The 72,089-nt window shown below is 37.3% G+C and overlaps 3 protein-coding genes and 1 pseudogene across 3 annotated transcripts; 1 reads left to right on the forward strand and 3 right to left on the reverse strand.

The window, feature by feature from the left end:
• The first annotated feature begins 3,949 nt into the window (after positions 1 to 3,949).
• On the forward strand, positions 3,950 to 4,534 carry LOC123642668 (keratin-associated protein 13-1-like). Its single transcript, XM_045557994.1, has one exon. The coding sequence runs from the start codon at positions 4,004 to 4,006 to the stop codon at positions 4,532 to 4,534; it is 531 nt and encodes a 176-aa protein (XP_045413950.1). The 5' UTR covers positions 3,950 to 4,003.
• A 7,865-nt stretch (positions 4,535 to 12,399) lies between these two features.
• Positions 12,400 to 12,897, reverse strand: LOC123642669 (annotated as a pseudogene).
• Positions 12,898 to 61,769: 48,872 nt separating this feature from the next.
• On the reverse strand, positions 61,770 to 61,972 carry LOC123642671 (keratin-associated protein 19-4-like). Its single transcript, XM_045558024.1, has one exon. It carries the CDS (start codon positions 61,956 to 61,958, stop codon positions 61,770 to 61,772), a length of 189 nt encoding a protein of 62 aa, XP_045413980.1. The 5' UTR covers positions 61,959 to 61,972.
• Positions 61,973 to 67,626: 5,654 nt separating this feature from the next.
• On the reverse strand, positions 67,627 to 67,839 carry LOC123642677 (keratin-associated protein 19-3-like). Its single transcript, XM_045558037.1, has one exon. The coding sequence runs from the start codon at positions 67,837 to 67,839 to the stop codon at positions 67,627 to 67,629; it is 213 nt and encodes a 70-aa protein (XP_045413993.1).
• Between the last annotated feature and the right edge of the window lie 4,250 nt (positions 67,840 to 72,089).

Here is a 72,089-nt window from a genome sequence, read left to right on the forward strand (position 1 = left end):
TTATTCCTTAATAATAATACCTTCCCACTTCCTATTGGTAAGTTTTTCACATAGGTATTTCAATGTCTGATCTTGACATGTGCATTGTATGGATCCTGTGATTCAGATTCTATATTCTGGTTTTTTTTGTGTGTGTGTATTTCAGTCTTATCTTCTTATAGTCTTCCTATGTTTTGGGAGAATAGTAGATATTTCATATAAAAAAACAGATGATTTCATCTTCCTCTGAAGATGATTTATTAATGCTTATGTTTCTGGCAGGCTGCTAGGATAAGGACAAAAGCATCCTAGATTATTTTAATCCAATCAGGGATTGAGATCATTTAAACCCGGGCTTTAGTCCTTATAAGAAGCTGTCTATTAGCAATTCTATTTTACTTCTAAGAATTGTTCTCTTCCAAGGTCTGAAACATTTCCCAGAACCCTAACTGTTTTCTAAAAAAATTTTGAGCATTAATTTGTTATGAGACTAACTCTTTGATAGATCCTGAATTTCAATTTTGTTTCTCTACCTGTGTGAGTTTGTGGAGATTCACTCAGCCTCTTAATGACCACTTTCAAAATCAACATAAAACTTTAAGGGGACAGAAACTCCAGGGGAAGATTCATTTATCTTGACTTCAGTTCTGGCTCTTATAGCATCCTGGTGAATCCGCAATCCTTTGGTATTTCTCTGACGTTTTCAAACATTTTATATATATATATATGTACACACACACACACATATATACATATATTCTTCAGCTTTTCTATTCTCATTGAAAGGAATAGTTCAATATTTTAAGTAAGGACAATCATCCAAAAGTCTGTTACAGTAGTTTAAACAGTAGTGGATGACACCTACCAAAATTCAGGAAATTCAAATGCTGCAGTTGTAGCTATCCACCCTGTCTTTCTAACCCTGTCTGCTGTATCTATACCACATATACCCGCTTTACTCTGTGTCACGAAACAGCCTAAACTCACCACATGCCTTCATACTTCTCTGCTTTTTCCATTCTATTATCCTTCCAGACATTCTCTTGTTCCTTTCCATCTTTATAGCATGTATGCTTTTAAAAGTGGCACCCCACCCCCAATAGCAGCTGCCAACTCCCTGCCCATATGCCATGGGTAACCATCTGTATACTCTGAAGACTGAGTACTGGGGGCTTCTGTAAAACTCTGCTCAAGGACTTTTTCCCTTCCCAAGAGAGTGCTGAGTCCCTGTGTAAGGAATGTTCCACTAGCATTGACCTCCAGTTGCCTATAGTGGTAACTAGCTTAGCAATGCACTCTGATTTGCCTTCATTTTATTCCCTGTCACATTTTCCTACTCTCTGTATGTATTTGCTGCGATCACCTCCCAAGTAAACAGCATGTATTTGAATCTGTGTTTTCAACTATTGTTTCTGAACAATTTATTTTTAAAAAACACATACTTGGAAGCTTCATTAATACATTTATTGGGAAACCTTCAATGTTTCTCCACCTTATAAAATTTTAACAAAAAGATTCCAAGGCAAAAATATCAAGAATATATTACATGTACAAATATGCTTTGATATTGCATGCGGCACATTTAAGAAAAGCAGCCAAGATAGCTTTCTCTGATGAATGCATTTTTAAGAATACAGGATTCAAAAGCCCTATAACTTATGTTGGATAATTTAAAAAGAACATATTTTGTAGCTAATAATTAGGAATACATAGTGATTAAAGAGAATCATTATATAAGAAGTCTTGAGGTTCTAATCTAGATGATTAATGAAAGCAAGATCCCTAGCACGTTAGTAACAAGTTGACTGGTAATTTCAAGAGGTGCCAAAAGTTTTAATTTTCAATCCTGGATGAGATTCAGTTGGAAGCACATCTCAAATATCAAAAAACCATTTCATCCATAGCCCAGTGAAAGGAATCTGCAATCAAAGGATCAGAAGCTTTTGGATAGACAGCCCTGAGTGATAAATTTTATGTGAAATTTTTAATTGTTGATAAATAATTCAGTTAAAAAAGGACAATGATCTGTATCATACAGAACAAATACTACAACCTCTGAGATCAATTTAGTCCCATTGGGGGCATTTATAAATTATTCTTAAACTTATATCAAGTTAATGTAGATGAAGCTTTAGAGATTTGGAGGCAAAGGGAAGGGAAGAATACCTCTTTTCATATTAATTGGTGAAGAGAAGGATTCTTGAACAAGGAATCTGCGGTAACTGAAGACAAATTTACTAAATCCCCAATTTCACCTGATAAATTTTATGTTCCCCATTTAACTCTTAAGTGTTGTCTGCAAGATTATATTAGAGTTATGTTTGAAACAGAACAGTGGGGAAGGAATAGTGTCCACAATATTTTAGGGATAGGACACTTAACCTACTTGCTAAGGCACGAAGTAAGGAGAAATGAATTCTGGTGTAGACGAATGGAAAATAAAAACTCACTGAATAGCTATTTGAATTGGGTGTATTTACCTCTTTCCTCATTCATCTTCTTTCTAGAAGGTCTATATGAATTTATTTTTTTAATATTGCCACACATTTTAATTGATAAAATTTTATATTTTTAACATCATTGTATGTTTATTATATTTTATTAGAAAATAAAATAAGAAAATAATGTCATTAACCATGACAGTACATTTCCTTGGGTCCTGAATATAACTTAACTAGTGTTTCAACATAGAATATTTTTTGAATGGACTTAGAAAGTGGCCGATTATAGTCTAAGAATATGACAAATCTAGCAAACTTTTGTTTTCGATGTTGAATCTGTAGTTCAGCAGAGGCAAACAAACAATAAATAAAATATAATAAATCAAAAAAGAAAAACAAATGCTCTAATCAAACAGGCACAGAAAGAAACAGGAGAGAAAAATAGGAAAGAGAAACAGAAAGAGAGAATAAGAGAGAAACATTCATATGCTCTGCAGAGGAAAAGAGAACTGGGAAAAATAAAGTTCATTCATATTTAGGCAGAAAAATACAGGATGACACCTGGCTCTACAAGTGGCAGAAAGTCACTGAAAACCTGTACTATGAAAAGCTCTGGATATTTTATAAATGTAGATAACAAAAAGGACAATAGATCAAAATTCATAAAATATGCTCATTTTGAAAAGTTTTAGTTATAGAGACATTGGGACAAGGCACACCATAGTTTAAGACTGCAATAGAAAAAACTCTGAAATCCCCAAGCCTTCCCTTTGTTCATCTTCCAGTTGTTCCCTTTCCTCATCAGAACAGCCTTTGGCTCTTCAGCTGTGTAGAGGTGAGTCCAGACTGATCTTCCCCATGACTCTGTTTTGATTGAGCCCTTTTCTGTTACCTTGACTTTAAAAAGCATGTAAAGGTCTCCTTCAATTTCTAGCCATCTTTCTCTTAGTCCCTTTGCTTTATTTGTTTGTGGTCTCCCTTCACTGGATGTGAGACACACTGTGTAACTGTAGTACTTGGTGTGTTAGTTTTCTATTACTTCCAGAACAAATCACCACAAGGTAATTTCAGAGCATGGGAATAAATGGCAACAAGGTGGAGAGTTTTCATGAAGGCTCCCATCGAGGTGGAAACTAATCCATTGCACCAAAGAAAATTAATGCTATCTCATTTCCCACTCTTAGGAGGGGAACATCCACCAGCAAAGTCTGGTGTGGATATACAGGAAACAGAGATGGGTAGCATAAGCCAGAAGGGAGGGAAGAGCTTCCCTTGCAGTAGTGAGATAGGCAGGCGTTAATGTAAAAGAGTCATGTCACTGACATACGAGTAGTTCATTGGCTCTGTGCTGTAACACCAAAATTATACCATCCATAAATACATTATATGGAAAACTATTTGAATGCAATTACAGAGATTACTGAGTTGTACATATGTAAATGAGGGAGCACAAATATGTAAAGAATGACCCTATTGGGCACCACACCGATCACTGAGAGTATATAAATGCCATGTCCAGATGGTGGCATTAAAACTTAGAAGCCTCTCAGTTACACTCAGCTGAACTCACGTCTGCTATCAACATGTCCTACAGCTGCTGCTCTGGAAATGTCTCCTCTCGCTCTTTTGGGGGCTACTTGCACTCCCTGGGCACCTCCTGTGGCTCTTCCTTCCCCAGAAACCTGGTCTACAGCACTAATCTCTGCTCCCCCAGCACCTGCCAGCTGGGCTCCTCTCTCTATAGTGGCTGTCAGGAGATATGCTGTGAGCCCATTACCAGTTTCAAGACGTCCTATGTGGTGTCCAGTCCCTGCCAGACATCCTGCTACCACCCCAGGACCTCCTTGCGCTGCAGTCCCTACCAGACGACTTACTCTGGATCTCTGGGCTTTGGATCCAGCAGCTGCCGCTCCCTGGGCTATGGATCAAGGAGCTGTTACTCCCTGAGCTGTGGATCCAGCAGCTTCAGACCCTTGGGTTATGAAGGCTGCAGCTTCCCTTCTCTGAGCAGTGCATCAGGATGCTACCACCCATCCTACCTGGCTTCTAGGAGCTGCCAGTCTTCTTGTTACAGACCAACCTGTGGATCTCACTTCTATCGATTTACTTGCTAAGTATCTAGATCATTTTGAGTATTAAGATTAAAGTCTATATTCAATGTAGCTATTGTTTTCCTTTTCACCATTTACCACTATCCTTTTACTCTTCCATCATCAGCTCTTGCATCACTAACTTCTGGTAGACTCTGAAATTAATGAGTATCCTAACATTATATCCTAATAGCTACACTATTGATAGAATATATGCTATTTGATTTGCTTCCAAGAGCTACTGCAAATGAAAATTTTAATCTAATAAAGGTATTTGATCTGGCACCCAAATATATTATTCACATTATCATCATTATTATTTTGCTTGTAGGTTTTGTATCCAGTAATTTGGGGGATTAAAGTAAAAATAAATATGACTAAGTAACTGGATTTGGGGCACATATAATTTGTTGGATTTGAGAAGATTTCTGTTGACACTGGGTATGTTCCCTGTCCAGAATAATAATTTCTTGGAAGACCATCGTTTACACTTGCAGACTCGTCTCAACAGCAGTGAGAATTGCCTAAGACTGGGACACATGTATTTCTGCTGATAGAGGAAAACAAAGAAAGAAATTAACATATGAATTAGAAATGCAGACAAGAATAGCACATAATTTATAAGATGAGTCGTACACTTAGAGAAAAATGTACCCAGAAGTCTGATATATGAGTGTGGATTTTCACCCAACAATAAAATGAGCCTTAAGCAACTCCCTAAGACAGACACTTTGCTCCTTGTTAGTTAGCAAAAGTGTCAGGATTCCTCCCACAAATGGGGTAGACCTGAGCCTCACCTTCAAACATGTATAAGAAGAATCATAATAATCTTAGGTGGGAGTAACTGTATTCAAGAGTTGTGGGGACTGGGTGCGGTGGCTCATGCCTGTAATCCTAGCACTCTGGGAGGCCAAGGCAGGTGGATCGCTCAAGGTCAGGAGTTCGAGACCAGCCTGAACAAGAGCGAGACCCCGTCTCTACTAAAAAAAATAGAAAGAAATTATCTGGCCAACTAAAATATATATAGAAAAAATTAGCTGGGCATGGTGGCGCATGCCTGTAGTCCCAGCTACCTGGGAGGCTGAGGCAGTAGGATCACTTAAGCCCAGGAGTTTGAGGTTGCTGTGAGCTAGGCTGATGCCATGGCACTCACTCTAGCCAGGGCAACAGAGCAAGACTCTGTCTCAAAAAAAAAAAAAAAAGGAGTTGTGGGTAATTTCCTGATGCTTCTCCAAGGTTCAACCTCAATTAAGTTAAGAGCAAAGCACCTGAGCAGTGTTGAACAAACATTTATATTCATTAGTCTTAGTGTGGTTCCTCCTTTCCCCAAAGCAGAGCTAACATCAAAGTTTTCTGTGCAGACACATTTTTGGCACAAGATCCCAAGAAGCTAGTATGAGAGCTCACACATGGATAAAGAATTAAAGACAAAAATTTCATGAAAGGGTACACTTTAGAGTTGGTTTTATGATGAACTACTTGACCTCAATCCTGCAAGGACTTTTTAGGAGCACATAGAATGACTCTCAGAATTGTCCGCCTCAGAATCAGATCAACAGGGAGAAGCATTTGTCCATCAGCTTCTATTTACATGGGTTGAACAATATCCAAGATGTATAATTTCCTGGAACCTCATAAATGTGCAGGGGAAGAATCACAGTGGGCTCCTTCTGTGTTCCTAACTCTGACTTTGGAGAAGGTCATGTACAGTAAAATAATGTTGCATATTCTTGAGGGGAGGTGCTGTCCATGCAAAGGGGGTTGAAGCCTATGTGAAATTGTTTGCCATAGCTATGCCTGGGATCATAGGTTACAGTATACTATATGGGCAGGCAAAAGGAAATATCAGCTATACCATTTTCATTTCCTATTCAAACATCCCTGTGAGAAAGACAAACACTATATATTATAGACCTTTCAGACATGAGGGAATTGAGACTCAAAAGGATTTGAAACATGCCAAAGTTTATAGATCAAGGATCATTCTAGTTGAATTCACTCTCTTGAGTTAATTTTTTTCTGTTGCTCTTTTCTGATTTTACTTTTCTTTCTTTTTATTTTCTAATATAAAACTTCTAGGTTAACTAAGGAGTCCTCAGTATTTCTGGTACTTAGAAATTGCTCCATCTGAATAGACTTAATCTACTATTGGACCTTTATTAGCCTCATGAATAGCATTAGGTTGGTGCAAAAGTAATTGCGGTTTTAGACTATGAATTTTAAATCATTATAACTAGGCTCAGTCACATCTTTATTAATCAAAATAGGAACCATTACAATCAACATGTTTTTGCCAATGAGAAATAAATTTGTTTATTCCTGTAAAAATCTGTGCTTTGGGATTCCACAAACTCTTGGAAAGCATTTTCTGCATCCTGTTGGTTGTGGAAGTACTTTTCCTGTAAAAAGCTGTTGAGATGCTTGAAGAAATGGTAGTCAGTTGGCGAGGGGTCAAGTGAATAGGGCAGATGAGGCAAAACTTCGTAGCCCAATTCGTTCAACTTTTGAAGTTGTGCAATGTGTGTTCGGACATTGTGGAGAAGAATTGGGCCCTTTCTGTTGACCAATGCTAGCTGCAGGTGTTGCAGTTTTCAGTGTATTTTATAGATTTGCTGAGCAGACTTCTCAGATGTAATGGTTTCACCAGGATTCAGAAAGCTGCAGTGGATCAGACAGGCAGCAGACTACCAAACAGTGACCGTGACCTTTTTTTGTTGCAAGTTTGGCTTTGGGAAATGTTTTGGAGCTTCTTCTCGGTTCAGCCACTGAACTGGTCACTGCTGGCTGTATAAAATCCACTTTTCCTTGTACACCACAATTGGATCGAGAAATGGTTTGCTGTTGTTGCGTACAGTAAGAGAAGACAACACTTCAAAACGATGACATTTTTTATTTTGGGTCAGCTCATGAGGCACCCATAATCGAGCTTTTTCAGCTTTCCAATTTGCTTCAAATGCCAAATAACCATAGAATGGTGAACGTTGAGTTCTTTGGCAACTTCTCATGTAGTTGTAAGAGGATCAGCTTCCATGATTGCTCTCAGTTGGTCATTGCCAACTTCTGATGGACAACCCCTGAGCTCCTCATCTTCAAGGCTCTCTTCTGCTTTGCAAAATTTCTTGAACCACCTCTGCACTGTATGTTCCTTAGCATTCCTGGGCCAAATGCACTGTTGATGTTGCGAGTTGTCTCCGCTGCTTTACAACCCATTCTCAACTCAAATAAGAAAATCGCTCAAATTTGCTTTTTGTCTAACATCATTTCCATAGTCTAAAATAAATATAAAATAAGCAGCAAGTAATAAGTCATTAGCAAAATACCATAAATTGAGAAATTCACATTAAAATGATGTATGACATAACTACATTTATTTAAGAATGTATTCCAATATCAAACAGTAAATCTCAACAATGCTAAAACTGCAATTACTTTTGCACCAACCTAATATTTAAAATAAAGAATAAAAATAAATTTAGAATTTAGTAGAAGAACTTTAAACAATATGAACTAATATATATTTTAAAAAATTGTATTAACTTTTTTTTTTTTTTTGCAGCTCCAAACTCCTGGGTTCAAGCAATCCTCCTGCCTCAGCCTGCCAAGTAGCTAGGACTACAGGTGGGCACCACTGCATCTGGTTAATATTTAAATTTTTTGTAGAGAAGGGATCTTGCTATGTTGCCAAGGCTGGTCTCAAATTCCTGGCCTCAAGTGGTTCTCTCATCTCGACTTCCCAAAGTGCTGGGATTAGAGTCACAAGCCACCACTCCCAACCTGTATTAACTATTATGCCAAATAACAGACTGATAGAAAAATATTTGGTGGCATCTCAGGGAGAAATTGTTAGAAACTCTGAGTGCTATTAAAAATCTTATATCATTCATTTTAATTATCATTATTGATGTCACCTAGCTTATTCAGATCTAGGTTTCAAGATGATAGATATAAAGTGCTTCCTTTAATAATACTGAACAATATAAACAAGAGTAGTGAAATTGCCAAAATCTTGTGACATTTCACTAATTCTGTAAACCAGATTCTCACTTTGATAGAGCCATGCAGAGAGAACTCCTGGAAAAGTTCTTGAGTCGAGTAGTTGATAGGATGCAGAAGTAGTGTAGGATTTGGAAAACAAGATTGAGAATCTAGCATAGAAGACTCTATAGCTCAAGCAAGAAACATAAGAAAAATCCTTGCATATGCTTTGCAATATCATAATGACTTAGCAACACTAACAATGACTTAGAAATCAACAAAATGATGGCTCAAACATAATACAACACATAAAGGTGAAAGTGGCGATTGATAAAGCAAGGAAAAACATTGATTGCCAACATTATTTATTTAATATTTTTTAAAATTTCAGAATATGATGAGTGTACACATAATTTCGAGTATATAAAAATGTTTAATTTTTTTAAAATTACAGATTCCACTTTTATTAGCAGGATATTGTAGCTTATTTGGATGCAACATTGATTCATGTATTTACCACAGTTAAAAATGAATTTCTTCTCTATAGAGTTGTTTCTTGTCTTCACCATGATGTTGTCCTTTATCCACCTTTATTATTATTGAGAAAACAAATGATTTTATCTTCAATGTTGAACTTTTTAAATGATTTTACATTAACATTATCAAGCTGAATATTATGAACTTTCCATGGCTTTACTTGGATACTTGGGCTGGATGAAGAAATCAAACCATTACTGGAATTAATTCACTTTCTGTTTGAAGTATTTGACAATACTGGTATAAAACTGCATTCATTTAATCTTGAGCAATGTTTTTCTTCTACTAATTGAGGGGCATATTATCAGCTATCATTTCAATCTTTTTGTTCATGCACAAGAAAACTGAGGACTTAACATAAGTGAAAATGATTTTAAACAGTTATTTGACCTAACTGAAAATGTATGCATCGGAGAGATATATTGACATATCTTTTGAAATTGCTAATGATAAATAATCATTTTGGAGACAGTCTTCTTAAAAGTTCTGCTATCTTTTGAAGAAGATACTGATATTTCTCCAGTAAAATTACATCTTCTATTTTTCATGTGGTCAATGGATATCGCCTACACTCATGTTAATAAATGTTATCAAATTGTTGTACAGGTTATGTACTCATCATCATCTTCCTTTAGTAGTCAAAATTCAGAATTTTCCTTTTTTTTTTTCTTCATAAAAAGCAAACTTTTATTTTTGGCTCATTTTTCCTAAAGGGATTTTTTTTTTAAACAGAATTTGCTTTTACCAAACAATAAAGTAAATAGCTGTAGATTTAAACAATATAATAAATGGCCAAACCAGTATAGTGATAGCATTTAAATTATTCTATATATGCTCTGTGGCAGCCTCAATTTCATGCCCATAGTTCATGTACATCTAAGCAGTAATTCTCAAATTTCCCACTGACTCCACCTACTGTTGGCTTGGTGGATATTGCTGCATCTTGCAGGCTGTGCAACAGGCCATAGAACTACCGGCAAGGTTGGAATAACAAAGCCCCACCCACCAAGATTTGAACATGTAGGCTTTCCTATTGCTTGTGTGTGAGTGTAGTTTGTTTATCAAGTGATCTCTCTGCATGCTCTCTTTGATGGAAAAGTGGTAGTTCTATTTTATTCAGAAATGGTAAGAAATGGGGATACCTGTCTTCTTTCAGATTTAACAAAATTAGACAAAAAACTCTATTCACTGTACATGTAACATATCCTCTACTAGATAAAACCATGCCAAAAGTAAACTGGAGATTTCCTAAACCAATCATCACTTATGTTAATAAAATTATTGCTGATTATAAATAAGAAAGTAAAAAATCTGAGACAGTTGCCACATTGGACTTGATAGTGAGACAAAAAGGAATAAACCAAAATATATTGTCACTCTGGGTGTAAGGATCTAGGTCATTTGTACCTTTCATAGCGTTGTTCTTAAATGATGAAACATTTGGGACATAACTGCTGATTCAACCATTATCAACTGCCTTAATATTTAGCTGAATCCTGTAATGAGAGAATATTTGCATTAGTTTTGAATATTTTTTTTCAAACAAATGCTACCAACCAAACAACTCAAAAAAAAAAAAGCAGCAAATTGGGAATTCATCAAATTTATAGAACTGATTATATAAAAAATATTGGTCCTCTTTGTAATAAATGTTGAAATATGTTAGAGATTTCATTTAGAGACTTGATTTCTTACTAGGCAATAAGGCTGGGGGAACTGGAGCCCTCACCAAATCTAATTCACTAGCTAACATCAAACTTTTTCCTGGATATCCTCACTCCAGATTCTCATATATTTTAGAATATATTTCAGAAGAGTAATCATCCTTTCAAAATTATGTAGTCTAGTCAATTTAATATTCACAGCAAATTATAATTATTTTACATAAAACATTGAATTTTCTTACTACCTATGGGAAAAAATGGCCACAGTTATGAGGTTTAGTCTTAAGACTTTGTACTTTTGGTTTGTCATGTAAGGTATTAATGGTGAAATAAACAGGAAAGATAAAAAATTTTCTGCCAGATCAAAAAGAAAATTGGACAATTTTACTCTCTAAAGTTAAAAATTATGGTTCTCTGTGGTATCTCCGTACTCCTTTCCATAGAGATTGTACTAGTTTGAAGTCCCACCAACAACATATGAGTGTTCCTATCTCTCCACATTCATGCCAGCATTTGTTGTTTTGGGATTTTTTGATAAAAGCCATTCTCACTGGAATTAAGTGATAGCTCATTGTGGTTTTGATTTGAATTTCCCTGATGATTAGAGATGTTGAGCATTTGTTCATAAGTTTGCTGGCCACCATTTGATCCAGCAATCCTGCTACTGGATATTTGTCCAAAGGAAAAAAAAAGACATTCTATAAAAAAGACATCTGCATTTGAATGTTTATAGCAGCAATTGCAATGAGGTGGAAACAACCCAAGTGCCCATCAATACATGAGTTGATTAATAAAATGTATATAATGAAGTACTACTCAGCCATAAAAAATGGTGAACTGATACTTTCTGTATTAACCTGAATGGAACTGGAGACCATTCTTCTAAGTGAAGCACCACAAGAATGGAAGAATAATCATCATATGTACTCACTATTAAATTGGAACTAATCGATCAACACTTATGTGCACATACAGAAATAACATTCATTGGAAATCAAGCAGAAGGGAGGGGGGAGGAGGGGATGGGTAATTTCACACCTAGTGGGTACAATGTACACTATCTAGGGGATGGGCACTCTTACAGCTTTGACTAAAATGGTACAAAAGCAATTTGTGTAACCAAACATTTGTACCCCTGTAATATTCTGAAATTAGAAAAAACAGATGGTAATCTTTTTAAATGCACACATTTCAGAGAAATATTTGATTTTACTAATGTTTTATAATTGGATATCATAATAGAAACATTGTAATTAAAATGAGCAGAACCCCCCCCAAAAAGTTAAAACATTCTAAATGATAAGTGCAAGATACAGAAAAAAACCAGCCAGATATTTAAAAGTAGTTATGAAGATAAAAAGTAAACAAAAAATATGAAAGCAGATATGCAGATATCATATAACATTTTTATTTAAACTTACAACATTTTCTGCTTCATAAAATTTAAAGCAATTGTACTTGGGAAAATTAATAGGAGATGCATTAAGAAAAAGTATGCTCCATTATTGCGTGTCTGTATGATCATAAGAAAGCAGTTTTGGCATATTTCTCCAATGAATATATTGTCCAGCTATTGGAATTCAAATTATACCCATGATGGATAACTGTGGAAGTCAAATTTGCAGGCTAGTGATAGGCTAGGAGATCAATACATCCTATGGATCTTGATATAGTAGGTATTATATTTACATTTTTGGTTCTTCAAATATGTAATCAGTAGAAGCCAGATGCACAGGCTGGTTGGTAAGAAGCAGACCGGCAGCTTCTAGAAGAGAAGTAGGTTGGCCCATAATAGTTGGATCTATAATTTAGGGATGAGAAAGCCTTGGGGCCACAACCCACTGATTGGAAGCCACTGGATCCAAAGCCCAAAGATTGGGAGCCACAACCAAATGATGGAAATCCCATGGACCCAAAGCCCAGGGATCCAGAGTAAGTCATCTGGCAGAGCAAAGAGGTCCTGGGGCGGTAGCAGGACGTCTGAAAGGGACTGGACACCACATAGGATGTCTGGAAGCTGGTGGGCTCATGGCAGGTCTCCTGACAGCCACTGTAAAGAGAGGAGCCCAGCTGGCAGGTGCTGGGAGAGCAGAGGTCAAGGCTATAGACCAGGTTGCTGGGGAAGGAAGAGCCACAGGAGGAGCTTGGGTAGTGCAGGTAGCCCCCAAAGGAGCGGGAGGAGAAGTTTCCTGAGCATCAGTTGTAGGACATGTTGACAGATGTGACTTACAATAATAAGGTTCTGAGTTTAAATGTCACTTCTTGGACTGAGGCATTTATATACCTTTATCATTGGGTGTGTCATTCACATAACACATAAAAACAGGTTACCTGCCGCTTTTAAATGGATTGAAAAGATCGTCATAGGTAGACATATGTAGTTTTTGTGGTTTTACAACTGGAAAATGCAGTAATGTTTGTGCCTTGGAATTCAGTTAATAATGTTGAAACTTCAAAGCTGTTAATCATCTTCCCTTACCAAAGGTCACCCTGCAGATCATTCAGAGAACTACTTTAGAGGTAGACAGTGTCTGGGCTGAGGGAAGCTGGCTTAATTAAAATAATTGATACTCCTTTCACAATCTGTCTCAAAATTGTTGCCATCTGGCTAGCAAAGTTGCCAGTTAACCAGTCTATTCATAGTCATTTCTTTTAAACAAAAACATACATTGATTGTCATCGCAAAGAGGCAAGCTAACTTAATGAATAGTGTCATCAGAAAGCAGCAATGATGATATGCAAGATGTATTAGGTTTTTTAAATTACAATCTGACCACAACTTGAATGGATTTAATAAAATATTAACAGAGAGATTCCCTTTATATCTTGTGTTCCTGCTTAAAACTGTATGCAGACTACTAAAAGCCAATCTTAGCTTTTCTTTTGGTTTGTTTCTTTTTGTGTGTGTGGTTACTATTGAGTGAGTTAAATACTATAAATTACTTTATGCAGTATTGGAATGTTAGAGATTATTTATCAAAGATGCTGAAAAAGCATTAAAAATAAAAGCAAAATATGGCAAAAATGTTCAATATGTTTTTACCACTAAGTCGGTGTTTCCCAGTAAAAGGATTTCTCAGAATGTAGAAAGCACACTCATTTTAAAGAAAGTTTATAAAGTAATTACGTTGAAATTCTGGCCAAAGGAGCCATCTTAAGAAGAGTCTGCCTTTGCCTCAGAAAGCAACAGAAATCACTTTGACTTAAATTGTTTTCAGGTGTTTCTGACAAGTATTAAAAAATTTCTAAAATAATGGTCATATTTTTTCTTATTCTCTGACTTATGTTCCACCTTTCTGTAATAGTGTCATGAAGACTGATCTCTTGAGGAAGAGGAGAGATTGAGAAGGTTTATCTTGCTATGGCTTCTGTGCTGTTTGATTTGTTCATTTTAGAGAAAAGCATTTCCCTTCTACTTCTGAACAAATGTGCTTGGATACAAAAACGCCCTTTTTTTTTTTTTTTTTTTTTTGAGAAAAGAACATTCAACTTTACTTAGTACCTGATCTCTTAGAATATTCTTCCACAGAAATAGCTTATATAAGAATAGATGGCATTGAAACAAAAAACAAAATTCAATTTAGGTGAGTTAAATATTTATGTGGATGTTTTGATTGTTCAATATTATATTGACAAATACACCAGGAAAGTTTGGAACCTACTAGAATGCTTTTTGCTGTTCACAATTAAGAAGCCTAATAAATAAGAATTGTTTATGTTAGAGACAGAGGAAAAACTGACACCTCATAAATGAAACATGATTGGAGATCAATTTGTCTACTCAAAATGTTTAGACTCATAAAGTCTACAGTATGGAAGGGAGTTGGGCAATTACCTCCAGCCTTCTGTCAGATTGGAATTCCATTTGCAGCATCCTGATTAGATAGTCCTGGTGCCCTCAAGATGGAAATCTCGTTACCTGCAAAAGCAGCTTGTTTTATATTTTTAGCTGAATCTTCCAATCAAATTTCCACCTAGTTATTCTGATTCTTCATAGAATGAGTCTCAGCTCATTTCCATTGTACAATATATCAGTTTTGAAGGTGGATGTCATAAGAGGTCTGCCATTTCCGGAATCCATGCCATATATCTATCCATAGTTAGCTATGGTGGACTTTATGGGAGAGTCCAGAAAAATCCTTGTGACATTAGTACTCCAGGCAGAATCTATATGTCACTTGATACCTGCACTGTATTGGAGGTCCCAAAGGCATTCATTCTTTTTCACATTACCATCTCTTTTGATACCCTTCCCATACCCATATTTCAATCGATAAAGGTCATGTGTAACTATGAATTCTTTAAGTCCTTGATTGTTCTGTGAAGTCTATATAGAATATAGACACTTTCCTCATTTCTTGCTATTCTTTTCTATCTGTAGTAAAAATCGACCATTTGAGAGGAACAAAAATAAAGATTAAAGGCTCATATTTTATATGTAGTGCATATTATTTTCTTCTCAATAATATCAATACCATCAAAAATTACTTAAATCTTATGAGGATGGATTTTTTTAAAATCAAACTTATTAATGACTTTTATCAAGATGCAAACCAACTTTTGAGCAAGGGATGTCTTGACTTAAATATTTTCACAATGTAACTAACATTAAAAGCACTTCTGCAAATATTGGACCCTTCATTCTTAGATACTCATGCACACAAGGGTGACTTCACTACTTGTGCTATAAGAAAATTAAACCCAAATGTGCTAGTCACTCATTTGGCATCTTTGTCAATTAAGGATTGTTATTGGGTTGTTTCTTCTATAAAGTTCATGAGATTTGAGAGAAGGAATGTATATTGAGAAACTCCTTTTCTGTTCTCAATTGAGTTCCTAAACTTGGAGCAATATAAATGTCCCTTCCAGACTGCAAAATATTTTTTAGATCTTTAAAAACAATTTAATTTTCATTGTTTACTCATTTGATCCAGTATACTGAAGGAAGGATGAATAAAGCATCAATCTCATACGGTTATGGTGGTTTTCAGTCTACCCATGCAAGATGAATGAGAAAAGGTATTTTTATTTCATGAACAATTGCTTTGAAAACTTAATGAAACTCTTTCATTTAAAAGTCTGCATTCATAATAAAAGGTCTTTGAAGGTTAATATATTTCATTTTGTCTGGAGACTAATTAAGTATTCTCATTAAAACGGGCACATGCTACCACACTCATTGCTGGGGTATATAAGTGTGCAGTACAGAAGGTAGCATTCACAGTCACAAACTCCTCGTTGCAACTCAGGTGAACTCAGAACTCCTGACATGTCTTCCAACTACAGGTCTAGAAAATTCTCCTCCCGCTCTCTTGGAGGTTACCAGGGGTATCCAGCTTCCACCTGTGATTCTTCCTACCCCAGCAATGTAGACTATTCTCCCAGCACCTGCCAGCTGGGCTCCTCTCTCTACAGTGACTGTCAGGAGACCTGCTGTGAGCCCACCAGCTTCCAGACGTCCTATGTGGTGTCCAGGCCCTGCCAGACTTCCTTCTACCATCCAGAGAATACCATCTTCTGCAGTCCCTGCCAGACGAATTACCCTGGATCTCTTGTATACGGAAACGCCGGCTTTGGATCTTTTGGCTATGGAAGCGCTGGCTTCCAGTCTCTGGGCTGTGGGTCCAGGTTCTACCGCCCGACTTTCTTTTCTTCCAGGAGTTGCCAATCAGCTTGTTACCAACCAGCCTTTGGCTCTCGCTTTTTTGGGTGCTGAATATCCCTCATTCTTTCATGATTATTTCTGCACTTTCTGGAGCTTTAACACTCAGCCTGCTTGATATCTCTGATTGTTCACCGTCAGCATCACATCACCTTCAAGACTTCCTGGAAATATGTGATTTACTGTGGACAAATCAACCTTGGCCTGGGAACTTTCCTAAATCTGACATGATATCTATCTTGAATTTTGATTTTTTATGCCAATGCCCAGAATCACTTCTGTTGCCACCTTTCTAAAATTCTTCTCTTGTTATTTTCCTAGAATTCTTTCATTCAAGTTTATTTCAAACAGATATAGTATTTTAAATAAACTTATTTCTTGAGCATGAATTCTGGCATTTCATTTTGTTTCATTAATATTCATTTAGTGAATGCATCCCTTACCTTCAACTGTCTTCATTAAGTAAACTACTTTTTTTTGTTGTTTCATATGTTTTAATGATATTTTGTACGATAGAAAACAGAAAGTTGAGAGGAATATTTAAATATATAACATATCTCATGTCTTGAGAGGTTTGTATTCCCTCATAAGTGCATTTGTTCATATAATTGCTTCAGAAAATTTTATTTTCAGCTAGGCATTCATTGAAAAAAGTATTTATTGAGTTCCTATTATATACCGGACATTGTACGGAACAAAGACACAAATTCTCTGCCTTCAACAAGCTCACACAAATAGCATTCTAACTTACTATTATGTGGCAAGTACAATAATGGGGATAAGAACTTAAGATTCAGTGGGAACACAAAGAAGGACTTCAAAAAGAGTCTGAGAAAATCATATAAAACTCATTATTGAAAATAGAAAAAGTTAGCACTTTCTTAAAGGGGAAAAAACAAACCTTACTGATCTACTGTGTCAGTTGGAGTCCTTTGAAAAGCAGCTGCCAAATGAGATTAGACATGAAAAGGTTTTATTGGTGAAAATATAAGTGAGGAAGAAAGGGAAGGGGGTTGGAGAGGTGGCCTGGGAGAGCAATTTTTCAGTGGTATACATGTGATTTCAGTGAAGGACAGAGGAAGGGAGGAAGGAAGTTTGGCTTAGAAGAAATTTCTTCAGGGCAATTCCAAGCAAGCTTTAGCCAAGTCACCATCAAAGGAGCCTCACATCTCACCCGAACGGGCCTGCTTTAGTACCCCTGCCAAGCTCATGTGTTGAGCAAGACCCGAAGACAGCATGACCTTGGCACAAGCGCAGTGGTAGAGTCCAACACCAGCTGCGGAAACTGTCAGTCAATAATGCTCCCTGAATAGGAGATACGAGAGGGCCATTTTCATAGCTTCCATGTTCACGATATTTATTCTTATCCTAAGTAAGCCCAAACACTGATCTAAAAAAAAAATGGTAAAATAATAAATGATAACATGGAATTTTTCATGAAAGAAATTTAGTACAATTTATTTTTCTTACTTTGATCAAAGAGTCAATTATTCTGTCAGATCCTGTACAGGACCCATTGAAAGAAAATATAACCCTGCAACTGAATATGAGAGAGAATTGAGAATTATTACATGGTTATCTTTTATTTTAACTGATGTATTAAGTAAAAAGGACTCAGTAGGGCAAAATTTGGAAACCGCATCATTTTTCTAACACCCCTGAACATTGCACTTGGTCTGAGGGCTCTAGCTTCCCTGAATCCCTGAACAACAAGAGGGATGGATCCATGATCACATTGAGATAATAAGAAACATTTTCCTTTCACATTAGTAGGTAAGTTCAATGTAGTGTAAATTAAAAACCAGTCTTACAACCACAACCAAAGCTTCCCCTTTTTCCCTCTGTCATGTGATTCCACAGGCCACTAGTGGTTTAGAGGAGCTTGATCCTTTCTTTCCTTAATCTGTTTTTTTTTTTTTTTTTTTTTTTTTTAGACAGTCTCACTCTGTCACACTGGGTAGAGTGCAGTGGTATCATTGTAGCTCACTGCAACCTTAAACTCCTGGGCTCAAGTGACCTTCCTGCCTCAGTCTCCCAAGTAGCTGGGACCACAGGCATGCTCCACCATGCCTGGTTTAATTTTTCTATTTTTAATAGAGACAGGGTCTCACTCTTGCTCAGGCTGGTCTCAAACTCCTGAATTCAAACAATCTTCCTGCCTTGGCCTCCCAGAGTGCTAGGATTATAGGTGTGGGCCACCTCACCTGGCCTTTCTTAATCTTCTTAACTTGAACTTATTTTCCATCAGTGTGCTGCTCCTAGCTGCTTCTGTTTCAGCCAAGAGAAAGGATGGGATGAGAGGAAATGACAACCAAGGCCTTCTGTCTCGATGTGATGCCATGATGCTTAGACAACCTGTGTCAACATGGATTTCGTTGTCTGCTTCAGGAAATATTTACTGGGAAAAGGTAAGATAAACCAATGAATCATGTCAGTGTATGCTTCAGGAAACTCCTACAGATTAATTTATGAAAGCTAATAGTCTGCAGACTTGGATAAGTAACTTGTAAGCGAGAGTTTATGTATCAAGAGACTAATGTCAGTACCCACTTTTTGCTGTGCCCACCAATTCCAAGCTATCATATAATAAATATGCCCAATCCCAATCAGTTCCCTGGCTTGAAAGAACCATTTTAAACCGTTTGAGCTCAGAATGTCATTTCTAAGACCCTTCACCCCTCTTTGGAAATACAACAGTATAAAAAAACCATCTCTGTCATATTGGTGCTTTTCCTTATGGCAGGGACTTCAAATATACTTCATTTTTCCTTGTTAACAGATTGGTGATGTTACATGTTATTCAATAGAAACATAAAGGTCTGTGCCCCTAACTAGTGCCATGTCTTGGCCATTAAATGTCCTCAGTTATAACATGCTCTGGACTGAATGTTTGTGCCCCCTCTCCTCTAAATTCATATGCTAAAATCCTAATTTCCAAGGTCATGGTACTTGGAGATGGGGCCCTTGAGAGGTAATTAGGTTATAAGGATGGAGCCCTGGTGATGGAATTAGTATCCTCATAAGAAAAGACACAAGAGACTTTGCTTCCTCTCTCTCTGCTCTGTGCCATGGAAAGGCATAGAGGGAATGTGGCCATCTGCAAAGCAGGAAAAGAACCCTCTCCAGGAACCAAATTGGCCAGTACGTTGTTCTTATACATCCCAGCCTCCAAGAACTGTGAGAAATAAACTTACCTGTTTAAGCCACCCAGTTTATGATATCTTGATATAGCAGTCCAAACTGACTAAGACACTACAGATGTCTGAATACTGACTTTTTCCACAGTGGAGATTTTGTGTGTTTTCCAGAAACTACCCTCTTACTACTCCAATCCCAACCGTGGGACTCTTTGCACTGAACCATACCCCTGACTGAGTTAGCTACCCTCCCATAACTTCTCCCTGTATCCTTACCCTCAGTTCCAGCCCACCAGTGCTACACACCTCCCAACTCTTCTACTAGGATCCATTTGCCTTGGTGGTAGTCCTCTTGGAAACATACACACTCACTGCACTATCCATGGAAATGCAGCTTGGTCCTATAGCAGATGTCTTTGATGCAGCCAATGTTAATGGTTCACTGTGGCATTTTAAGAGAGAATACTAGTTTAGTCTCAGTGACCCCCAAACCCCAGGAAATACAGAAACACTCAAAATTTTCTGCCTGGGCAGGCAATTCCATGGAAATTCTATTTTCTTTTATTAGCATAGCACTTTTAGTGAATGCATCCTGTACTTCTAACTTTTTTCATTAGGTAAACATTTTTTGTTGCTGTTTACTTAGTTTTGTATGTTTTATTCAAGCTTTTTGTTGAACAGAACCCAGAAAGTTTAGAGAAGAGTTGAAATATATAACAGATCTTAGTCTTGAGAGGTTTTTACCCCATTATAGAGCATTTGGTCGTATAATTGGTTTAGACTTTTTCTTTTCAATTAGGCATTTATTGAACAAATATTTATTTAATTCCTATAATATAGAACATTCTTATTGTACAGAATGAGACTACTATCTCCCCTTCTGGCCAGCCAACACGCTCTAGGAGTGGTCCTCATTACCTTCTCACCCTTCACAAAGAGAGGGATGCAGTGTATGTGTGCATGTATGTGCATATGTGCATGTGTGTGCATGCCTGTGTGTGTGCATGTGTGTGTGTGTGTGTGTGTCTGTGTGTGTGTGTGTGTGTGTGTGTGTAGGGGTGGTATCATCCTACCAGAATGAAACTTAGTTCATGTTAAACCAGTCTCTCTTATAAATGTCTAAACTTTCCCTGATGGGTATAAGGCTCACATAAGCTGTAAAGCTACTGTAGTCAAATCTTCTCATGGGAATGTGACTGGGATGTGTTTCTATTTATTAGATTTTGACCTCAGCTTTGGAGACTCCACGAACTCGTAGCACATGTGAAAGGTATCATGTAACATCCTTTTACAAAAAGATACTAAAAGGAAACTCAATGTGTAAGCTCAAGAGTGGGAAAGTGATAATAAATAGCTTCAATCCTATATGAAATATCTTGGATAGTCACAAAGATAGAGTCATAGTCAATAGAACCATACTATCACAGAACAAATGACTTTCTCTATAGCTTTTCCTGTATATCAGGGGTCCAAAAATGATGGCTGGTGGGCCAAGTGCAGCTGACACCTGCTTTTGTAGATAAACTTTATTGAAGCACAGCCATAAGTGCATCCATTTACATGCTATCATGGCTTTCATGCTGCAGTGGCAGAATTGAGTAGTTGGGACAGAGACCATATGTCCCTCAAGGCCTGAAATATTTATTATCTGGCCATTTTCAGTAAAAAAAGTTTGCCAATTCTTGCTTTATATGGTTGAATATTCTCTAAAATTTTTACCATAGTGTTTCCATTTCTGGTAACTACAATGAAAATATATCAGTTAATTCTTCTCACTCCTTTTCTTTGGCTGCATGTATACTTGGAAACATCAGTGAGTGTCTCCAAACATCAGTATAAACGGCCGTTCTGTTATTTAAAAATTTGAAATGAACAAACTAATGAACAGAGCATTTTACTGATCATCAAAATTTTTCTGTTTGAATGCGAGTGTTGGGTGCTTTGATGAATAAACAGAACTCCTTCTAGGCTTATAAAATCAGAATAATATAAATAATGTCTAGCATTTATTATTATATGGCAAATGAATAATATGAACAACTGCATATCCAATCAATTCTGTCAGGAAGGCTCTAGTGTAGACTCCACTTTACAGATGAAGAAATTGAGGCACAGAGAGGTCAAATAAGTCTTCCAGTTTAACAATGCTGCTAAGTGATGGGACCTGTTTTATCCCATCTGGTTTGGCCCTGGAACCTGTGCTCTTAACCACAATACTCTATATTGATTTTTTATTACCCCAACATGATAAATGGCTAGGCAATGACTTTGGGAGGAAATTGATGAGGGAATTTTGACATTCTGTACTTCAAGAGCCCTGAAGCTCATATCTACATTGTCAAATGTTGATCTCAGTCCTTCCTCAAAGGGATAGCTGCCCTATACACTCTAGGCTGTGATGGATCCTTCCTGCTTGTGACTGGTTTCATTTATAGCAAACTGTTTTGTCCAGAATCTTATATCATATCCTTATCTCCAGCCCAAGGGAAGGTACTGACAACCTCAGAAACAGAAGAAAATATATAGCTACTTGAGTTCTAGATTCCTTATATTTTGCCATTTCTGAAGGACCACTCGCTCTCCTTGATGTTCCTAAATCACAAAAGCAACCTTTTCTATTATGTAGAAAGATGGAGACAGAAAATAGCATTGGGTCTGCAGCCCTGAGACTTGGCTTTCAGGGTGAATCCATCATCATGTGTGTAACCTTGAGCAAATTGCCTCCCCTCCTTGAGCCTCAGGCTCCTCATTTGTTAAATGAGGGTGTTGTACTGAATAATTTTTAAGGTTTCTTTTAACTCTAAAATTGGAAATAGAATTCACGTTTTTTAAAAAGGATGATTTGGAAGTTAATGAAATCTGAAATAATCAGACATATGAATGATTTAAATAGTTCTTTTTTAGCATTATGGACAGAATAAACTCGTCTCTATATACATAAGCAATTTTTTTTGCAAATATATTTTATGCATTTATTTTTATCTATGAATAAATAAATTCATGTTTTCAAATGACTTTGTTAGGTCACAAAACTTGTTCCCCTCACAGCTTTCTTTCTCTCACTCTCTTAGCCAATGACCCCTCGACTCAGGGTCCTCTCACCACTTTTAGGCTTTGATGAAATACCACCACCTGGGTGGGGTCTGACTTCCAGAATGCTTCCTCCAAATATGCTTCAATGTGGTGCCACTAGCCTCACAGTGAACCTGATCAATAGTAACAGGAGATGGGAGGACAAGAAAAGATAAATTTCACCTGGCTTCTCTAGCCCATGAATTACTCTGAGATGTATTCTTTGCAGCCCCTCCAAGAGAAATTGCCAGTGATTAATGAGCCTGCCTGCTAGGTGACGTGGCGTGTGACTTTGTGCCTCATTACGAAGCAGTACTCAGAGCACTAACCCACCACACTGCACTGCACTGCACTATGTGTTCCTTGCTGCACTTGCATGCTTTCTCACCCCCATTGCCATGGACTTGCACTTCCAAAATAAACGGTTAGTCCTCAATCCTTGCCTCAGGTTTCATATTAGTCAGGGTTCTCCAGAGAAATAAAACCAATATATTCTCTTTCAATATGATCTCTTCTTCGAGGAGGGGGGAGACAGAGGGAGAGAGATTTATTAGGAGGAATTGGCTCACATGATTATGGAGGCTGGAAAGTCCCATGGTCTGCACCTGTAAACTGGAACCCCAGGAGAGCTGGTGGTGTAATTCCAGTCTGAGTGCACAGACCTGAGAGCCAGGGGAGCTGATTGTGTAAATCCCAGTACAAGGCAGGAGAAGACCTATGTGCCAACTCAATCAGGAAGGCAGAAAGAAAAAGGAGTGAATTCTTCTTTCCTCCACCTTTTGTTCTATTAAAACCCTCAATGGATTAGATGATGCCAACAGACTAAGGGAGAGCAATCTTGTGAATCATTGATCCGAATGCTAATCTCATCCAGAAACGCTTTTGCACACTCAGAAATGATGCTTAACCAGATATCCCCTGATCCAGTCGAGTCAACACATAAAATTAACTATCACAGTCATTCTAACTAAATTATAGTTAATTTACAACACTGTTGATATCTGTGTGTCAATTCCATTATATTGTTTCTTATGTAAAATTGCATCCTTCAGTACCTAGCATAAGCCCTGGCATATAGCAGGGACAAATAAATATGTGTTTAAATAACTTTTCTTTCTTATACTTTATATATAAACCCTTTGAGTAGATGCTTGTTAGCATGAAATATCAGGTTCCTAGTCAGTAAAGTGCTCATATGGTGAACTGAACTGAGATGTTTTTTTTTTTTTTTTTTTTTTTTTTTTTTTTTTTTTTTTTTATAATATATTTTTTTTTTATTTCAGCTCATCATGGGGGTACATAAGTTCAGATCATATACATTGTCCCTGTCCCGCCCATCCCCCCGAGTCAGAGTCCCAAGCGCGTCCGCTCCCACTCTCCAGACAGTGCGCCTGGCACTCGCCATGTATTCATACCTCGATCCCCTCCCCCCCCACCTCCCCGGGTCTGCACCCTCAGGCATGACCATTCCCCAGAGGGTGCGCAATGCTCTCGTCATGTAGGCATACACCCATCCCCTCCCCCCACCCCCCCATCCCAGTCTGATATCCAATTGGTATCCTTCCCTGATGTACATTTAGGTGATGATCAGGGAAACCAGTTTTCTGGTGAGTACATGTGATGCTTGTTTTTCCATTCTTTGGATACTTCACTTAGTATAATGGGTTCCAGCTCTCTCCAGGAGAACCAAAGAGATGTCGTATCATCGTTATTTCTTATAGCTGAGTAGTACTCCATGGTATACATATACCACAGTTTACTAATCCATTCGTGGATCAATGGGCACTTGGGTTGTTTCCACATCTTTGCGATTGTGAATTGTGCTGCTATAAACATTCGGGTACAGGTGTCTTTGTTAAAAAATGACTTTTGTTCTTCTGGGTATATGCCCAATAATGGAATTGCTGGATCAAATGGTAGGTCTACTTGAATCTGTTTAAGGTATCTCCATATTGCTTTCCATAGGGGTTGCACTAGTTTGCATTCCCACCAGCAGTGTATGAGTGTTCCTGTCTCTCCGCATCCACGCCAACACGTGTTGTTTTGGGATTTTTTGATAAAGGCCATTCTCACCGGAGTTAAGTGGTATCTCATTGTGGTTTTGATTTGCATTTCCCTGATGATTAGGGATGTTGAGCATTTTTTGATACGTTTTTTGGCCATTCTTATGTCTTCTTTTGAAAAATTTCTATTCATGTCCTTTGCCCATTTTTTGATAGGATTGTTTGATTTTTTCTTGCTGATTTTCCTGAGTTCTAAATAGATTCTTGTTATCAGTCTTTTATCTGATGTGTAGTATGCAAAAATTTTTTCCCATTCTGTAGGCTGTCTGTTTATTTTCGTGACTGTTTCTTTGGCTGTGCAGAAGCTTTTTAATTTAATCAGGTCCCATTCGTTTATTTTTGTTGTTGCTGCAATTGCCTTAGGGGTTTTCTTCATAAATTCTTTGCCTAGACCAACGTCTGTGAGAGTCTTTCCTACATTTTCTTCTAGAATTCTAATCGTTTCCCATTTAAGGTTTAAATCTGTTATCCACCGTGATTTGATTTTTGTGAGAGGTGAAATCTGTGGGTCCTGTTTCAGTCTTCTACATGTGGCTATCCAGTTTTCCCAGCACCATTTATTGAATAGGGACTCTTGTCCCCAGAGTATTTTTTTGTCTATTTTGTCAAAGATTAGATGATTATATGAGGATGGTTTTATATTTGGGTTTTCTGTTCTGTTCCACTGGTCTGTGTCCCTGCCCTTGTGCCAGTACCAAGCAGTTTTAAGCACCACAGCTTTGTAGTATAGTTTGAAGTCTGGCAAATCAATACCTCCCATTTTGTTTTTATTGCTTAAGATTGCTTTTGCTATACGGGGTCTTCTCTGTTTCCATACAAAGTGTATAATTATTTTTTCTAAGTCTGTGAAAAATGATGTTGGTAATTTAATAGGAATTGCATTGAATCTATAGATTACTTTGGGTAGTATAGACATTTTAACGATGTTAATTCTTCCAATCCATGAGCATGGTATGGATTTCCACTTATTTACGTGTTCTGCAATTTCCTTCCTTAGCGTTTCATAGTTCTCTTTATAGAGGTCCTTTACCTCTTTAGTTAAATATATTCCTAGATATTTTATTTTCTTTGTTGCTATTTTGAAAGGTATTGAGTCCTTAATTTGGTTCTCCAATTGAATGGTATTGGCATATATGAATGCCTCTGATTTGTGTGTATTGACTTTGTAACCTGAGACATTACTGAATTCGTTAATTAATTCCAGGAGTCTCTTGGTTGAGTCCTTGGGGTTTTCCAGATACAACATCATATCATCAGCGAAGAGTGAGAGTTTGATCTCTTCTGTCCCTATTTGGACACCTTTGATTCTGCTCTCTTGTCTGATAGCTCTCGCAAGGACTTCCAATACAATGTTGAAAAGTAATGGGGACAGTGGGCAGCCTTGTCTGGTTCCAGTTCTGAGTGGGAATGCTTTCAATTTTTCCCCATTCAGTATGATGTTGGCTGTGGGTTTGTCATATATGGCTTGTATTATTTTTAGGTAGGTCCCATTTATGCCTATGTTGTTAAGTGTTTTTATCATAAAAGGGTGTTGAATTTTGTCAAATGCTTTTTCTGCATCTATTGAGAGGATCATATGGTCTTTATTTTTGCTTCTATTTATGTGGTTAATTACATTTATAGATTTTCGTATGTTGAACCACCCCTGCATCTCTGGGATGAAGCCTACTTGGTCGTGATGAATTATTTTTTTAATCAGCACTTGGATACGATTTGCTAGGATTTTATTGAGAATTTTTGCATCTACGTTCATGAGAGAAATTGGTCTGTAGTTTTCTTTTTTTGTTGCATCCTTTCCTGGTTTTGGTATCAATGTTATATTGGCTTGGTAGAATGTGTTGGGGAGAATTCCATCCTTCTCAATATTGAAGAATAGTTTATGTAGGATGGGCACCAGTTCATCTTTGTATGTATGGTAAAATTCAGGTGTGAACCCATCTGGACCAGGGCTTTTCTTTTTGGGAAGGTTTTTTATTGCTGTTTCAATTTCAGTTCTTGATATTGGTCTATTCAGGAATTCTATTTCTTCCTGATTGAGCTTGGGAAGGCTGTGTGTTTCTAAAAATTTGTCCATTTCCTCCTCATTTTCCAATTTGTGTGCATAAAGATTTTTGTAATATTCATAGATAATGTCATGTATCTCTGTGGCTTCGGTTGTGATTTCTCCTTTCATGTTCCTGATGGAAGTTATTAAAGATTTTTCTTTTCTGCTCTTGGTTAGTCTAGCCAGTGGTGTGTCTATTTTATTTATCTTTTCAAAGAACCAACTTTTTGTTTTATTAATTTCCCTTATAGTATTTTTGTTGTCTTTTTCATTTAATTCTGATTTGATCTTAACAATTTCTCGCCTTCTGCTGGGTTTGGGGTCAGTCTGTTCTTCTTTCTCCAGCTCTTTGAGTCTATTCATTAAGTTGTCTATTTGTAAGTTGTCTGTCTTTTTGAAATAAGCATTTATGGAAATGAATTTTCCTCTCAGGACTGCTTTAGCTGCATCCCATAGATTTTGATAAGTTGTGTCACCTTTGTCGTTTGATTCAAAGAATGTTTTGATTTCTGACTTAATTTCTTCTTTTACAAAATTGTTATTCAGAAGAAGGTTGTTTAGCTTCCATGACCTTGAGTAGGAATGAGAGTTCCTGTTAGGGTTCATTATTACTTTTATTCCATTGTGGTCTGAGAAGATGCAGGGTATGATTTCTATTTTTTTAATTTTTTTAAGACTTGCTTTATGGCCTAGGATATGGTCAATCTTAGAGAATGTTCCGTGAGCCGATGAGAAGAATGTATATTCAGTGGATTTAGGGTAGAATGTCCTGTAGATGTCAGTCAGGCCCATTTGTTCTAGCCTTCTGTTTAAGTCTACTATGTCTTTGCTTATTTTCTGCTTGGAGGATCTGTCCTGTGCTGTCAGTGGGGTGTTAAAGTCTCCAACTATTAAAGTGTTGTTGTCTATCATTTGGTTTAGATCGAGTAGGATTTGCTTTATGAATCTGGGTGCACCTAGATTGGGTGTATATATATTAAGTATGGTTATGTCTTCTTGTTGAATTGTGCCTTTCACCAGTATGTAGTAACCGTCTTTGTCTTTTATTACTTTTGTTGGTTTAAAGACTAAGTTATTGGAAATTAAAACTGCCACACCAGCTTTCTTTTGGCTACCATTTGCTTGAAATATCAAGTTCCATCCTTTTATTTTCAGTCTAAATGCATCTTTGCCGGTTAAGTGTGTTTCCTGAAGGCAGCAGATACTTGGTTTGTGTTTTTTTATCCATTGGCCCAGTCTATGTCTCTTGAGTGGGGAATTCAGGCCATTGACATTTAGTGAGAGAACTGATAATTGGGACAGATTTCTGTTTATCTTATTGGGTAGAACTTCTTTTCTATGTTTTCTCTCTTGAGCCATTGTGGTGGCTAGAATTTGATCTTTAGTTCTTGGGTGGCTTTACATTCGTGGGCCTTTGTTGTGATGATCCGTGTGTAACTCTCTTTTGAGTACTTCTTGGAGGGGTGGTCTTGTCTTGGTGAATTCCCTCAGTCCTTGTTTATCTGAGAATGTCTTAATTTCTCCTTCATATAGAAAGCTTAGCTTAGCTGGGTACAAGATTCTAGGCTGGGCATTATTCTGTTTCAGAAGAGTGAGAATGGGGCCCCAACTTCTTCTTGCTTGTAAAGTTTCATTTGAGAAATCTGGCGTAATTCTAATGGGTCTCCCTTTGTATGTTACTTGTTTCTTTCTCCTTACAGCTCGAAGAAGTGTCTCTTTAGTGGATATTTTGGTCAGTCTGACGACTACGTGACGTGGTGTTTTCCTATTTGCTATGAATCTACCAGGGGTTCTTTGAGCTTCTTGAACCTGTATATCTAAAGTTTTAGCAAGGCCTGGGAAATTTTCTTCTATTATGTCTTCAAATAGTTTATCCAGCCCTTGCTTATTATCTTCTTCACCTTCAGGGATGCCTATAACTCTCACATTAGGTTTCTTCACATAATCCCACATTTCTTGAAGACTCTGATCTTTTTTCTTATTTCTTTGCTCTATCTCTGTGACTGTCTTATTTAATTGGAAAGAGTTATCTTCGATTTCTGAGATTCTGTCTTCTATTTGATCTACCCTGTTCTTGAGACTTTCCACTGTGTTTTGTAGCTCCCTGAATAAATCCCTCATTTCTAGGAGTTCATTTTGGTTTTTTTTCAATACGTCTATTTCTTTAGTGAATTTTTCTTCCAGATCCTGGAATTTTTTTGCGGTTTCTTTGCGGTGGATATCAATTTTTTCTTGTATATCATTCAGCTTATTTATAACCCAAGACTGAAATTCTTCTGGTAACATGTTGGTATTCTGAAACTGGCTTGTGCCAATTGGAGGAGAGTTGGTATTTCTCTTTGGGGGCGAGGTTTCCGTTTGGTTTTTTGTGCTCCCCATATTTTTCCGCTGAGCCCTTCCCATCTGGCTCTATCGTTAGATCTTTTCTCACAGCTTTAGTCTAGTTAACAGCACGTCTTGTACTCTGTTCTTAGGCTGTGGAACAGTCTAGGAATGTTGCTTCCTTTATCTATAGGGGGAGACTGTTGTGTGCTGTTTAGAGTTTCTTTTTTCTATCTCAGTTGGGGGACTGCTTCTGATGGGTCCACCCCCAGAGGGTTGGCTTGACCTAAGACCAGTTTGGCAAGTTAAATCACTGTGTTGTGGACTTTCAGTTAGTAGGCAGGATTCACACTATTTGCAAGCAGAAAGCCTCTTCTCTCTCTCTTTTTCTTTCCCTTCCTTCTTCTCTTTCTTTTTTTTTCTTCTCCCTCCTTCCTCTTTCTTCCCTTCCTCTCTCTTCCTCTTCCTTCTTCTTCCCCCCCTGACTTTTGGTTCTTCCTCTGGATGTGTGGTTTCTGTCTCTTTCTGCAGGAAAGACACTGGCTAGGCAGAGGAGGCAGTGCCCTCACTCCCTCAGTGCCCCAGCTGCTGCAGCTCCCACGGGCAAGGGTCTACACTGTCCCAGTGTTCCCAAGGTCCAGGCTCCACACTCTTGCGTCTGGGGAAGCACTCAGTGTTCACACCTGGGAAGGGGACCTGGAGAGGGTCTATGGATCAGGGGATGGAGCCTCCTGGGGAGCCGCCTGGCACCCTATGGCTCTGCAGCAGTTAGACCTTGGCCCTCACAATTGCTGCTGCCCACCCGCAGTTCGCTGGTACTGGGGGGCAATATTCAGGGACCAATAGGAATCAGACCTGGGGGTCTGGAGCACTCAGGAGTATACAGTAGCTCTTGGGCTGGAGGGCCACCGGAAAGGAAAAAAGAAAAAAAAAGAAAAAAAAAAAAAAAAAAAAAAAAAAAAAAAAAAAAAAAAAAAAAAAAAAGAGAGAGAGAGAGAGATACAATATGAATAGCAAGGAGAATAAAGAGAAAACAAGAATGAAAAGAGAAAGAAAGAAAGAGAGAAAAAAAAAAAAAAAAAAAAAAAAAAAAGAGAGAGAGAGAGAGAAACAGTATGAATAACAAGGAGAATAAAGAGAAAACAAGAAAGAAAAGAGAAAGAAAGAAAGAAAGAGGGAAATAAAATAAAATAAAAAAAAAAAAAAAAAAAAAAAAAAATCTCGCTTTAATATTTCACACTCGCGGCCCCTCGCCTCGGCGCAGGCCCGCGTCTGTCCCTTTAAGAGATAGGGCGCCGGAGCGCCGCCAGAGGCTTAGCTGTGGGAACCAAGATGGCGACCGCGCATCCGCCGGTTGCAGGCGCCCGGAGAGAGCGTTCAGAGCTCGGCAGGCGCCAGGGCCCACAGTAGCTCCCCAGCCGGAGAGCTGCCGTGGGGGCAGAAAAAAGCAAAAAAAGTCCCGCTTTAATATTTCACGCTCACGGCCCCTCGCTTCGGCGCAGGCCCGCGTCTGTCCCTTTAAGAGGTAGGGCTCCAGAGACGCGTCAGAGGCTTAGCTGTGGGAACCAAGATGGCGACCGCGCATCCGCCGGTTGCAGGCGCCCGGGGAGAGCGTTCAGAGCTCGGCAGGCGCCAGGGCCCACAGTAGCTCCCCAGCCGGAGAGCTGCCGTGGGGGCAGGAAAAAGCAAAAAAAGTCCCGCTTTAATATTTCACGCTCGCGGCCCCTCGCTTCAGCTCAGGCCCGCGTCTGTCCCTTTAAGAGATAGGGCTCCAGAGACGCGTCAGAGGCTTAGCTGTGGGAACCAAGATGGCGACCGCGCATCCACCGGTTGCAGGCGCCCGGAGAGAGCGTTCAGAGCTCGGCAGGCGCCAGGGCCCACAGTAGCTCCCCAGCCGGAGAGCTGCCGTGGGGGCAGAAAAAAGCAAAAAAAGTCCCGCTTTAATATTTCACGCTCGCGGCCCCTCGCTTCAGCTCAGGCCCGCGTCTGTCCCTTTAAGAGATAGGGCTCCAGAGACGCGTCAGAGGCTTAGCTGTGGGAACCAAGATGGCGACCGCGCATCCGCCGGTTGCAGGCGCCCGGGGAGAGCGTTCAGAGCTCGGCAGGCGCCAGGGCCCACAGTAGCTCCCCAGCCGGAGAGCTGCCGTGGGGGCAGAAAAAAGCAAAAAAAGTCCCGCTTTAATATTTCACGCTCGCGGCCCCTCGCTTCCGCTCAGGCCCGCGTCTGTCCCTTTAAGAGATAGGGCTCCAGAGACGCGTCAGAGGCTTAGCTGTGGGAACCAAGATGGCGACCGCGCATCCGCCGGTTGCAGGCGCCCGGAGAGAGCGTTCAGAGCTCGGCAGGCGCCAGGGCCCACAGTAGCTCCCCAGCCGGAGAGCTGCCGCGGGGGCAGAAAAAAGCAAAAAAAAGTCCCGCTTTAATATTTCACGCTCGCGGCCCCTCGCTTCAGCTCAGGCCCGCGTCTGTCCCTTTAAGAGGTAGGGCTCCAGAGACGCGTCAGAGGCTTAGCTGTGGGAACCAAGATGGCGACCGCGCATCCGCCGGTTGCAGGCGCCCGGAGAGAGCGTTCAGAGCTCGGCAGGCGCCAGGGCCCACAGTAGCTCCCCAGCCGGAGAGCTGCCGTGGGGGCAGAAAAAAGCAAAAAAAGTCCCGCTTTAATATTTCACGCTCGCGGCCCCTCGCTTCAGCTCAGGCCCGCGTCTGTCCCTTTAAGAGGTAGGGCTCCAGAGACGCGTCAGAGGCTTAGCTGTGGGAACCAAGATGGCGACCGCGCATCCGCCGGTTGCAGGCGCCCGGGGAGAGCGTTCAGAGCTCGGCAGGCGCCAGGGCCCACAGTAGCTCCCCAGCCGGAGAGCTGCCGTGGGGGCAGAAAAAAGCAAAAAAAGTCCCGCTTTAATATTTCACGCTCGCGGCCCCTCGCTTCAGCTCAGGCCCGCGTCTGTCCCTTTAAGAGGTAGGGCTCCAGAGACGCGTCAGAGGCTTAGCTGTGGGAACCAAGATGGCGACCGCGCATCCGCCGGTTGCAGGCGCCCGGGGAGAGCGTTCAGAGCTCGGCAGGCGCCAGGGCCCACAGTAGCTCCCCAGCCGGAGAGCTGCCGTGGGGGCAGAAAAAAGCAAAAAAAGTCCCGCTTTAATATTTCACGCTCGCGGCCCCTCGCTTCGGCTCAGGCCCGCGTCTGTCCCTTTAAGAGATAGGGCTCCAGAGACGCGTCAGAGGCTTAGCTGTGGGAACCAAGATGGCGACCGCGCATCCGCCGGTTGCAGGCGCCCGGAGAGAGCGTTCAGAGCTCGGCAGGCGCCAGGGCCCACAGTAGCTCCCCAGCCGGAGAGCTGCCGTGGGGGCAGAAAAAAGCAAAAAAAGTCCCGCTTTAATATTTCACGCTCGCGGCCCCTCGCTTCAGCTCAGGCCCGCGTCTGTCCCTTTAAGAGATAGGGCTCCAGAGACGCGTCAGAGGCTTAGCTGTGGGAACCAAGATGGCGACCGCGCATCCGCCGGTTGCAGGCGCCCGGAGAGAGCGTTCAGAGCTCGGCAGGCGCCAGGGCCCACAGTAGCTCCCCAGCCGGAGAGCTGCCGCGGGGGCAGAAAAAAGCAAAAAAAAGTCCCGCTTTAATATTTCACGCTCGCGGCCCCTCGCTTCAGCTCAGGCCCGCGTCTGTCCCTTTAAGAGGTAGGGCTCCAGAGACGCGTCAGAGGCTTAGCTGTGGGAACCAAGATGGCGACCGCGCATCCGCCGGTTGCAGGCGCCCGGAGAGAGCGTTCAGAGCTCGGCAGGCGCCAGGGCCCACAGTAGCTCCCCAGCCGGAGAGCTGCCGTGGGGGCAGAAAAAAGCAAAAAAAGTCCCGCTTTAATATTTCACGCTCGCGGCCCCTCGCTTCAGCTCAGGCCCGCGTCTGTCCCTTTAAGAGGTAGGGCTCCAGAGACGCGTCAGAGGCTTAGCTGTGGGAACCAAGATGGCGACCGCGCATCCGCCGGTTGCAGGCGCCCGGGGAGAGCGTTCAGAGCTCGGCAGGCGCCAGGGCCCACAGTAGCTCCCCAGCCGGAGAGCTGCCGTGGGGGCAGAAAAAAGCAAAAAAAGTCCCGCTTTAATATTTCACGCTCGCGGCCCCTCGCTTCAGCTCAGGCCCGCGTCTGTCCCTTTAAGAGGTAGGGCTCCAGAGACGCGTCAGAGGCTTAGCTGTGGGAACCAAGATGGCGACCGCGCATCCGCCGGTTGCAGGCGCCCGGGGAGAGCGTTCAGAGCTCGGCAGGCGCCAGGGCCCACAGTAGCTCCCCAGCCGGAGAGCTGCCGTGGGGGCAGAAAAAAGCAAAAAAAGTCCCACTTTAATATTTCACGCTCGCGGCCCCTCGCTTCGGCTCAGGCCCGCGTCTGTCCCTTTAAGAGATAGGGCTCCAGAGACGCGTCAGAGGCTTAGCTGTGGGAACCAAGATGGCGACCGCGCATCCGCCGGTTGCAGGCGCCCGGGGAGAGCGTTCAGAGCTCGGCAGGCGCCAGGGCCCACAGTAGCTCCCCAGCCGGAGAGCTGCCGTGGGGGCAGAAAAAAGCAAAAAAAGTCCCGCTTTAATATTTCACGCTCGCGGCCCCTCGCTTTAGCTCAGGCCCGCGTCTGTCCCTTTAAGAGATAGGGCTCCAGAGACGCGTCAGAGGCTTAGCTGTGGGAACCAAGATGGCGACCGCGCATCCGCCGGTTGCAGGCGCCCGGGGAGAGCGTTCAGAGCTCGGCAGGCGCCAGGGCCCACGGCAGTTCCCCAGCCGGAGAGCTGCCGTAGGGGTAAAAAAAAAAAAAAAAAAAAAAAAAAAAAAAAAAAAAAGCAAAAAAGTCCCGCTCTAATATTTCACGCTCGCGGCCCCTGGCCTCGGCTCAGGCCCGCGTCTGTCCCTTTAAGAGATAGGGCGCCGGAGAGCCGCCAGGGTCCAAGCTCTTGCCCGCCTATGTCACCTGTCCTCAGAGCTCCAGGTCTCCCGCGGTGATTCTGCTCCGATTTCAGTCAGATCCTTGACCGAGTGGATGTGGGGGTCAGTGGGGAGATCAAGCCGCTTTGCTGTGGGGCTGCACCCGCCCCACTCGCCGGTGAGGCAGGTACGGCCGTCCCGCACTCCGCTGTCTGTTTTCCGTCCCGCACTCTCCAAATTATCTCGGTCTGATTTCCCACTCGCCTCTGTTTTTTACTGTTCCCTGTGTCCGACGGTGATTCTCCGTGGGTTCACCTCACCCTTCCTGTGGAGGAGCAATCCTCCAGTGTTGTGGCAGGTGGAGATCCACGCCTTCCTCTCCGGGAGCACAAATCCAGGAGGTCACCTCCACTCCGCCATCTTCTCTCTCTCCTGAACTGAGATGTTGAGACACTTAGAGGGTAAAGCCTGTGATACCAGCTATGAAGTTTCAGAATGAAGAAACAATCTATGGTCAGTTCCATCCCTGACAGTAGACACTAAAGGAGTTGAAGTCTCTTTAGTACAGCATGCAAAATCGGTCAAGCAAATTGAAGAAAGCTGTTAGAAGGCCCAAGAGATAATAAAATGGAGTCTATACACTAGCAATTGGATTCAACTGGTCTTGATTATTTGAAATATAGTGAGAAGGTCTAACTCTTACTATTATTAATACTGCTTGGTCTATGATGATCATGAGTGGGGATGATCCCAACAGACATTTTATACACTGTAGATCTGAGAAGTGTATTTTAACACAAATGACAATTTTGACAGAAAATTGTCATTATTTTTCTCTAATTGCAATTGGACAGGCCATTGTAATGTAAACATAATCATGACTGCTATGTTCATGTCCAACAGCGAAATAATATTTTCCAAGTAAGTAGTCCACCATTATTTTAGATTTGCGAAGTGTAGACATATTTATTCAGCAGTTATCCATAGCATCTCATTCATGCATGGAGTAATATAATACTATATTCAGGCTGTTCTATTCCCTTTCCAAATGAAGACCAGTGTTCACAGTTAAGAACTATTCTACACAATTCATTTCTAGAACACCCATCTAAAATAGTGGTTCTATACAAGGAATTATTTTGCCCCCAAGGGGACATTTGACAATGTTTGGAGACATTTTTAGTTGTCACAACTGGGGGCGGTACTTGTATCCAGTGGGAAGAGGCCAGGGGATGTTGTTAAAAATCTTAAAATAGTCAGGACAGCCCAATCCTAACAAAGAAGTACCTAACCCTAATATTACTAGTGCCAAGATTATATAAACTGCAAAGAGAGCAAATGCTTGATTAAAATGCAGGAAACAAAACAGAAAGGTAGAGAATGACAAAAGAAGGATATGACAAAAAAAAAAAGAAAGAAAGAAAGAAAGAAAGTAGCAACAGAATGAAACAAACATGAGGGATGTGATGGCCAGAAATAACATAAGACATATAAATAGATTACAAATAATTTTGGAAACAAATTCTCTGAACACTGTCTTCTGCCTGTGTCCCCTTGGGCAAAGCTGGGCTACAGCTGTGTTTTTAGCAGAGCCACACTGGGGAGTACAGAGGGCTCATTAGCAGAAAATTCATGACTTTTGTGAATATGCATAGACATTTTACTGAAAGGTTTAGTTATTCCAGTGAGAGGTGAGAATTCTCTCTCCTCTCTCTCTGGTTCTGTTTCTCTGTAGAACCTTGACTAAGGAACTGACATAATCTAATAATAAAAGCAATAAAGATTGGAGGACTTTTCACAGAAAAGGTTAAGCTTGACTAGGACCAAGAGGATGATAGATTTGAATGGCACAGCAAGACCACAGGAAAGACACATCATAGGTAAAATATGCAAAGTGGCGTTTGAGGAAAGGTGAGGATTCTGACATATGAAGTGCACAAAGAAGAGCTTGAGCTTGAACTAGAAAGGTTATATGGCCATGGATACCATATTAACAAAGTTAGATTATGTGTGTGGGTAAATTGGAGATTCTGGTCCCAGTTCCACTCAAGGAAGCGGAAAGAGTTAAAACAAAGAAAGCTGTAGGGGACTGGCCACTCAACGCAACTGAGAACATGCTGACCTTTATGGAAGACTGCCCTACCTTACCTGGTGATGCACATCATATCCTCAAGTTACAGTTTCTTTGTTTGTGCTTTCCTATATAATCACTTGCTATTTGGGGCAGAGAATTGCCCAGCCTGCTCCCACTGGTGCCTCCCAAGTAAATTCCCAGAATAAACTCATGTCTCTTTTCTCTGGTCCTCTGGTTTCCTTCTTTGATATCGCCTCACATTGTGCAGAGGTTTTAAAGCTCTTTAATCTACATAACAATATACATAAGCAAGAAGATATCATGCAAAATTTTTAGAATAGCAATTTCAGAATTTCAGTATGTCACCTAATTGTAATATACTTTTTGGGGGCAAATTTTTAAATGAGAACTTTTGGTTGATTGTTTTAGGCAATATTTAATTTGAGATAACATTTGCAATTAACTTTGTTCATGTTTTATTATTTGGAATCCTTCAAGCCAGAAAGATATTAGAAATATTTTGTAGTTTGAAAGCGTATCCTATTTTTCAATTTTTTCCAACTTGCCTGAAAGGAACCCTTAGACAAGGATTATATCTTCGACATAATGTGTTACCTACAGAGTATCATTTAATGAAATGTTAGCAAGTGATTCATTCATCTTTCAAGGAAACACAGCACTCTTGATATAAATTATTTATTAAATGTAGAAAACTGACTTTATGTCTTCTATCCCTCAGAAGTTGTCCTAATCCACAAAGCATCAATTTATTATTCTCTAGTGTTTCTGATCTGTATCTCATTGTAGAGCACACGGGTCATGCTTCCTGCATGCCTTCTGATAGGCAGAGGAAACCTTGAGAGGCAGAGGAAACCTTGTGCAGATGAAACAATCTTCTCACAGGAGATGAATGTTCCAGCCCAGAAGCAGCAGGTATTTATTAATGACAATTCAAGCATCTTTGTGTATAAAGGGATAAAAGACATTTCAAAGAATGTATCACTCCCAATATCCAATTATATCACTAGGCTTTGATTACTGACTGAAAACAAGAGCACAACATTAAAAAGCTTCATTGTAGGCAAAAATTAAATCTAATTAGGAAAATTGGAATCATTAGTCTATTCACTTTTAGATTATTTTCAAAAGCAGTAGTCAAAATTTTGTGGGCTCTCATTTTTAACAATATACACTCAATAGCAATATGTTTTTGTAATTCATAAAATAACAAGAAGAGTTGCACTGGGTATTAGTTTGATTTTTTTATATAAGACATCCGAGGTACAGAGAAGGTAATTTGCCCAATGTCACACAGCAAGTTAGCAGTGTATTGTAAACTCAGGTCTACTTTGAAAACTTATTTTTTTTTTGCCATATCACTGTATGTAAGAGATAAAAATAAGTACAAATAAAAAAATATTCATCCTGATGATGGTGAACTGTCACAATCTCCTGGGTAATAAATTATCTATTTTCCTCATTAACATTTCTAAGCATTGGAAATAAGGAAATACTGAGCATTACTTTTTCAAAGATATTTGCTAACAGTATTCAGTTATTAACAATCTGTGTTATTAATTGCATTTCCACAGATTTTCTTTATATAGCTCTGTAAGAGACAAGATGAATATTCTTAAAAACATTCTAAAGGAGTTCACAGCACACATGATCAAGTATCTAAGAATATTTATTTGAGCCAATGGAGCACAAATGGAAAAACAGTAACATGAAAGAAATAGTGTGAAGAATTGAAGTATTTATGCAATGAAGAAAGACTGTGCTTAATTTGGCACCTCTACCCAAAAACAAGAATGATTCATGCAGAAGACCTAAGTACAGGACAGGCTTCCTTACATTAAGATATGATGCACTTTCAGTAAACCCATTTGGCTACTACATTTTCATACTAAGTTAGAGATTTCTAACTATTTTGATATTGACTTAAGTAATTGGATTTTATATAACTATAGAAGTAACACAAAGAGAACTAGCATAAAAATTAAGAACATGGAACATTTAAATTTTGCTCCTTTAAATGTCATGCTCAGAATATTCTGCATATTGAAAGAGAGTAATAAAAGTCTGTAATGATAAATTCTAAATTGTTCAAGCTTATAGTACCAGGATGCTATAAGGGCTCCAGTCAATTGACGGAAAAAATCCATTTTATGCCTTTAAAACATTCTTTAAATCACAATTTTGTAAAAATTTTATCACAAGGAATTAAGATTTATTTAGATCCACCATTGTTCCCTAAATCTCCAAAGATATACTCTATTACAATGGGTATATACAACTATTTATTATTTACATATATTTTAATTCTGTTACATATACAACTATTTTATATATCAAATGTCATTAACGTGAGCTCTATTAAAATTTAAAATATGTTCCTGTTTAAAAAGTGTTTTGTGAAACCTATGAGACTAAGTTTATAAAAAAGAAGAAGAAGATGTATTTACTGAGACACTAGAATGCTTAGTATCCACTGAAGTGGGCTATGGAAGGGTGATTTAATATCCCATCTCTCAGCTTCCCAGACATCCTTCTTGGGAAACACCAAGAACATCCACGCCATCCCTCACACAGCAGAGCTCACTCTGCAGTCAGGGCAGTGGGTGCCAGGGAAGAGTCCCGTAGAGCAGAAAAGCTTGCAAATTTTTGTGACTAGGACCCATACTGGGAAACACTTTTACGTCGGAACTGTTCTCTCTCTTTCTCTCTCTGTCTCTCAGAACAACCAAACTTTCAATGACTCCAATAATGTCTGTTTTATCCCATCCCATCCCATTCTATTCTATTATTTCTCATTAAAAGAAGTACTGATTACCATCAATAAATAGACTTAGTGACCCTCTAATGGTACAAGTTTCACATTTTGAAAACATTTGCTATAGAGATTACCCACATGGGAGTTATTAAGGTAGCTAATTCCATGTACTGTTCGACCTTATGGCAAAATAATTCCATTTCTTTATAAAACAGTCCACTCTCTCTCTCTTCAGTAAGTGGAACAAAGTTCCTATTAAACCATGGTTCAACCATCAGGTCATTAGATGCCCATAGAAGAAATCTTAGATTTCTGAACATGTTTCACCACACGAAATTGCAAACCTTAGACTGAAAAATAATTATGGACAAAATCAGAATCTCTATTTTAAAAAGAATAAATAAAAATTGAGAAAATATATGGATACAAGTTTAAATCAATGTTTTTAAAAAATAATCCACCTATATATCTGCTTACAGTAGTGATCCAAGAAGGATACTAATCAAATGGATGTTGGAGTTAGAATTTTTCCACGCAATAATCTTAACAAAGCTTAATCTTCATATAGTGCTTTATGATTTATAAGGTAGTTTAATGCACAAATATTATCTTATGAATGCTATCTATTGTATTATGAAGGTATTTACTAGTTTTACAAAGATATTGAATTATTATTATAACATCTTTGTAATGGAGAATTGATAGATCACTAAAGTGCCAAGACACTGATTGGAAAGTTCCTCAGATTTAGCAGATGGTCTCAGATGCTTATTAGTTAGTGCAGTAGCAAGGTGACCAGTTTCTCCACATAGTGAGATGTCACAAACTGAATCTTAAAGATGAAAACCCAGGGGATTCTCTGCTCAGAGATGGAATCCATTGTTGCTAGAACCCTGAGGTCTTACATAACTTCTCCACCAGGATGGAGGAAGGAGAAAAATCTTGGTTGGATATACAGGGACTGAACACAGCACTGGTAGACAGTGCCTTGCAGAAAGAATCGTGGCAGTCATTGTGGAATTAAAAACTGTTAGGTAGATCATGAAGGATTCTGGGTCTCCTAGGGATGAAAGTGGGTGCCAAGCAGCATAGGTACAATAGATTCTGGAAAAGTGACCTAGAACAGCCAGCTTTCAGGAAGACTAATGGGAGATCTACATGCACAGTAAGACTCTGGTCATAAAACTCCCAACTGTCCATGAAAGTGGCTCCATGATGACATCTGAACCACGGGGAGGTCCCTATCCAGACACTATAAAACAAGACCCAGATCATAACCAAGGTCTCTTTTTTGCTACAACAATGGGTCCAGTCATCACCCATGGTGCATGTCTTGCTCTGTAAAACTGTATCTCACTCTTGCTCTATAATCCTATCTTTCTCTCAATAAATCTCATTTTCGTGCTTACCTTGCTTTTGGTGTGTCTGGTCACTCTTTGGCCGAGAGAGCACCAAGAACTGACATTTCAGACTGTGACCCAACAAAACTACCTCAGAAGGTACTGGAAAGAGAGCAGAGGAAGTGGCTTGGAGAGAAAGACTGAAGGAGAGATGCTGAAGCTGACGAGCCCCCAGGACTTGGCTAAAGTTTCGGACCATGAGCCTAGTTATTAAAAAATATGATTTTGGTGAATTCTTCTTTAGGAAATGGTCTGGGACAGAATGTATCACCCCTTATTATTATCCTTTATGTCTTGTTGGTGGACACACTTCTACATGAGATGATTTGAATGAATCTATCATATTAGTGAAATTACTGGCAGAAATACGTTACATGCATTAATATTTAGTTAGATTTTCTAAGGGTTGGTGGAGAGGAAGGCTTAATTATACATTATAGAATTTATAAAATGCTTAGTTTTCAGAAAATGCTTTTTATTTTATCAAAGGAATTATTCAGCATAATTTTATACATTAATTCTCAAAACATTGAATTAAAATATGTAACAGGACTAAGCATCTAGTGCAACCAAAAGCACACCTAAAAAGTAGACCTTCAAAAATACTCTAATAATTTGGTTTTATCACTATAATTTAAACTAATTATCACCCACCTTTCTTGAAAACCTTTAAAAAATACCATATGCATTCAAAGGCACTGTGGGAAAACAAAAGAATTAAAAATTCACACTGCTAGCCATTAAAATACAATCTAATTAAGGAAATAATAGATGTGCACGTAGAACCACAGAACAAGTGAATTAGAAAGAACTGCTACATCAATCAGTCACTGAGTCAATACGCTTTGAGCAACTATCCTGTGTCAGGCACATGCTGGGTGGTGAAGAAGACAGAAAAGATTCCAGACCTCAGAGAGCTTACATTCCAGTGGCATCATCAGATATGGTCACTAGGTCAATGATAACCTAAGATATTTATGCCAGTGCTGACATTAGTACACAGAGCTGCTGAGTCAGATGACAGGTTTGCCCTGGTCCAAGTCATCTTATATCTCTGGCCCCTTCTTATCTCTCATGTTTCATCCTGACCTTTCCCGACTCTACTAAATTTTAACTAAAACCAACAGCATCATAATTCAAAGTGAAGAGTCTGGAAGTTCTTCTCATTCTCTCACTTATACAAATAGCCCAACTGCACAAACCACACAGATAATCCAAGTGAGAGCAAACACAAGAACACATGCTTCACAAGGGCTTGCTTTGTTGACTCCTGTATACTCAGTGCCTATACAAAGATAGTTGAAGTCTCAACTCGTGGGGTAATTGCTGAATGCACAAAAAATTGATGTAATGAATGAAGATTTGGCATACTTCATAAAGTGTCCCAGTCTGTAGTTTACAGCAAGAGACAACTTGGGCCAGGCACTGTGCTAAATACATGCTGTATCTAGTTCAATATCAAAACAAGCTAATCAGATAAGTTTAATAGAATGCTCTTTTATAATCAATAGGCATATCATATTAAGGTTATTTGCCCAAGATCAGAGAACAAAATTGAGATTTAAATCTAGGCCCACTGACACCAGAGTGCCTGTATTCTTAACCATTATATTCATTATTTTTAATTCATATTTTCTTTACAAATGTGTATTCAGATAGAAGGTGTTGTTTTGTTTTAATAGTGCTCAACTTCTGACTTTTTTCTTGAAACCGGTTCTGCAATATTTGGGTGTTATTACACCCATTAAGTTGTAGATCCCTTGAAAAAAAAAACCATGTTTAATAGGATTTCATATTTCCCCCATAGCACCCAGCATATTTCTTTAGCTTAGTAAAACTCTAATGATTATTTAGTGAGTTTGAATCAATCAATCAATCAATCAATCAGTCAGTCAAGGAAAACAAAGCCATAATAGTTCAATCATTCAAAATGTTAATAATGAGAAAAACCAAATTATCATTACAGTCATTTATGTACTCTTAGTAATGTACAGCCTCACTTGGAGTTAGTTTTATACAAACACCTAGGTGAGGGACTGAAGTATGTGTAAATAATCCATAGGAATCCACCATATTCAGAAATACCTAAAACCACAATCAAGTAAAACATACAACATGTCTTTTTAGAGTCAAAGTATGTTGGAAAGAATTCATATTGTATTTTTCAATATTTTCACATATATTATTCCTGAAACTGATTTTTTAAAGAAACTACTCTAATTTTAACCCAACAAACTTAGAAGTCACTTTCTATGCCATTGGACCTTCTTCCCATTCCCAAAGAAAGAAAGACACACCGTTATTGATGTTAGCAGATCTCTATGTAATTGGCTATAGCCATAGGTGTTGTGAGAATATCTTCCCTCTGGTTCAAGAAAATAATTTGGGAGAAATAGCCATTAAGGTTAAAAATTCAAGAATAATCACAATAAAACCTATCAATTTGTAACAAAGGGTGGTGTAAGATTGAATACATACATGCCATGGGAACAGAGATTAAATGAAAAAAAGCTGCTAACATCTGTTTGCTGCAGCCCCTTCCCCTGCCTCATGCTAGTTATCAATTCCACGCCCACCTGTCACCTCCGTGACTCTTTCAGACACCTATGAATAAACTCTATATTTGATGTCTACTCTTGTCTTCATTATCTGCTCACCCTTTCTTGGCCATCACCACTTCTGCTCTACTGAAGTGCTTGGTCAATGGTCTCCAGTGCTCTCCTAATGATCAAAGCTGATCGTTTTTTCTCACTCCTCAACTTACCAGCCCTTTCTAAACTATGTGCCATGAGACTATTTCTCTACTCTCTATTTGAAACTTTCTTTTCCTTTGAACTTCTCATGAAGCTATTTATCTGACCAGGCATCATCCTAGATCTTTCCCCACCTGTCTCTCCATAGGGTCTCTATTTCCTTCTATTCGGTTCTCAAATGTAGGCATCCTTCAAGATGGCGTACTGTGCTCTCTTTTATTTAACTTTCATATTCCCTGACAGGATTATTGCATTTACTTTCATGTTTTTCATCGTCAATTTGGCATACAATGAAAAAGTTTACATGTGAAATCTTAACTATCCTTCTAAGAAAAGCACTGAGTGTCAGCTAAGACCTAGGAATCTCTTGGCATAGATATTAACCGTCAATATCTCAAATCCAGCTTGTTAAAATTTGAACTTATGGTTATATCTCCTTATTAGAATTAATATATATCATTATTTCAGTTACTATGACCCAAAACTTTGATATTAGTCTGGTTTTTATCTTTCTCTTAACCTTCACAACCAATCAGATTAGCGCATACTACCTCTAAAATGTTCTACAGAGATACCCATTCTTTACATTGTTATTGTACTAGTTTATATATGCCTGTGTGACCTCTTGCTAGGCTGTATTGCATTAATCTTTCTGTTTCTAATTTCTTTCCACATCAGTTTAGTCTCTGCATTGAACCTTAAAACAGAGTTGAATAATAAAAGAATTGCCTTCTTAAACAGTTCAGATACACCATCCTTCCCTTTGAAGACACTCAGTCTGCTGATGCTAATAATAATAGTAAGCATTTATTGACAACTTAGTATTAGTTAAGACACATTATACATACTTTACTTTGGAAGCCAAAAACTGTGGTCCAAATTAAGCCTGCATTTATTCACTGATTTATCCATCATTCATTCACTCAGAGTATTTATTGAGCATCTTTGTGTGTTAATCATGGTTCTCGGTTTCTTAATTGACATATGTTGATTGTTTCAATTTTTTTAAAAAATTCAAATACATTTTCAACATTTTAAAATGGAGGCTGGGCACGGTGGCTCATGCCTATAATCACAGCACTGTGGGAGTCCAAGGTGGGAGGATCACTTGAGGTCAGGAGTTCGAGACCAGCATGAGCCAAGAGTGAGACCCCATCTCTACGAAAAAAAAAAAAAAAGAATAAATTAGCCAGGCAACTAAAAATAGAAACAAAAAATTATTTGGGCATGGTGGCGAGTGCCTGTAGTCCCAGCTACTCGGGAGGCTGAGGCAGTAGGATTGCTTGAGCTCAGGAGTTTGAGGTTGCTGTGAGCTAGGCTGACACTACGTCACTCACTCTAATCCAGGCAACAAAGTGAAACTCTGTCTCAAAAAAATAAATAAATAAAATGGAGACATTAAATAATATCTGTTTTCTCTCTTTTTTTTAATCTTATAAGGGACAGGCTGACTCCTATAGGACAACAATCTGCTAAATCTGTAGCAATGTTTCCTTTCACCCTGGGATATTATCTCATTTGCTGCAGTTCACCACTCTCTTGTAAACTGAGCACTAATGTCGTTAGAATTTTTCAATGTGCTCGCACTGTTTTCTATCTTAAAGTTTAATATTTCTTGAGCTCTAGTCTCTATCAAAAGTGAAAAAAATTACTGAGAGGGCTTTCTGTTTTAAAAAATATGAATGAGAGAATACTTCTTTGTGAACAAAGATTAGTTGTACATATTGAATACACCAACCAAGTGTGTCCGCATAAAAAAATGCAACTTAAGGTATCATTTGAAATATGACATACTGAATCCTTACTGTGGCTCTCATTTACTCATTTATATAAACTGTCTGTCTGTTTTTGTTGTTTAAACATGTGGTCTGGGATTTGCTTACTTAATTCTCACAACTCTTCATGATAGGTACCAGAAATCAGAGTAAATAAATAACATGTCCAAAGACACACAGCTAATAATTTTTGAAGCCAGGGTTCAAACTTAGCTCTGTCTGAATCCAAAGCCCCTGCTTTTTAGTAGATTTCTTTCATATGATAGCCTATGATTTGGTTCCAAGCTACTTTTGCCAATTGATTTCCTATTGCACTCCAAATTGTTCACCAATTTTCCCTTATGTTGTGTTTTTGTATACCTTTGCTTTTGTTTGTGCTATTGCTCTCTTTTTACATGTTGAAATGCTGGACTCTATCCTTCGCTGTCTCTGAAGTAGTACCATGAGACTCTTAGATTTTTCTCCTTCTATCATGTGCACTCGTGTATTTTTGTTTTCTACCATTTTAATATGAACTTCATTAAGTCAGGAAGTCTGCTTGTGGCTGATTTTGTTTTTAATGTAATACATCATACAGCCCAGGTTTTTAAATTAATATATTAGGTACTCCATTAATGCTTACTGCATTGCACTTAATGTAATTAGAGAGGGTTACCTGGATGAAAAATGTTTTAAATAATTGATTCCTACAAAATTGCTCTCCTTTCTAACTTTATGGCCATTGACAAATATAAAAATACTTGTTGTATGATATGGTAATTGTCTTACTTATAATCTTCTACTTCTTTGAAAAATAGTGAATGATGTTCTGATGGGGTTAGGGATTGACATTACATTTGGGGTGCAGGCTTAGCTTGTGACAGGTGTTTAATGAATGTGAGTTATTGAAGGAGGAAATAAATATTGGAACTTATAGGTAACTATTACTAGTTTAGGATCAATCGTGGGATCAAAAATGTTTGTGCCTTTTTGCCAATTTCTTCATTCTTTCAGTAAAGGAATGGGAATGTGGTATACTCAAGGTGATGACTTTCTGAGACATTCTACAATTGGCTTTTCCTTATGAAAACCATATTGCTAAGCAACACAGCATTGGTATGTTTCTTTCCAAAACCTTCTATCATGAGAACAGCCCAGCATTTTTTCACTTGTAATTACTACAGTCTCTTGAGAAATAAACCACAACACAGCCACTAAGCTTTGCTTCGTGGTTTGCATTGAATTTAATATGAGATGAGTATTCCACTTGACCCCCAGATACAGAGGTGATTGCCAGCAGGGACATTTCCAGAGTGCAAATGGAATATGATTGATGACACATCTCAGAAATTATGTCAGTTGCTGGTCTTCATTATGTTGGTTAACTCTGATCTGCAGGAGGTACCTGCCTTACAAAGGATGTAGAAAGGCACATAGAAAATCATGTTTGTTTTTATGATTATTATTATTAATGTGACACAACCTCTGTTTCCTTCAAGTTCAAGTGTCAAAAATCAAATGGCTGACAAATCTCTTTTTCTAGAATATTGATGTACCACACACTAAAATTCTGATATGTTTCCTAAAGAAAGAATAGGAATAGGTTTTTGTATTAAATGTTTACATTTGCCATGTGTCCTGAAATCATAGTATCTTCTTTTGTTTGTGTTGATTAAAACAAAAAGGCTGCGATGGTACCTTCTGTACACAAAGGGTTATGTTACAGTAGTTTAAAAAATTCTATACTATTTAATAGCTAAAAAGAAAGAATTTTTGCTAATAAACACTTTTCCTAGAACATTTAAACAGTATTCTCTAACTTTTCTATGTATCTTTAAATGTTTCTTATCTGTCATTGATTTTATTTTATTTATTTATTTATTTATTTTTTTGAGACAGAGTCTCGCTTTGTTGCCTGGGCTAGAGTGAGTGCGGTGGCATCAGTCTAGCTCACAGCAACCTCAAACTCCTGGGCTTAAGCGATCCTACCGCCTCAGCCTCCCGGGTAGCTGGGACTACAGGCATGCGCCACCATGCTCGGCTAATTTTTTCTATATATATTTTAGTTGGCCAGATCATTTCTTTCTATTTTTAGTAGAGACGAGGTCTCGGTCTTGCTCAGGCTGGTCTCGAACTCCTGACCTTGAGCCATCCACCCACCTCGGCCTCCCAGAGTGCTAGGATTACAGGTGTGAGCCACCGCGCCCGGCCTTGTCATTGATTTTAATCGGAATTGTTCTTAGTGAGGTCCAAAAGATCTTAGCAAACTAGCAGTAGAGTACAACCACACAAAGCATGCATGTCTTGGAAAACTAGGTCGTGCTCATCCTGATTTGCAGCAGTTTCTACCTCAACAGAAATGTCAGGCTTAATAGAACAAAGAGTTTAGGCTTAGAGACAATGAATTGAAAGTTTGAAGAGTTTTATTCCATTTATGGAATGGCTCTCAGTTGGCTTTTATGACACTTAAAGTAGAAACTCCCAGCCAACTTCAAGTCTTTGGGCTCCAGAATAATGTGATGACAGACCAGGAAGAGTCTTAAAAAATAGCTGTGGGATCAATGGGTTGATGAGAGAGGGAGGGAGGGAGTGAATGGAAGGGTTCTGAAAATGATTTTATTAATAGAAACTTCAGAAGTGGTGAAAGTGAACAATTATACATCGCCCCCTGGTGTACAGAAGGAATCACTGCAGCCTTAGATCAACAAAACGAAAATGATAAAAAATATGTCAACATCTATATGGAAGATTTCTAAGAGCTCTTGAATAGTAAGAAAATTATACAGTTGATCTTTACAATCAAGATTTTTGCCTTCAAATGTTGTCCTTTTTATAATTCTGTTTAATAAACACCTCATTTATGTCACTTCTGCTACTCAAATCGCCAACCACTTTTAGCGCAGAGAAGCTAGACTTTATGTGCCAGGCAATATTGCAAATTAGGGAAAAAATGTTCTGTAGAGGGGAGGCTGCTTCTTCCCTTTTTCAGAGTTTACCCTCCTGTTAGACTGTCCTTTTAAATTTTCTCCTTCCCAGCACGTATCCTATCTCCCATGAAATCCCTCATTCTCCCTGGGACATTATTGCCAAATTTGCCTTCCCTAAAAATCAGCAGAAAGGATTTGAGGCATTATATATCCTATGATGAAAGAGAGAACAGTAAGAGGAAGATGAGAGAAGTTGTGTCGTTTGCTTACTGAACGTTCTCCTGTCACCGTATTCTAATAGATTGAGTTCCATTATCATAATCCTGAATCTTATGAATTTTCCTCTAATAAAGTGACTTCTCTGTCCGTTGCTTACTTAGAATTATGGTTCTCGTGAGCAGCCATGCACAAAGTATATTGGTACCTACTCCACCTAAAATTACATATATTTTTAAAAATGCTACAGAGAACTGCTCACAATTGGCTTATACTAGTCGTCTCCTTGATTTTCCCAGATATGATCCAGTAAAAAACTAGTGATCTTGATTAAGATCCACTTTCTGTTTTTACTTTCTTCTGGCTCCAAGAACTCTTGAGTTTTACCAACCTCTATGCTCAATCAGTGATTTATGCTAATTAACCGGTGAAGATTACGAACTCAATCTCTCTCAGCATCTCTCAGAGCACAATTTATATCAAATATCACGCCCAATGCCTGCTTTCTGGCAACAGCAGAGTGTGTAAAAAGAACAAACATGGATTTGGAATTAAGATTTAAATCCTGACTTTGCCACTTACTAGCTGTGAGATCTTGAACAAGTTACTCAACCTCTCTGATTTAATTTCTTTATCTTTACAATGGGGATAATAATATTTTCAGAGTTTATGTAAGGTATCTGGCTTAAATTAGGTAATGAATGGCTATACTATTTTGGTACATAATATTTCTATTATTATTATTGGCACTTCTAGTGCTCTTAGCATTCTTAATGCCAGCTGATCTCATTTCTTCTTTGTGACTATATTTTTCTCCATATTAATTTTATTTTGTAGGTTCAATACTTTATAAAGGCATCTATGGAAATTTCAGTACCTTTTACTCAGAAACAGCAAAGCAGGGAAGAATTACACCAAATGAGAACTGACAGAATTATATAAAATTTTACTTAGATATAGAAATTTATACATATTTTCAAACCCTAATTATGGTACTTTGCAGTTTGATAAGAACTTTGACGGTGAAAACAGGAGTTTATTAAACTTACCAGAAGCTGATATTTAAACACAGGTTGGAAGATGAATGTTGTGATTAATTCCCAGCAAGCAATCATGTATGTATGAGAAACTAACCAATTCCTTCCTACTACGATGCTGTTTCCCAGGCTTTGTATGACAAGAGTGGAAGCAATTTAGCAAATTATTTCTTCTCTTTTCTCTGCACTTACCATTTTGATTTCTGAGGACTCAATTCTCTTCCTTTAGAGATGCAAAGAAAATACATAGGAGAGGATGCACTTGAAATTATATCTTCAACATTTCGGTGACACTAACTGATGAACACTTAAGCTAAAACAATTGAATTTAATGCTTTTTCAATCGTATAAAAAGTACTTTCATTTTTATTTTTTCCCAATTCTAAGTTATATTCTCAAAAACTTTTCAGCTATGTTATCCCCATCCATTGTGGAATATATTCCTCTTAATATTGATGCAGATGAATATTAACAGAAATCTGTTAAATGACCCGCAGAGGTAGTCTCCATATAAAAGAAAGGGAGTTCAAAGTCAAATATAAATACCCATATGCATTTGTTCAAATGCACACATTATACTTTACATTTACAATAAAGAAGGATATTTTTGCCACTTGTAGTTTTGGTCCCATCTGTCAAAGAATATTTTGCCAGTTCTGTATATTCTTCTATCATTTCCCTTTAATATAGAGATACCCCATACTGCAGAAAGAATTTAGGGAGACAAACACGTTGGAAAGGTATTTTTGTTTTAGTGAAGGAACTGTTTAATGGAAAGTTTAGAGGAAGGAATAGGAAATTTGGAAAAAGGAGATAAGATAAAGTGACCTAAAGCTTGTGTAATGAAGAAAGAAATGGGGCAGGTAAAGTTGGTTTGTTCAAGGGTATGCATGATAACTATTGCCTTGTGATGAAAGAGATAAGAAACTTAAGGAATCTCATGAAGTGGAGGGGCCTTCTTGCTTTCCCTTCCTTATGTTTATTTGTGTGTATGTATGTGTGATATCTATATATCTGTGTGTGATATCTATATATCTGTAGATATGTATATATATCTACAGATATATAGATATATCTACAGATATATAGATATCATATATATATTATATATTTATGATGATGATGGAATATATAGTGTGAAGCACATTTAAATGGTGAAATTTTTATTAAATTTAAAGGAATTGATTCCAGGTGATTAGATTTGAGGCCAGCTAGAATAACTAATTGTAAGTATTATAATTCAAACTCATCAAAAAACATGTGTTCACTTGTTTTACAATAAACATTAATTCATGAGGGGAAAGAAAATGTCTTAAAAATAAAAATCAGTTAAACCAAGTCATATTAAGGCATAAATTTTAATACCTATTAGAGTCTTCAGTAAACACCAAAAAGCAGTTATTTTTTATGGTTTTGTGCTTTATGTAGAGCTAGAGACATGTACTTGTCTTGAAAGTTGTAGCATTTTTCTAATAGATTATAAATCATCTATTAGATAACCTGACAACTAATAAAGATCAGTAATCAACATTTTAGGAAATTCTGTTATGATAAAATTAAAAAATTTTTAAAATATATTATGTAATAATTTGTAGTAGTAATACGAATTCTTAGCCACTTGTCTTAAAACAAAAGAGCTTAAATATTTAAAAAGGTATTTGGCTTTATTTTCTAAATAAAATTTTAATATTTAAAAAGAAATTTTGCTCAATAACAATGGTAAAAATAAGATCATAAAATGTAAAAATATCTTGTACATAAAACTTGTGCAACACCTGTATTTTACAGATGCAGTGAATGAGTTTGATGAACTATAGAAACTTACGCCTGACATGAGCATGATGTGTAAATGATGTATGATGTTTGTACTATACCACTCTGGGATAAAAATTGAAAAAAAATAATTCCACAGATAAAAACACTACCAAAGTCAATTTATTGGTGTTTCCAAAAGGAAAAAAGAGATACGTTGTTTTTGTTAGAAATCAAAAGATTATTGTATCAGCTACATCATTTAAATTCACTTTGAAAACCACCCAGGCATTATAATCAAGTGACTATGGGAATAACATACATTATTACTAAAAATAAGAAATCATTGCTCATTTAGAAGGTCCAGTCAACACCAAAGAAGCATAATTCTTAGAAATTATTACTTTTGAGATAATAATAAGTAGATTTAAATGAAAAAAAGAGAGAAAAACATAATGACTCACATGGTCATTATGAAAGATATAAATTAAATATCGGAGTTCAGGTCAAGCAGATATTAAAAAGTGATTATACCAGCACAACCACCATGTTAAATGAGCCCTGGGTATAACTAACTTTCTAAATTGGAGAAATAGTACAATCCAAAGGGTTAAATGGGGTATATATGAAGCCATAATCTTGATTTTCTTTGCTGTTAAATATTTATTGAGATCGGGTTGTCATTTTTTTCTAAGTCTTTTGTCATCATATAGATATTATTTTTCCAGAGACTGAAACTTTTATACAACAAAAATATTAAAGAAAAATAAAAAATAAAGAACTGAATATTGCTGTACACAGTGCAAAACCAATTTGATCATTTGCTTGAACTGACTTGTTTTGATTGATACAGACTCAGCTCTTAAATCGCATCCTATGCTGCTGCTGAGTACTAGTTACACATTTGCTTTTTTTTGGTTTTAAATATTACGATGTTTTATATTTTCTACCACTCAGAACAAGGAAGAGAAAACTGTCCATAGCAACCAAATGTTCTCATTAGAAAGAACATAACTGTGATATAACCCTCCCATGAAAGAATCCACCAGAAGAATAAGGTCCTTTAAATAGCTATCATACTGCATCTCAGCCATTGAGACACTCGTGAATTTATTTCTTCCTTCCCATAGAAACTTCCTTTCACATAATATCTGAGGTTGAAATCAAGCAGATTAGAAAACTGCAATATGATGCATTAGATATCAAATTGAGATTTATTCTACAACCTTAAGTACCAAACTAGTCATTCACCAAAATAGTTTGAGGGAAAAAAAAAAAGATATGCTTTAAAGATCCTGATCTACAAATGATCAAACAGGTTCCAGTGATGGCACAAAGATGGTGCTCACTCAATTAATGCAGAATGTTAGCGTAATGTCAACGGATATTGAATTGGTGACTGAGACCAGATACCTTCCGTGACCAGAGAGAGACCAGAAGATTATTTGTACCCTGCCTTCCAAAGTCCTTATCCCCACAGCCAAAAAGAGAATGGTGATTTAAATGATTGAGGTCACAGTTTTCATTCCAAAGCTTCTGAGAAAGCCTAGATTGTCAATAACTGCAGCTATTAGAAGAATAAATTCAGTTTGCTAGTAAAAGCCACATTACTTAAGCTTAAATGTCATTCTATTCTCTGTACAGTGAATTTATAAACCCTCAGAAGTGAGGCTGGTAAAGCCTGTAGCCTTTACATCTCAGACAGCTCCTGAGCCCCCAGAACCCTTTAATATTCCCTTGAGTCCAGTAAGGGAGGGCCTCCTGCATAGTAACATGTTTTAATTTAGTATTCCTTTAATCAACTCTGTGCCTATTAGAAGTACTTTTCTATCCTCAAAGCCTTTTATCTGACCATGGATGGGATTCCCATAAATTTACTCCCTGGCATGAGGTAATACCTCAACTGTATTTCAAAAGATTATTTTGGTTCATTAATTATACATAACTGCTTCTGACATTCTCTGTAAGAATATATTTATGTAAACGTCATAGTCTGTCCACCATTATTCCAAACCAACCTCTATTAAAGGGTTAACCACTTCAACTGAGTCCCTGAGAAAGACACATCTCTCAACCTGGTAATAACAGTAGAAATAATAATAAGTGTTTATTAATAGTTACTATGTGCCAGGAACTTTAGATGTATTGATTCATTTAACACAAACACCCTATGAGGTAGATGCTGTTATTACCCTCATTTTTATAGATGGCTTAGAGAGCTTAAGTAATGACATGCTCCAAGTCACCATGGCTATTAAGTGTACAAGTTGAATGAATTAGGTAAGCAGACTCCAGAGCCTCTGTTTTTCCACTTTGCTGCGCTGCCGGTTTAGAGAACCCTCCTCCAGAAAGGGGATAAAATAGGCACCCCTTGGTGGCATTTCCCATAACCCACTTAATTGCCTGAAAATGTGAGGTGCAATTTTTGTAGACACAGTTTATCTTTGTTGACTTCTTAACAACGTCCTTTTGGTCTTCACCTTTGGCCCCTTCACATCCATCCTGAAGAGGTTCATCACTACCTGCCATCCCTTAGGGGTCAGGTTCCTCACTGAGTTGCCCAGCTTGAGCTTTTCCCCTCAACACTACATCTCTGGCTCCAGATGTGTCCCTCTACTCTCTCTCCTTTTCCCCCTCCTCCTCTCCCCTTTCCCTCCCAGCATTTGTGTGCCTAGCGTTCCGAGGTAAAGGGTAACAATGAGCTGTACTGTTCTCTTCCCAAATCCCCAGGAAATGAATTTACAATTCTCACTGTGATCATATGTCCTAATCCTAAATTCTAGGTGAATATCTGATTCAGAGGTTTTTAGTCATGTTAGAACACTGGAGCAATTATTTGCGAGGTTTAGTTAAGAAATGAATTAGATTTCAATAGTGCTTTTATTATTTAACTAAGGGGACCATGTACTTATTTATATTCTGGGTGGAATCTGGTGTGGAAGAAAATAGGAAGGTTCACTCTAACTTAGCTCTATGTCCTTGATATTTATGACTTTTCTGTAAAGCTACTCAGTATCTAAGCCTTGTTCCTGTTTTAAAAGGAGGAAGCAGTGCTGTAGCTCCCAACGTAGACCTTGAAGGGGACGAGATAATTACTTTCGTTACTACCAATAGTGATATCTTAGGCATGTGAATTAGGCTTGGCTAATCAAGTGTTCCATGTGGTCTTGAATTTTTAACAAAGTGACACAAAGGCAAAAGTATTCACCTAGAATAGTGGTATCCAAAAACAGAAGAGATGGGATTAGCAATGTCCAGTAGTAGCAGCAACACACTCTACTGGTGGCTAACAGCAAAAATGGCTGCATTGACAAAAATAATACCCTAACATGATTATGTTGTATCATTGCCTTGGTTGCTATGTCAGCTGTCTTGACAACCCTGGGTCCTGTACCATTTGTCAGCCTAATCTCCCATGTTTCCTACAGGTTCTCTAAGCTACCACATTCTCAGTGATATTCTTTTTTGCCAGTGATTTCCATCTTCTTCAATCAAGAACACTATCTGACACGTCATATTTCTCCTCAGTTTCTTTTTTTATAGAATAAAAAGTAGACTGAGAAGATAATTATAATGGCTTGATAATCTTTCCTTTAACTACTTCCGCGCTTACTAAATAGTTTCTCTGGTGGAGAGAGTGTGGGTTGAGGCCTCTTCATAGTGTACAAATGACAGTTGAAATGGGGGTTCTAACAAACTATCATACTTGCATTTTGCACTTACTGTCTGCCTAGGAAATAATGCAGGTGTTTCATATGAGTTGTTTAAATATTTCTGGTAAACTATTTCAGTTATTATTTTAACATGAAAATATAGCCTAAAAGAAATACAACTTAAAATGGAAACACATCAAGTTTAATAGCCATCTAATGTTATAACCATGAGTAAAATAAGAGAGTAAAGCATTTAACTGTATGAGTCTGTAATGAATTTAAATTTAAATGCATTAAAATTGAGTAAATCTAGATTTCAAGGAAGGGTTCATTGTTGAGTAGGAGAGAAAGATAAGCAAATATCACATTATATGGTAAAAGTGGTTGTGAAAAAAAGAAAATATGTGGAAGGAATATAGTTGAAGACAGACTGTTTTTGTTCATTTTTTATGGACCATAATGTCAAAGCAGTTTTTATACGCTAAACCTTGCAGGATGAGAAAGTGTTTCAATGGGATAAAATAAAGAAAAAAAGGTAGTATAAAAAGATAAAAGTATTATGGTAATAGTAATTAATATTAACTTAGCTAATGTCTATCATTTATTCTGTGCTGGCAATTCTTTTATGCTTTTCAAACATTAGATCATTTAATCCTTACCATATTACAGGAAAAACAGTGACATTATTTTCAACTTGCAAATAACAAACCCGAGACTTGATGAGGTAAAATAAATTGTCCAAGTTCATAGAGTTAATCAGCACTCAAGCTGACACTGGAATTCAAGCAGCTTGGCCTAAATTTTGGGTTTCTAACCAATAAGAATGGCGCCTTGCTATGTAAATGGAGTAAAAGTTGAGTTAGGAAAATCCTTAATAGAGAGTGCTCTGATGAAGAGATGAAAAAGTGCATGTGTGGGAAGAATAATGTATTGATCAGAACACGTGTTTCGAATGTCTATATAGAAATACATTTGGAAACATTCTTCAGGCAGATAAATATTAGATTGAGAGAGATGCTATACACAGCAAATAAAAATTCAGGGCACCCTGGTAAATTTGAATTTTAGGTAAAAAACATTAGTTTTAGCATAAGCATGTTCCATTTAATATTTTAGACATATTTACACTAAAAATGTTTTTGTCATTTATGTGAAAGTCAAATATCATAGGTTGTCCATTATTTTGTCTGACATCCCTACAGACTAGAAATATAGATTTGAGTATCATCAACTGATTGTTTACAGTGGACGAGGCTACCTTTGAAAAGAAAACAGAGGCTACACAGTGGGTCTGTGGTACAGTATAAAACTTCACCTTTGTCCTCTTCTACTCTCTTTGCCTTTTAACTTGTAATGTTCTTTCTAAGTTTTTTTGTTTGTTTGTTTGTTTTGTTTTTTTGAGACAGGGTCTTGTTCTGTCACCCAGGCTGGAGTGCTGTGGCACAATCATAGCTCACTGTAAACGGGCTCACTGTAACTTTGAACTCTGGCCCCAAGCAATCTTACACCATCAACTTCCCAAAGTGCCGCGATTACAGGCAGAGGAGCTGTGCCCAGCAGTTTTTATGCATTACTCATTTAATCCTCAAAAAGACCCAGTGAAGTCATTGCTATTGTTACCCCAATTTTACAGATGAGAAAACTGAAATGCAATGGATTTAAATAACTTTCCAGGGCCACCCCGGCAAGTGGCATAGCTGGCAGTCTAATGTGGGTAAATACGCCTGCAGAAAGTTCATGCCTAACCACCTAGTGATACTGAATCTCAGCAAAACTGCAAAGACAACTCAGAATTTGACGGTTAAGGAGCTGTTTGGAACACTTCCAGTAGCAACTACAACTGAGTGATTGCATACTGGGGGAGGACGGAGGATTCCAATGGAAAGTGAGGTGCTGAGGAAGTGAGAGAATGAAGAGTGAATGCAATTATTCCATTAGGGCATTCAGTGATATGAAAACAGGGAAAGAGAAGACAGTCGATTTAAGGGTAGGCAAAGACGACTCTGAGGTCCTAATCTTGGTTTCTTTGGTTGTATTTCTGATAGAAATTTGTGTATGTCTAAAGATAGCGTATTGTAGTCAGACTTCCTGAGTTAAAAATTCAGCTTTGTCTTTATGAAAACTACCTTTGGGAATTTTTTTTTTAACATCTTTGAGCTTTATTTTTCAAACACACAAATACTTCAAAGAGTTTTTAAAGACTAGAGCATGGATGATGGTACCAGAGAGATCAATTCCAGATTTCCTCCACCAAGGAGAGAGTACAAACATAAGGACAGGGAATAATGGATGAAACAAATTAAAAGCAAGCCAGAAGATAAGAAGTGGAAAAATAAGAAAAATAGGTGCATCTCCTTTTACAAGGGAAGAAGAAAACTTCTCACTTGTTTCTCAGAGACAATTGAGAAAAAAGTGGGTGAATATAAATCTGGAAAGTCAAAAGAGAGAGAATAAGATACATCTCTCTTTATGATACTATAGAAGGATTTTCACTGGAGCTTCTAATTCTTAAATGTGGCTAGTGACACCCTTTGATTAAAACACAGGACTTTCTTTAGGGGCATTTGCCTAACCTTCATTTGCTCAGATGCACAAAAGCTCCTTTACTTTTTAAAATTTTTATAGGCTATCATTACCTCAAAATTTGCTACTGTGGAATTTGAGATAAGTTATTTAAATTCTCTAAACTACAATTCCCTCACCTGTTACATAGGCATAACAATTGCATCTACCTCATAACATCTGAAGTTTAGGTAATGCAGAGTAAGAGCTTAGTAAATATGAGCTACTATTATTAGTTATATTGAAGTTGGTTTACGGTTGTACTCCTGTGCTTAGGATGAGTGTCCAACACATTGTAGGTGGTTAATATACATCTACAGAGAAGACGAATAAACATATTAATTTAACATAAAAATAAAGGTTATTTTTTATTTTTATCAATAGAATCATATTATTATAATAAAAAGACACACACACAAAAAAGACTTTCATTCATACTTACAAAATTGGTTGGTATCCTGAATTTTTGTTTTATACATATGTGACAAAATATACATTAAACTGAGCTTTCATATCAATAAAGTATTTTTCATTCATTAAAGAGTTTTTATATTGATTTCCATTATTAGATTTCCTGTGACCAATTTGAGCTTAATAATAAGATGTGATCATGATTACCATGTCTTTAAAACCCTTTTCAGTAGATGTAATAAATTTTACTTTTTGTATCCATGTTTCAAGAAATGATTCATCCACAGTTTTATCCTTTAATATTAATCTTGGGTCCTAAATTATACAATCACTATTCACTAGCATGCCTGGGTACAGATAACAGTATTATGCCTTCCTCAAAATTAGGACCTATATTTTCCATCGGATTTCCCGTTTACTTGCATTCAGAAGAAATGTATATTCTAATACCTTTCTGATATACTGTAATAGGCATAAACCGAAGTTCAGTTCTCCCAACAGAGCTTTTATTGCAATTTAGAAATTTGTTTCATGTTCCCAGCTTCCAATCCTTTAACAATCTAACCAAGAAGGTAAACATTGCTTTTGCAATATGCTTCTAAAAGCCATGACATTCAGGAGAAGCACTAATTATATTTAGGTACAAATCAAATTTAATAGCATCTGGACAGTTCAGTTCAGAAATCAAAAAGACCTTCAACTAAGGCCAGCACTTAAACCTAATGAGCATGCTTTCTGTTGTTTCTGCTTCTCTTATTTAGTTTTCTGATATGAAATTGAAACTCTGGTTTAGGTAAAAAGGTAACATTTTTCTATATACAAGGTCATTTTTAGTAGAATATGATGCCTGTCTGGAGAAAATAATGTTGAGCAGTAACATATTACATATTCCAAATAATTGTTCTCTAAAAGCACCCACCATTTTTTATATGTTTATTAAGGTGAGCTTTATATATACTTACACCCCTTATAGAGAAAATGTAAATATTCAGATATTCACCTATTATTAAATTTTAGAGTTGACAATGGAAAATGACAAATCAAAGCTATAAATCTTATAAGATAGTACCTACAGCTGTTATTAATCTGATCATTCTACTGTACTTGTTGGTTAAAGCATAAAATAATTATCTGAAGAACTCTTCTATTTTGTCCGAGGGATTTAGAATGTACAAAGCTTTAGGTTTCAAAACCTCGCTAGCAAAATTAAATACTTGCAAACGGATCCACTGAAGAGTTTTTGAATTGATGCTTTCAGATTAACAACACTTGAATATGTATTATCTCTGGTTCTCATTTCATCCTCACACAAGACAGGCATGCTAGCTACCCTAATCTGGCGATCAGCCCATAAATATCTACAATTACTATGTGTCAATTAAAAAATATAATAAAACATGGCAGGTGTTCTATTTAAGTGACTGGGCCCTTGACCTATGAGTTCGTCTCTTCCTTTTTTCCTTTTCTTTTCTATTTCTTTTTTTTTTCTTTTGCTTCCTTTGCTGACTTTTTTGATTTGAAGTAAAAAGTATAATATAGGTAAAAAGGTAACAGTTTTTCTATGAGAAATTATTAATTCAGTAATGTTCCTTCTTTATAGTTACAGAAGGATAAAATGAGTTTCTCCGAAATAAGTAGTAGAGGTCTAAATTTGAATTTATGTGGATTCAGTCACCTCTGTTCGTGTCAGACAAGCTGGTAAAACAGGCTTCACTGGCCACTTTGGAAGTTGACTATGAAACCTAGTAGAGAAGGGTTCAATCCGTGTTCGCCATTGATGTTCCAGGATGCCTGTCCAGGACTGGAGAACTTGTGGAGCAAGCCTGGAAAAAAGTTGCTCTGGAGGGACAGAGGAATTTTCTGGGAGAGAGGAAATCTCTAAGGAAGAAAAGTCCAAGTAATGGAGCCAGAGGTGATAGCTAAGAGGGTTTCTTATCATTAAAGCATCTTGTGTGTTACTAACATTTAACTTTGTGTCATCATCCATTCATGAGAAGGTCTATAGAATATGAAGAGCCCTCTAACAGGGTGTAATTGCTCCCCTCTATTTTCCTTAGAACACTGTAGCACTGGGTTCCAGTGCATCATGGCAGTGGTAGGTGGATCAACCTTATGAGGACAGTAGCCCTAAGTAGATCCCTAATGTAGAGTTTAGTTCCACCCAAGAAATGAGTGATATTTCCCAATCTCCTCCCTCCCCACAAGATGAAGTTGGAAAACAGCAAAGATATGCCTGGCTAGAACAGTGGTACTGGAACATATCAGTTAACAGCAGCATTGCACAGCACAATATGAGAATGACATTCTCCTTAGTAATTATGGGAACACTTGAGGGACATTTGAGAGGGGCTGATACCCTAAGTGAGTAGACAGGGCAAGTTATTCTTTTTCTGAGTGCTGATTAATCTTTATTTATTATAGGTCTTCTTTTTTTGATTTCAGCATATTATGGGGTTACAAAAGTTTAGGTTACATATATTGCCCTTGTCCCCCCTCCCCCCACCCCGAGACACAGCTTCAAGTGTGTCTATGTCCCATACAGTGAGTTTCGCACTCATTATGTATGTATACACCCATCCCCTCCCCCCCACATACATCTGCCTGACACCCAATTAATGTTATTCCTGCATGTGCTCTTAGGTGTTGATCAGTGAAACCAGTTTGATGGTGAGTACATGTGGTGCTTATTTTTCCATTATTGGGATACTTCACTTAGTAGAATGGGTTCCAACTCTTTCCAGGAAAATACAAGAGGTGCTATATCACCATTGTTTCTTATAGCTGAGTAGTACTCCATGGTATACATATACCACATTTTATTAATTCACTTATGTATTGATGGGCACTTGGGTTGTTTCCACATCTTTGCAATTGTGAATTGTGCTGCTATAAACATTCAAGTCTAGATGTCTTTTTTATAGAATGTCTTTTGTTCTTTTGGGTAGATGCCCAATAATGGGATTGCTGGATCAAATGGTAGGTCTACTTGTATCTCTTTGCGGTATCTCCATATTGCTTTTCACAGAAGTTGCACTAGTTTGCAGTCCCACCAGCAGTGTATGAGTGTTCCTATCTCTCTGCATCCACGCCAGCATTTCTTATTTTGGGATTTATTGATAAAGGCCATTCTCACTGGAGACAAGTGATATCTCATTGGAGTTTTGATTTGCATTTCCCTGATGATTAGAGATGTTGAGCATTTTTTCATATGGTTGTTGCCCATTGTTCTGTCTTCTTTTGAAAAGTTTCTGTTCATGTCCTTTGCCCACTTTTTGGTAGAGTTGTTTGATTTTTTTTCTTGTTGATTTTCCTGAGTTCTGTATAGATTCTAGTTATCAGTCCTTTATTGGATGTGTAGAATGTGAAAATTTTTTCCCATTCTGTAGATTGTCTGTTTGATCTCGTGACAATTTCTTCATGGGTCAGAAGAATCAACTGTTAAAACATCTATACTATCCAAAGTGATCTACACATTTAATGCAATCCCTATTAAATTACCAACATAATTTTTCACAGATATAGAAAAAATAATTTTACACTTCATATGGAACCAGAAAAGACCCCATTTAGCAAAAGCAATTTTAGACAATAAGAACAAAATGGTTGGTTTAATTTATCAGACTTCAAACTATACTACAAGGCTGTGGTTATTAAATCAGCTTGGTATTGGCACAAGAACAAGGACACAGACCAGTGGAACAGAACTAAGAATCCAGATATAAAACCATCCTTGTATAGCCATCTAATCTTTGACAAAGCAGACAAAAACATACACTGGGGAAAAGAATCCTTATGCAATAAATGGTGCTGGGAAAACTGGAAAGCCACATGTAGAAGACTGAAACAGGACCCACACATTTCACCTCTCACAAAAATCAAATCATGGTGGATAACAGACTTAAACCTAAGGTGTGAAACTCTTAGAATTCTAGAAGAAAATGTGGGAAAAACTCTTACAGACGTTGGCCTAGGCAAAGAATTTATGAAGAAGACCCCAAAGGCAATCACAGCAACAACAAAAATAAATATATGGGACCTGATCAAATTAAAAAGTTATTTTTATTTATTGTTAATATGACACCTTGTATGTTCTCAAGATTGTGCAATGGTGAACTAGAAATATTTTCATCATATTCCATTACATAATCACAGGTCTCACTGCTTCATAAATAATTTTTACATTTGTTCCAAAATAGATATTAAAATAATAAAAATACAAACATTGAAAAGAATTAAAATATTTGTATTTTAAGTAATCCATTTATTAGATAAAAGCAAAATGAAAGTTGTCTTTAGGATTTTAATAGAAAGATAGCATCATAGTAATGGTGTTAAGCAAAACAAACCAAAAATGAGTTCACAGACTAGAGTGGTTACACATAGTGAATATGCATTTAGGTGATGAGTTCTGGAGGTAGAAAGACACCAAATATTCATAGAAGCAGCTTAACCATTGATAAATATCTGTCGATTGATGCTGAAGACAACAGGATGGATGGATATTTCTGGAATAAAAGCACAGGATAGGAAAAAACACATTTGGAAGTTTCCCCTCTGCTTCCAATTTTAGCAATTCATTCAGTAGAAACTAGAGAATCCACATCCTCCATAGCGGAATGGGCAATAGCCGAATCCATAACCTCCAAAGCCACAGCCATAGCCCAGTCTGCGGAAGTTGCCACATCCACAGCCATAGCCATAGCCCAGGCCACCAAAGCCTCCATAGCCATAGCCCAGGCCTCTGTAATAGTTGCCGCAGTGGCTCATGTTGTAAGAAATATTGAGTTTGGTTTGTTGTTCAAGTCAAGATCCCAAATATGAATATCAGCCTGTGTAGAGGGGTACTTATATACCCTGCTCAGAGCATGTGATAAAAAATATGCCCCTTCTTGTTGTGTCATTCCACATGACAAGTATCTTGCCTGAGGCAGCTCATTAATCTATTGTCCCCTGACAACACTCATTAAGAATGTCTGAGGTTATTTGGCTACCTAGTTAGGTTGTCCCTGAGCTTGTTGCTTTAATTTTATTAGAATAAATTGCTGCTTCTTCAAAGGATATACATGCCGAATGCTAAATAGAATTATTACCAGTTCCTTAACATCAGTCACATTAAATATTCTTGAATTTCTAATTAAATACATTTTAACCACAAGTATTTTGGGGGTTGTTATAATTGATTCTACAAAATTTTGAGAAATAATCAAAGTCAAAATGCTTAAATCTATCAATTTCTTCATAAGCCACACACATTTTGTAGCATGAGAAACAAAGATTTGATTCATCTGTTGTGCGTACTAGAAAGCAACAATAAAACATCTTCTAATTTCTTGAGTTTGAGAACTTTGACCATGCACAATCATTATATGTATTTTTGACCATACAAACCAGCATGTTGTATGTATATTTGCTCTGGTTTAACAATATAGCACAATTGGAGTCATAAGCAGAGAGACTATTACAGTGGTCATTAATGCAAAGCCTTGTCAGAGTTCTCTTTTTGGATCCTGGTTTCTTTTTCCACGGTAAGTTCTAGCCTTAGTACTATGACAAATGATGATTTTACCTGCATCCATCCACCATTTTCCTGTCTTTTTCTACCTTTTATCATTAATCTATGTATCGTATATGTTTTTCAAATCTCACTTCAAACATCACCCAACTTCCTTTCCTCCACTATGCATCACTTTGCATATCCAGACCAAAGTGTGAAGCAAGTAATATGATTTCAGTTACAACCTATTTACTCAAATCAACACTGTATTCCTTCCATTCAGATCTTCATAATCAATATAATGTATTTGTCCTTGTCTTCTCTTTGCCTATTCTATGCCTAGTTTTTTTGTTTTCAGGCAGTATCTAGCTAGCCTTTCCTAAAATATCAACCATATCTTTCCATGATGTTGATAATGCTGTCTCTTGTTTAAAACATATTTCAACTGTTCAAATTATCTGAAGTTTCAGAATGATTTGTACAGTTTAGAATAACTTAAGAAATTCTCTAAATGTAAGTCACAATTGTGAAGAAGACAAGGGATAAGGAGAAGCTTTTTAGGAACAGTTGGTCTGATATTCACAGAGTCCCTTAGCTCAGCCCAGAGAGTTAGTTAGCAATATGCAAGGCTAACCTCACACTTGATTAAACCTCACCCAGATGTGCCTCTCTCTGTCTTGAAACTTGGGATTCCAGAAACTTACCGGCTATATATAACTAAAATCATATTGATAAGCTTTCTTTGAGATTAATGCGTAATTGGATGACATATTTTTAAAAGTTTTATTTTATTTTAGTTTTTGTACTGACAGATATCATTTGATATATTTATGGAGTGCATGTGATATTTTGTTATATGCACAGAATGTGTAATGATCAAGGTAGGGTATTTGAAGTATCCATCACTTTAAGTACTTATGTCTATGTGTTGTGAACAATTCAAGTCTTCTCTTTTAGATACTTTGAAATATACGATACATTGTTGCCAACTGTAGTAACTCAGCTGTTGAACAATAGAACTTATACCTTTTATCTAACTGTATGTTCGTACCCAATTAACCTACTCTCTTCATCCCCTCACCCACCCACATCCCAGCCTCTGGTATCTATCATTCTGCTCTCTACATCCATGAGATCAATTGTTTTAGTTCTCACATATGAGTGAGAACATGTGGTATTTGTTTTTCTGTGCCTGACTTATTTCACTTACCATGATGACATCCAGTTCAGATGACACATTTTTTTTTTTTACAAAATGTTTGTTCTCTGACTTGCCTGAAGTCAAAACAAAGCCTAACATTTAGGTGGCACTCAAAAAATTTATTTGAATAAATTTTATGACTTTAACTGACATCAAGGCAATGGGCATGCATGCCATAATATGAGCAACTCACTGGCTATTCTGGGAAATGTTTTAAGGCTGGACATGAGTTCCATCTATCTGGTATGAGAGTAGCATTTAACCCAACACTAGACTAGCTCTTTAATGTCCGTGCTATTCTAATCCAATTTAATTCCTTTGTTTTTGCCCATTTCAGAAAATCAGTCAATTGATAAAATGAAAATTTTTATTTTAATGAATAATTTTGAATTATGAATAAATTACCTAGCATTAAGAATTTCCTCAAAGAACTAAAAGTCAAACTACAATTTGATCCACCAATCTCATTACTGAGCATCTACCTAAAGGAAAACAAGACATTCTAGACATACTGTAATAAAGACATCTGTACTCGAATGTTTATAAGCAGCACAATTCACAATTGCAAAGATGTGGAAACAACCCAAGTGCCCATCAATACATGAGTGGATTAATAAAATGTGGTATGTATATACTACTCAGCCACAAAAAAACAATGGTGATCTAGCACATTTTGTATTATCCAGATGGAGCTGGTGCCCATTCTTCTAAGTGAAGTATCTCAAGAATGAAAAAACAAGCACCACACGTACTCACCATCAAATTGGTATTAATTGATCAACACTTAAGTGCACATATAGTAATAACATTCATCAGGTGTCAGGCAGGTGGGAGGTGGGAGGAGGAGAAGGGTAGATATATTCATACCTAATGGGTGCAGTGCTCACTGTCTAGGGATGGACATGCCTGAAGCTCTGACTCAGGTGGGGCAGAGGCGATGTATGTAACCTAAACATTTCTACCCCTGTAATATGCTGAAATAATAAAAAAAAATTTCATATTCTTGTGTAGCTTTGTCAGAACATGTGATCATGATTATATGCTACCTCTTTGTTTTTAATGCCTAAGACCGTGTCTATAGATGGAAGTTAATATGGAATATGAATGAAAAACTTCAATAATACAATAAATACTAAATGTATTTTCAAAGAACAAAACGTGATATGGTATATGATATGCATAACCTATTTGCTCATTAGCTGTAAGAACAAGAAAAATCAGTTTGAAGAATATGTAACATCTGTTTTTTTCCCTGTATGCACAAGTGAAAGAAGTAACGATAGGATTTTTTAAGAGTATATTATTTTTTGTCTATTTACTATTGGATCAAAAGCAGATTTGCACCATTATTATTTTTTAGGAAGTTTTAACTCTTGATCCAAGTTTCTACTCATGTTGATGGATGGAAGATAAAAAATGCTCTTACATTTTTCCTGGAAGTAAAGAACTCTTTTGTTATAAATTCAAAACACTTTCTCTCACCTCAGATATAGATCAATATTATCTTAAACAGATTGAAGTTATGAGAATATTGATTATACTAAGAATATCAATGTCATAATAATTATAGTGATTACTACTTTTCAGCTCCATAGAAACTGTCCCTAGAGATAGTACCCAAATGAGAGGAGAATGCTTCCTGTGAAATCCTGTTCTACTGGGTCGGGCTGTATAGCTCCACCTTCCCTAGAGTTACTTAGCTCTATGTCCTCTGCTCAGCCCACTGTGGTAGTACACAGAACTCCCCGAAAGCATCAACTGAAATAAGTCATGATGTATTTTTTTAACCCAGAATTGAATTTTAACATTGTTTCCTGGTTAGTTACATTCAGAAGCAGAGAAACTATTAATAAATATTGGTTGGCTCAATTCTCTGTATCAGAACAACAACAAAAAAATGAAATACAGGTGTTAGTCTAAGAAAAGGGACCAATCTTCATAAAATCGGTTGTGATAATTTAACTCTTATTGTAACTATGGCAGAACATTCACAATGGTTTATTTGAAAACATTCAAGGAGAACATACATAAAAAGAGAGTCTGCATAGTATAGTCTCAGGACAGCGTGATTTTTGATTCCAGTCTTGCCAGTAATTGTCAGGAAAAATCATATATTCTGTCAGAGATTCTGGGTTTCTGTGCTTATAAAATTAGAGGACAGTGTTGTGGAGTTTTAATTCTGGCCTTAATTCTGTAATTCTATTTTTGTCTCCATTTTATTGCATTTTGCTGGCTTATATCAAACATCTATACGTTCATATCATTACCTGAAATTCAGCACTGAAAAAACAATATTGTTTTGGTTATTTTTGAAAGTGTAATGTTTTATCAAAATTTATCTTTATATATATATATATATGTATATATTTTTAAATTATTAAATAATATTTTTGTTCAGTTGAAGCTATGCAAAATTTTGCCTTATGGTAGTATTTCTGTGTTTATTGTCCCTATTGGAGTACAAATTCTTCAACATAATTATGATAAATACAATATTCCCATAAAAGGACAACTGAAGTGAGTTGAATGACTGAAGGTCATATTTTATCATCCAGTTTATAAAGGACTTTTAGGTCAGGCTCATTTTACATGCATAACAAACTAGATAAAAACAGAAAATTATGAATAAAAGAAGATTATCTATAACGCAAAGATTCATAAAAAAAGATAGCTTACTTTTCCGAAAGATTTAGGGATATAGATTATGAGAATTGTGGAAAGTTTGCTCTGATTACAGTTTTAATGATATGAATGTTGTTCTGGTTAATTTTAAGTATCAGCTGGATTGGATAACTGATGCCAAGATAGCTGGTAAAACATTATTTCTGGGTATGGCTGTAAGGGTGTTTCAGGAAGAGATTACCATTTAAATCTAAAGACTGACTAAAGATCACCCTCATCAGTGTGTGTGGGTATCATCCAATCTGTTGAGGGCTTGAACAGAACAAACTCGAGTGAGCTCATCCCTCATAGTAAACGTCTTTCTATGTATCTATGTTTATCCTGTCGTGATATTGGTCCTGTTTCTCTGGAGAAGCCTGACTAATACAAATGTCTAGCATCTTCAAATGCTAGATATATCCATCAAAGGCATATCTAACACCACCTGATTTTATTAAAAAACAAAAGGAGACAATGGAAATTTTTGAAGGAGTTGGAAGATCAGTTCACAATTTTGAACTCCTTTGAGAAATTGAAATAGATAATATTTGAAATTTATAAAATAAGTACTTTTCTTAAAATGCATATAGACTTAAAACTCCATAGTTGGATTTTTTTGCTGTGAAATTCAATTCTTAAAGTTATATAACTAAAGGAAAATAGTTATATTCTATTGGTTTGATGACTGATTCTGAAGGTAGAGCTATTTTCTGTATGTCAATTTATATACATATACACATATATTTATATGTATATATAATCATGTGTGTATTCTATTTTTACTTAACGATTAGTAAAAGTAATATAAGTATTTACCCATAATTGAGTTAAATGAACCAAACAGAAACCATATTTTTAATATCAAATTAGGTCATTTATTGGAATTGGACATAAACCAGCTATTATCCCCCAAGCTGAGGATGCAAGAAGACATGATGCAGACGCATTTATTCAATGAGTTCCTTGAAATTCTTAGATTTCACCTGCTAAAAGACCTATGGTGAACTCAGTCCATTGACTGAATAATATTTTAGCAAATCCACTCATGGTAACATATGTTGGTTTTCTGTAGCAGTAGTTCAGTAGAAGCCGGAGAATCCGTACCTTCCATAGAATGATGGGCGGTAGCCGTACCCGTAGCCTCCATAGCCACAGCCGTAGCCCAGTCTGCGGAAGTTGCCACATCCACAGCCATAGCCCAGGCCACCAAAGCCTCCATAGCCGTAGCCCAGGCCACCGAAGCCTCCACAGCCATAGCCCAGGCCTCCGTAGTAGCTGCCATAGTAGCTCATGGTGTCAGGGGGGATGAGTTGGTTTGCTGTTCAAGGCAAGATCCTGAGTGTTAATGTCAGCATGTGTAGAGGGAGGCTTATATACCCTGATCAGAGCATATGATGACAACTGTGGCCATTCCTTTGTAGCATTCCAAGTTATTCATTTACGTGATGCAACTCATTGATCTGCTAACACGACAGTGGCACACACTCATTAAAATTTTTGAGCTTGGTTAGCTGCCTAGTTAGAACACCCTTGAAATGATTACATTCTTTTTTTTTTTTTTTTTAAGAATGAGGAGAAAGTCTATGCCTTCAAAGTTGCAAAGTAAAAAATTCCCTAAATAGAATTCTTCCTTACCAACCATATTGTATCATTTGTATTTGTATTTGATAGTGTTTTGTCATTAAATATTTTCCTATTTCTCATTTTTATATCATTTTGAATTGGTATATTTTACTTCCATTTAGATTCAAATACATTGATCAAGTTTAACACTTTTAAATCTAGCAAATTTTTCAAATAAATTTATTTCTCAGGTTGAGAAATAAAGGATATTCCCTCCTTTAAAAGCAAAGAAACCATTTTGAATAAACAAATCTGGTCATCTGTGATATATACAAAGGAATAGGAACAAAATACATATAGGCACAATATAAAACTATTTTGATTTAAGCTATTAGCTTGCAAAACATCCTTTCAGTTTATCAATAAAATAAACTTTATTTCAGAAACTGAAGTATAATCCAAGAGAACAAACTCACTTTTGTAACCAACCTGAACATCTGTTCAAAAATATTCTGTTTATCCCATTACCCACTTTTCTAGAATGACCTCTACCTAAAGCATTAATATTATGTAAAAATGCAGTTGATCTTGGTTCTGTGCTTTACAGACATCTATTCTTCCTCATAATCTATGTATCAGTTCTTTTTATCAAACCTCTTTACATTATATTATGCATTCACTCCTAATACATACTAGCACCAGCTAGATATTCGTTCTTAGTCATTTTTCCACTCCTTTTCAACCTTGTACTCATAGACCTAATTTTACCACAGTGTTTTTGCCCTTATATTTGTTCTTCCAATTCTCTGTGCCTCACCCACTTATTTTCTCTCAATTAGCAAACCTTTTTTTTCATGCTACTCACTTATTCATTAAGTTTTTTAATTTTTGAAACCATATTTCTAGACTCTGGATGATATAATATTTTTAACAGAGTTATTAAAATCTTGATGCCTTAAAATCTCCAATTTTTTTAAATTTATTTTTTTATTTTTATTTCAGCTTATTATGGGGGTATAAAAGTTTAGGTTATGAAATTTGCAGCTTTGAAATGACTGGGACAGAAAGCAAGGATGCAAGGGCAGCTGGCCAGTCCTCACAGATTTCCTCAGCTCATTCTGGGGAGATAGCAAATCAACACCAAGTTTAAGCCAGACCAGAATCTGACTGTATCTTAGGCTTGGGTCTTTAAGCACTATGTTGCTTTACATAATTTTATACATGTTGCTGAGGGTATTTGCTGTTTTGAGGTTTATATGTAACATGTCAATAATGCATTTTCTCAATTGGATTTGTTCACTGCTCTTCCAAACAAACAAAAAAAAATTTTCGTTGGACGAATGAAAAAATAAATTCTGTCTGCCACAACTTGTAGTGAGTCCCTAGGTAAAATATGAATTCAAATGGCTTTCAGGTTTTAAAGGAATATTTAACTCAATATTCTGCCTTGGTTGTTAAATCCCTTTTATTACTTTATCAAAGTTCATTCTATCTTCACTTTTTTTCCTGGAAAGGAAAACTGCTGGGAAAATTTTTCATTCTCAATGAGTAATTTTGAAGCCAGACAATAACAAATAAATCTAACAAGTTTAAGAATCTCATGAATACTTAGATAAATCTGCTAGACTGTGTGACCGTGACTAAGGGCTAATTTGTGTTGTTCCTGATGCACATAGCTGTGTCCACGTGAAATAAAAAGCAATAGATTTTACAAATTAAATAAAAGCTCAACAATGAAATGTGCCCTGATTTATTTATATATTTGCAAAGAAGCAAATAATGATATATATATAAATATCTCACTTTGGTATACATACACACATCTATAAATACGTATGTGTGTGTATATATATCTACATGATCAAGAATAAGTTGTAAAATAATACCTTGACATGCATGAACCAAAACAGCCAATTATTTTTTATTGGTTATTTTCCTGATTGAAAAAAATAGAAGAATGGTAATATCCTTTGGATACTGATTACCTTTGGAAACTGAGAAATGTGTACTTCTTTTGACATTATTGTTTTTGCTTAATTCAGTGGACTCAAAAACTTGGACAATTATTTCTTTGTTATTCTTTTTTTGAGAGACTTCTACCATAAGATGATAAGTTGATTGTGAAGCTGAGATTTTGTGTTGATGTGTGAAATGGGGAAAATAAAGTCTTCTATTCACCAAATGATAGTTTTTATTTGGAAATTAAGGATATTTTTTCTGTAAATTCAAAAAAATTTTCTTCACTTAGATAAACATTAATGAAATTTGATAATGTATTTTACTATGAGAGTCATACACAATGCTTCTCAACCTAAAGACATTGATGATTGTTTTTATTTTTAGCCCTGAAGGGCATCTCCATTAGCTTTGGAACTATGTTAACCTGAATGACTAAGTGCAAAGTAATGGGACCACACAACTATATCTCACTGTACATCGTGACCCTATAACCCCCAAATAGGATCAACTATAAGGATAGATGATTCCTGATGGTAGAGCAAATTTAACTTCGTGCCTTTCAAATAAAGGCTTTGATCTTTTGATATAGATGTATATATACAGATAACTATAGGTATATCTATATGAATAGATATGCATATAGATACAAATCTAGGTGAAATCTAGATAAAGTTAACACTGAATTTAAGATTCTCAATTATCTATATCAGGACAGTAAATTGTTATAGAAATAGTGATTCTAAGAAAGGGAATCCTCCTTCAATCCCCAGAAACTGAGCAGAACGTTCAAAATACTCCCTTTGGCTGCATTCAGGGAGAAAGTAGACTGGCAAAGGAGACTGCCTCATGGCACCCACGTTCAGGAGAACTTGGCCATAGTCCTGATCCTGATTCTGCCAGTAGAGCTGTTATAACTTTTGGGAGTTGTTTATTTTTTTAACCTACAAGATGAGGTGAATGTCACTGCTGTCATTTAGTGTCTATTCTAGTTCAGCAACTTTATAATACTACTATGTGACAAAATCAAGCATGTTTAACCAATTTTGACCAATTTAAACAAAATATCTGAATTTTATATTGTTAGCTGAGTATATAATTTGATTTTAGGAAAAACACTAATTTTTTATGTTTTTTTTTTCTTATTTCATCAATAAAACACCCACTCTTGCCTATTTGTTATCAGGAAAGAGGTTTAACTGAAATCAGCTTTGTAAGAAAGCTCTTTGGATTGAACTTTGCTTGTGATCAGCCTAAACTAAAAAATAAATTAGTTAACGATAAAGTCTTACTTTTCCCTTGTTAAATTGCAAAATTTTCAATCTAATGATGATGGTGAATAAGAATGCCATATCATGCCATGGGAAAGTCAACTGAAAAAAAACTAAAATGTTTTAAGTTACATATGAGTTAACTTCATCTGAAAAAAATTCTACACCAATTCATTAGTGACTTATGGATTTCCTGTTCAATGAAAATGTCAAATGAAATAGTGTGCAGAAGAGAATGACAGGGTGAGATTATACAAAATACAAAAATTCTTAGAAAGAAGGGGTACTTGAGTAGTTAGCCTAGTGATATGGTTTCATCTGTTATCATTTGCTTGCTCTTACAATGAAAAAGCAAAAAAAAACACATGTTGAAAGTACAGAAGGATTCATGACGCATTTCTAGGGAATTGAGACATGGGAGTTGAATTAAATGAAACATACATATTTGATATATAAATATATGCCTATGTTAAGTTGGCATTGTTTTGTTTTTGACTTAAGTCTGCATATTACCTAAATAAAAGCAAAAGATTAAAGAATATCAAATTACTAATCTTTTTGAAGCTCTTATTTTCATTTCAATCTAGAATCATTATTATTTGGAACTATCTATTTATTTGTCTACCTGCATGCATGTTTGAGAGGTGTATGAAAAAAATGGATTCTCAGTCCAGGAGATATCTTCCCTCATTGACAACAGAGTAGAAGGTAACCATCATCCTTATGCATAATTGAGTTTCATGAACAAAACA

Source organism: Lemur catta, chromosome 1 (assembly GCF_020740605.2).
Source record: "Lemur catta isolate mLemCat1 chromosome 1, mLemCat1.pri, whole genome shotgun sequence".
In the NCBI taxonomy this organism is placed as follows: domain Eukaryota; kingdom Metazoa; phylum Chordata; class Mammalia; order Primates; family Lemuridae; genus Lemur; species Lemur catta.

What these genes read in the sequence shown, in the direction of transcription:
- LOC123642671 (XM_045558024.1), bottom strand. Translation starts at nt 61,958, where the DNA reads ATGAGCCACTGCGGCAACTATTACAGAGGCCTGGGCTATGGCTATGGA.
- LOC123642677 (XM_045558037.1), bottom strand. Translation starts at nt 67,839, where the DNA reads ATGAGCTACTATGGCAGCTACTACGGAGGCCTGGGCTATGGCTGTGGA.
- LOC123642668 (XM_045557994.1), top strand. Translation starts at nt 4,004, where the DNA reads ATGTCCTACAGCTGCTGCTCTGGAAATGTCTCCTCTCGCTCTTTTGGG.